A 60,366-nucleotide genomic window follows, 5' to 3' on the forward strand; every position below is an offset into this window, starting at 1 on the left:
TTGAGTATGTGATTTTTCTTTTACTGACCTTTTTTTCTCATAAATTAACACTTTTAAAAATTCTAACATTTGTTGGTGGGTGTCCTTTCACACTGAGAGTATTTTTCAACCTTAAAAAATTTGCTTTTTTCTTGAAAAAAAAAAAAAAAATATATATATATATATATATATATATATATATATATATATATATATGAGTAAATTTAGAGTTTTCTTTGATATGTACAAAATTTTAAATTTTTACATTTCAAAGAAAAAATGAGAGTTTTCTCATAAATTTGATTCTTTTTCATACAAATTACGATTTTTTTGGTAATGTTTTAATTTCCACACATAAAAACATTTTTTTCTTTAATTCTTACAAATTTGAATATGTCCAGGTTCTTTTTTTCACTAATTTACAACTTTTAAACTTGAAAATTTGACCAGGGTCTGGCTGGAGCCCATAAATCTCAGGCGTCCCTTTTGCAGACCTTTAATCTGAGACACCACATCTGTCATAATGGATATATGCAATAAAAGTTTCAACACGTAAGATTACATTTTAAGGTTTTACATTGTAAGATTAGGGTTAGGAAATCAAAAGTTAAAAGTTAAAAACCTGACCTGAAAAACCTGGTTACAAAATGGTTAATAAAGCCCAGTAGACAGTACGCTTACAGGAAAAAGCTCGTCCTCAATGAAAACACTCTAAAATAGCAAAAGTAGTTTACGTAGCTCCACTAGCTGCGTAAGCTATGTGGGTCACAGAGCTAACGGGCTAAAGCTAAAGCTCATGAAGCTCATGAATATACTAACAAAGCTACTAAGCTAACGTTAGCTATGTAAGCTGTTATGTACAGCTATGTTAGCTGTAGCTACATTTGCTAAAGCCCAAGCTGCTTAAACTAACTTAGCTACACTGGCTCATACAGTAACATTAACCACAGAGGAAACAGATAAATGTTGTAATTCATGTGCATAAACCTTTGAAGTGTTCAAATGAAGCTGGACCTTGAGGTTTTTCTGTCTCTCAGTTAGAAGGACTCTCATCCTTATCAAACCCTCCGTAGCTCCTCAGGGAGCTGCTTCAAGCCTTTTGTTTGAGCGCACTCTCAGGAGTAACAGTGGCAGAACTCGAGCGCAAGCCTTTGTTTCCCTCCCTGCAGGAATAAAAACCTCAGTCATTAAATATTCCCAGAGCAGACCGAGGTCACTGAAGAGAGTCGCTGATGAGGAGGAAGAAAGATCAAATAATCAGGCGTGCTCATGATGACGAGTAATTCATCTTTAGTTATAAAACATCTTTGTACAGGATCTCTAGAGGTTTAGAAAAGGCCCGGCACACATGTCAAACAGTACAACACAAATAATAAATAGAGGCTAGCTTTTATACAGAATGTACAGAGGACAGAAGTACAACACTTTACACAGAGAGTGCAGGAAAAAACAGTCAATGACACCTTTAACGTCTGGGTGTTTGCATGCTTTTCCACCTAAAGGACTCCAGGAAGTCAGGGCTGGGTATCAAACTGAAACTACCTCACCCTAACCCTAAATGTTCCTACTTTTTCGCTTATTTTCCTAACAGTTTTATGATCTCAACCTCTAGCTGTAACTGTTACTTTTAATAACATTAGTGCATAAAGAAAGTCATATATTATCACGTCTCTTAAACATCTTTCCCAGCCCTGAAGGTCAGATGACTGTTAAATCTACTTTATCTACATGCTATCATTAAGCACACCCACATTTCACACACAGAAGCTGAGATTTTTCTCTCAGCGGGGGTCAAAGGGAAGATCTTCTTTAAGTTGCATAAACATTACAGCTGTATCGTCAGTGTAATGATCTAGACCATGGCTGTTACAGTGTGGATTTCTGCTTTAAATCAGACCTGCTGGTTCACTCTTAAATGCTCGTGCAGAGGTCAGGAAATCGACTATTTCACTGATGTTCAAACTCCAGACAGTGGAGGATTGAAACTTTTATTTAGAGTTCACAGAGAGGCTCGTTGTTGTTCCGTGCTTTCTCGGTCGTCCTGAGTTTAGGAGTCTTGGTTTGGTGCGTGCTGATTGGCTGTCTTGGTTCAGTGCCTCTCGATGATGGGCAGATTTTGGTGAAGCTTCCTCATCCTCGGTCCTGATTGGGGAGAGAGAAAAACATCTGATGAAGTCGATGCTATTAACGTTCTGTGTTCAATAAAATCAGTTAAGGTGGAACAGGATGAAGATGCTGCAGGTTTTTACAAACAAATCATCCTTGGGGTCCTGTCTACAACACTGCTACATTAACTATTATCATTAAAAATATATAATAAAGATGATCTAAAAATAATGCTCAGTATTTTATTTATTCCTGTATGTCTTATCAATTGTTTTATCATTTCAGAAGTATTTTATTATTAATTTTTATCTATGTTTAAATAACTATGAAATAAAAATTATTTTGCACCACTTTTAAAAATTTGTATTAATTAAGAAATTATTTTTGTAATCATTTTAATTGATTTTTATTTCAAATTTTATTATTTTATTTAATACATTTATTTTATTTTGTTATGATATCATAAAAAGCTTACCTTTATCACTAATTTAGTTACTAATTTTTTTTTTTTTTAATTTGTGGTTATTTTCAAAGTTTAGATTTTTCACAGTTTTCATTAGTTATGTAAAAATGTTTGTCTTAAATTATAATATTTATTTACAATTTTTTTTATTGTTCAAATTTCTTACACATGATCTATTTCATTTATTTAATTGCATTTCTTTCTTTATTATTATTATTATTATCATTATATTATTTATATGTTTTTACATTTTTGTTTTATAATATTTATTTATTTTTTATATTTTTATATATTCATTCATCAATACATTAATTGATTATTTTTTCAATTTAATTTAAAGACTGTTTTTATTAATAATATTGATCAATTATCTTCAATAAGTGTTAATGTTTTTATTTTGTTCTTATGTTTGTTTGTTAATTCTTTCATTTATTATTTTTTTAATAAAAGAATGTTCTTTTTATTTTTTATTTTGTTGTTTTGATTTCTTTTTAAATATGAGTGTTTCCTATTTTTATGTTTATGAAAATGTTATTAAACCTTTTTTGTTGTTTTTACATTTTTTATCAACATATTAATTGATCAATTCATTAGTTCATTCAGTCTATCATTTATTGTTTTTTCTATTTTTATCATAGTATTAATATGTTTTTTTCATCATTCTTATTGTTTATTTTCAAGAGTTTTGAAAGATGAATAAGGACTTTTTAATTTTGATTTCCTTTCATCTTTTTTTCATCATAATAATATTTCTATTTATAATTTTTTTCTATCAATCATCTTATTTTCATTTTCATTATTTGTTCTTGATGTTTTTTAATTGATAACTTTTTTGCTCTTGATTTTCCTTTTCTGTGAATTTATTTTTCTCCACCCTTTGATATTGATTATTTCATTAGTTATCTATCATATCTTAACTTTCAGTATCTCTCATTTACTCACTGTGCCTCAGCCTGCTCTGGTTTCCAGGCGTCTGGAAAGTTCTGGATGTTGCTGGACCCTCTCCATCTGCTGTTATGGCCTGAACCTCGAGCCTGTACAGACTGTCAGGATGTAAACCCGACACCACCAGAACGTTGGTGTCCTGAAAGAGAAGAGAATGTTTAAAACCTGATCGAGGTGTGTGAAATTGGAAAGAAGCTGCTATTTGAGGGTTTTAGAAATGTCTGTTAGCTCAGTGAAGCCGGAGATTCATCTGCAGAGAAAACAAAATCTGACGACTGAAAAAAGGAAAGAAAGTGAGAAAAGAAAGACAGCAGATCAAAACAAAACTTTTCAAAGTCAACCAATGAACATAAAGGATGATGGGGTGGGATGTTTTATCAGAGAGGGATATTCAGATCACACAAGTTTTCAAAACATCCATCATGGAGCCGTTTTGAGATCCAAGAGGTGATTTATTTGGAGCAGAATGTGTGTCTTTAAAAGTTCCTGTGACTCACAGATGGGTGTGTCTGCCATTTAGAGTTTTAATTAGAGATTATTACTCAAACATGAAGCTGATTGGGGTCAGATATCTGCTCAAGCTTTTGCAAAGACTTTCCAGTTTGAAGCCTCAGCTCATATTTAGGTCATTCTAGTTCAAAAGAAAGTCACTAGTACATAATTCAGCTATAGAAAAGGCGAAAAAGAAGTCAAGGACGACGAGGTTAGAAATGTACGTATGAGAGCACTGACCGGAGGGAGGATTTGAGACTGTGAGATGAGGCTGTGAGGAAACTTGTCGTTGACGTTGTTCGGTCGGTTTGTTGGGATAACCTCCGTCCACGTCACCTGGTAACCCGTCAGCTGCTGGTAGGAGGTGGGAGGGGACAAATCCCAGCTAAAGATGGCCGTCAGGTTTCCTACTCTCACCTCAAAGGCTGCGGTAAGGTTGGCTGGTTTTATCAGGACCTTCTGAGGGGGTGCTGTGGAGAAAAACATGGGGGAGAGAATGAATTTAAGACAGCTTTATAGTGTGGTCTCAACAGCATAACATCTAAAGTGTAGTCTCTATAGTGTAGTTTCATTTCCGAGTAGTTCAAACTCTATAGCGTCGTTTCTGTAGAGTTGTCTCAATATTGTAGTCTCTCTGGCTTGGTCTCTATAGTGTAGTCTCTATGTCGTAGTCGGAGAGAAGTCTATGTAGCGTAGTCACTGTAGCATAGTCTCCATAGCGTAGTCACTATAGCAGCTAGCTTCCCCAGCCTTCGTTCCTCTTTGCAGATTGATATCAGTCTCTATGGTGTAGTTTCCTTAGCATGGTCTCTTTAGCATAGTCTCTGTAGTTTTGTCTCTATATTGTAGCCGATGTAGCAGTGTCACTATAGTGTAGTCTCTAAGGCAGTCTGTATAGTGTAGTTTCTGAAACGTAGTCTTTGTTGCATAGTCTCTATGGTTTAGTCATTGTAGCATAGTCTCTATAACATAGTCTCTGTAGCATAGTCTCTGCAGCGTAGTCTCTGAAGCATAGTCACTGTGGCAAAGTCTTTGTAGCATAGTTTCTGTAGCGTAGTCTCTGAAGCTTAGTCTCTGTAGCATAGTCTCTGTAACGTAGTCTCTGCAGCATAGTCTCTGTAGCGTAGTCTCTGAAGCTTAGTCTTGGTAGCATAGTCTCTGTAGCGTAGTCTCTGTAGCTTAGTCTCTGTAGCATAGTCTCTGTAGCGTAGTCTCTGTAGTGTAGTCTCTGTAGCGTAGTCTCTTAAGCTTAGTCTCTGTAGCATAGTCTCTGTAACGTAGTCTCTGCAGCATAGTCTCTGAAGCGTAGTCTCTGTAGCGTAGTCTCTGAAGCTTAGTCTCTGTAGCATAGTCTCTGTAGCATAGTCTCTGTAGCTTAGTCTCTGTAGCATAGTCTCTGAAGTGTAGTCTTTAGCATAGTCTCTGTACTGTAGTCTCTGTAGCGTAGTCTCTGTAGCGTAGTCTCTGTAGCATAGTCTCTGTAGCATAGTCTCTGAAGCATAGCTCTAGCATAGTCTCTGTAGCTAAGTCACTATAGCAGCTAGCTTCACCAGCCTTTGTTCTTCTTTGCAGATTTTGCTCTGATATGTGGCCTGTTTTCACTTTGGTTAAATTGTAATAAGGGAGTTCAACCCTTGACAGCCAACATACCACTTTATTTCTGTTTATTTCTTTAAAAAATCTGTCCTACTGTGGTGTTCCTACTTTACGCTAACAGCTAAGCTTCTCATATTTACATCTGGTGAAGTGCTGAGGGAAAGCTCAGACAGGAAGTCAGCCGCTAGTAACTGAAGCAGCAGCGGCTTCAAAAGGTGAGAGGTTCATTAAAATAAAAAATATAGGCAATTACTTTAACCGACTCGTGAATCTTGCTTCAGCTAATTTGATAAACATTCAACCATTTAACCATGTGCGTCTCTATTGTGTAGTTTCTTGATGATGGGTTGATGGGGATGTTCAGTGCCTTGAAAAAAAAAAAAAGTGTATCCATCCCCTGACTTTTACTTTTTTATAACTGTTACTCCAAGTTGCTTGGAGTGTTCTTTTGTCTTCATGGTGTAATGGTAGCCAGGAATACTGATTAAGCAGTGGCTGGCCCTTTAAGACACGGGTGTCTTTGACATTAAAGTTGGACATTTAAAGCTTAACATTTAACCTTAATTTCTCTCACCTTTGTCTCCATAGCAGGTTATTGGTTTTGGGCTTTTGGCCTGGATGGCGGCACAGGACGGGGTGAAGAAGACGGCGCTCTCCGCTGGGGGACGACTCCTCTTACTTAGCGGCTGCAGAAGGACTTTGTACTTGCAGGAGAAGAGGAGGCCTTGCAGGCTCACGAATCTATCCTATGTTATAAAAAAACAGAAATATTATCATGAATGTGCTCTTTCAGTGCAAAACATACAGCTTAATGTGTTTTAAAGGGTTACCCGTGTGTTTGTCTTCTCCATAGCTCTACTCTGGTTGTGTGCACAGTGCTCCGGTTTCCACTGGACTCTGTAATATTCAACTGAAGGATCTAACAAAGAAAGGCAATGATCTGCTTTAACATAACATCTAAAACAACGACCTAAAAGAAGAAGCCTGTTAGGAAAAACACATACCTGTGCTGCTCTGCCAGTAAACATGAACTCGCAGTTGTCCATCCTGGTAAAACGGTGTCCCAACGTCTAATATATCTCCTGTGGGGTTTCTTGGAAGGGCACTAGAAGCTTTAAAACACATGTAATATATTTAAAATCAGCTTAGGTCCATAAAATGGAAAGATAAATCAGGAAAATGTGTGCTTGACTTTCATTTTTAGCAGGCTTGTTAAGGTTAAGAATGTTTTTTCCACCTTTAAAACTCAAAGGAATCCCTTCAGTCATTGTATGAATTCAAACTCTTCTCTTTTAGTTAATGCAAGCTTTTATTCTTTTGCACGTTGTCACATCATCACTTTGAAATGAACTTGACATTTTGGATTAGCGTTCTAAAGATTTTCTGCTCTGATAAGTTTTTCTGAGTGTTAAATGTTCAGGTTTCATCTGAGAGGATCAAAGATTTGCCGTCCCAGCAGGAGAGAACAAACTCTTTCAGATATTTAAACCCGAAAAGGTTCACTTTTATAAAAAAAAAAATAAAACCCAAACAGCAGAGTAAAGTCATCCAAAGATCAGACGACAGCAGAAGAAACATTTAGTTCTGCTGTTAGGAAGAATAAACCCCGTACCTCGCTGTGTGCTGAAGTGGAGGATGGCCCGGGGCCCTTTGAGCTGAGTTTGACCCCAGTATGAGACAGCCTGAACCTCCACGCTGTAGCTTCTGTTAGCACGCATGCTGTCCAGCTCCACGTGGCTCTGCACAACATCAGCATAAACAAACACGCAGAGGAAGAGAGATAGTGACACTTTAGTATAGCATACACAAAAACTGGCAAGGTAACATTAACATTACTGAATACAGTGCTTATAAAAAGTATTAATCTCCTTGGATGTTTTGCCCTTTGTTGAGTTCATATAACTGCCATTTTTTACAAAAAAAATTATAAAAAATCTCCTCTTTAATGCCAAAGTGAAAACAGATTTCTACAAAGTAATATCAATTAAATAAAATTATGTAAGGTAAATTAAGTAATTACATAAATATTTCCCCGTCAAAGGGATTGGTGCTAGCAGTCTCACGATTAGTCAAATGGGGATCACCTGAGTGCAACGAATGTAAAAAGACAGCTGTGTCTGGATGGTCTCGCCACTTGTTATTCAGTGTTCCTGGCTACCATTACACCATGAAGACAAAGGCATCACTAGGGACATTATTGTCCATTTGGGCAAATTTTTCCTCTTTCTCTGCTCACCATTTTGGCTGTGTTGGTCCATATGGTCTAATTTTTTGCAACAAAGTTTCTTTCCATGTTAATTTTTGCATTCAAATTTCAATTGCTCTAATAGGTCAGGGAATCACGAAGAAACAAATTTACTACCCTTTAAAGCCATTAAGGACCAAAATGTCCACTTCCAAAAAACTGCTATAAAAACTTAAGAGATTACTATTTATTTCTGCTTTTTTTTTTTTTTTTTTTTTTTTTTTTGCATGAATCTCTTAAACAACTTCAGCTGTAGTCAAAACTACCAAACATTCATTCATTTTGAGGATTTTTGAGCATTTTTTTTTTTTTTTTTAATGAAAAAATGTGATATCTTCCTTCAACCAAATGTTGGATGGCCGGGGCATTATTTCTAAATCCAGCTTCGACATTTTAATGATTAGCCAAAATATTGATTTTGATGCATTATTAGTTTTTGTGTAGCATCTGATTTAAAATTTACTATCCTTTCGAAGTCATTAAGGACAAAAATGTCCACTTCCAAAAATGGCATAAAAATAGTACACATTAATATTATTTCTGCATTTTTTGGTCAAATCTTTTGATCAACTTCAGTTCTAATCAAAATAATTGGTTATTGAATAATTTTCAGGATTTTAACCCTTTAAATGCCAGTTTGATTACAGGATAGTCATATTTTTCTTAAAAAAAAAAAACACATAAAACAGTAATTACTGTCCAGATAACTAATGTTGGGGGGGTTGGGTTTTTTTCTTTTTAAATCAGTCCTGGGAATGTCAATCATTAGCCAAAATATTGACTTTGATGCATTATTAGTTTTTGTGTAGCACCCGATTTTATATTTACTATCCTTTCGAGTCACTTGTTGACAAAAACAAGTTGACTCCATTGACTCCCATTCAAACCACATTTTTTGATCTTTAAGTAATCAAACTGGCATTTAAAGGGTTAAAATCCTCAAAATGATTGAATGTTTGGTAGTTTTGAGCACAGCTGAGGTTGTTTAAGAGATTTATGCAAAAAAGCAGAAAACATATCAGTCTGTTAAGTTTTGTAGCAGTTCTTTGGAAGTGGACATTTTTGTCCTTAATGGCTTTAAAGGGTAGTAAATCAAAGTGATGCCAGAGGGTTAATAAGAAAAGCATGCATATCCCTTTTTTTAGAGTTTTATTGGTGAAACAATAAAAATCTATATTGATTTTTGGTGCCAATGTGTTGCTTCTTCTTCTCTCTTGGGTCTCCACGGTGAAGCATGGTAGTGGCAGCATCATGCCACTGGGATGCTTCTCAGCAGCCGACCCTTTGAAAGCTCTTGAAAGTAGAGGGTAACATGAATGTGGCAAAATAGAGGAAATTTCCAAGAAGATCTGGCTGACCTCTGTGGTGGGGCATTTGGTCGAAGACCTCTAAGACCTATAAAGCGACCTTGACTGTGGGGTGGGGAAGTGGCATGCCCGCACTGTCAGGGGTCTTGGTAAGTGGATGTTTTTCCCAGCAGCAGTATTAAAGAATAAAAACTGAAAATTCTCCAAGGGAGGCAAATTTGTATTTAACACATAATAAATAACGGAATACCGAGTTAACCTTAATAATATCAGAGTCGGAGTGGCTGATGTCTGAAGGAAAAACTGAAATCTTTTGCCCAGTCTGAATGCTAAACGTGACCTGTCTGTTTAAATCCCCAGCATGTACATCGTACTCTCTGTCTCCTCTATGTTGGGTCTAAACGTCTGAACACACCAGTGAGCCGTCTGAGACATGCTTCAAAAGGAATCACATCGACCTAAAAGACCTTCAGACAAATTACATAACTGACACTGGGATTTTCACTGAATCTTTACAGGCAATTATGCAATGATTTTTACCTTTAAGAGAGAGATTCATCATGAAAAATGGAGATAACATCCATCTCTCTGTCCTCACCTCTCTGATCGTCTTCCTCCTCTTGGTCAGCGATGACGCCGCCGGCTGTCCGGCTGCCGTCCAGCTCCAGCTCACTTTGTAGTGATGCACCGGGACGTCCAGGTCATCGGGCACGCTCCACTGCAGCCGAGCTGACACCGCCCGACCCGGGCCGAAGCTCATGTTGGACACTCTGAGCTCAGAGGGGGCAGGGGGGTTGGAAGGGTCTGAAAGAGCGACAATGACTTTGAAAATTCTCCACAAACAAGTAAAATCAGATACCAGGCTCCCCCTCTAGCAGACCATTACCGTGAGGTTTGGCACATTTGAACAGAAATACTTGCTAAAACTTTAACATTAAACTTTTGGTTAGGCTTAGGCTAAGGGCAGGGCTGGTACCCTGAAAACTCAAAGAATGGGCCCATTTTAAGTAGCTTTCCGCCAATTTTTGCTGCTTTTTACCCATCTATGCTTCTTTCTGCCTCTGTTTTTGTAACTTAGCCACTACTGGATGGCACGTGTATCCCATTTGTGCTGCTTTTCCCCCTTTTATTCCACTTCTATTTTATCAGTATTTTGCTCATTTTGTCCTTCTAATCCATTTTTCCAGCCCTGTCATTGACTGGTGACCAGTCCAGGGTGTACCCCGCCTCTCACCCAGTGACAACTGGGATAGGCTCCAGCCCCCCATGACCCCAAACAGAATACACGGTATAAAAAATGGACAGATGGATAATCCATTTTTCCTGCTTTTCACCAATTTTTACATTTTTGCTGCTTTTTGGCCATATTTGCCACTTCTATTTGAAACTTTTCTGCCATTTTTGCTGTATTTTACTAATTTTGCCCTCCACCTCTAACCCATCTTTTTCTGCTTTTGCCTTTTTTTGCCATTATTTTGCTTCTTTTTACCCATTTTTGCTGCTTTTCACCCATCTTTCCACTGTTTTACATTTTTCCTGTGAAAACAGGTGCTTTTTATGCTGATTTTGCCACTTCTTTATGGGACTTGTATTCCACTTTTGGTGCTTTTCAACACTTTTTGTCCTTTTTTGTACGTCACATCTGAACTTTTATTGTCACATTTCACAAATTTTTACCCCTTTTTGGTCGCTTTAACCAATTTTGCAGCTTTTCACCCATTATCAACCCTTCCATGCACTTTATCCATTTATTACACTTTTTGTCCATTTTGGCCACTATTTAATTTTTCCTTCCTTTGTTCCAGTTCTTTTTGGCAGTTTAGTCCAATATTTATTGTATTTTGCCAATTTTGCCAACCTAATCCAATTTTGTTACTTTTTGCAACTTTTTGGCCACGTTTACCCCGTTTTGCACCTTAATGCCCATTTTCTCACTACCTGATGGCACTAGTATGCCTTTTTTGTCACTGTTTTGCAACTTACCGCCCATTTAGCAACTTCTTTAAGGCTCTTGTTTCACATTTTTGCCACTTTTGTATTTCAATTCAACACATTTTGCAGCTTTTTTTGTCTATTTTTTTGCCTCTTTTCCTTTTCATCTATTTTTTGCCTTTTTCCATTAAAATCACAGATTATCACAGATTAACTTTACAATGGACCATATGTTTGATGACCTCCATGGGCCCCCAGTTTGGCTGGGCCCAGGCTCTCCCCTTTATCCCCCATTATGGGCGGTCTTTGGAAAGGTTTAGGGCGCCAAGGATTAAAATATTGAAACCTGACCTGTAAAATCAGATAACAAACCATTTAATAAAGCAGAGTTAACAGTCTGCTTACAGGACAAAAACTCGTCCTTGGGAGCTAAAGTGGCTGCAAGTGGCATGTGACTAGGGTAGAGTTTAGACAGAGTGTTTCACCAGAATTATAAGCCTGAACTTGTCCTGAACCCCTTCAGATAAACATTATAAACGCTTGAATGATCAACCATAAAGATATGAAGTCCAACCTCTGCTGGAGTGGATGTGTCGGCTGGGCGTGGTAAAACCTCTGCTCCCGTGCGTGTTCACAGCAGCCACTCTGAACTGATACCAGCGACCGGGTCGGATGTCCGAGAGCCTCGCTCCCTGCTCCGTCGTCTGAGATTGATCAGAGGAAGAGAAGAAGAAATAAAAGTTTAAACCATTAGTGTCTGGGGGAATTATCCTGCCTGACAGAAAGAGTGGAAGTTGGTCATTTTGATCAATATTTTCAACTTTTAGCTGAATTCAAAGGAGTAATAGTTTGTTTTTGGTAGATATTTCCTCTGTTCTAAGGTAGTTACAGAAGAATCTGTGCATTCTGAGAGCATTTCTGACCTCAAATTATGCAAAAAATCATAAACAACTTGTTTTCTGCAGCATATTTTACTCTTTCTGCTGTCATTTGATTGTCTAGATTCAACACCTTGAATGTTTTGCAGTGAGCTAACCTGTGCCACCAGCTGCCAGGAGGTGGCGCTGTCCTCGCTGGGCTGGATGCCAAAGTTCCACCTCCTCTGCAGGACGTAGACGACGGGCTCGGCTGAGATGTTGAAGCGGGACGACCATCGGACCTCAAGCTGACCCGAGGAGAGCTCTTTGAAAGTCAGCTCCTTCCTCGGCTTCAGAGGAGCACCTAGGAGAGAGAAAGGGGGTCGTTGGCAGAACAGGAAGTACACAATTAAACAGTTCTACCAAAATAAAAATGAGGGGAGGATGTATGACAAGAAGATTTTTGGGTTTTGTAGGGACACAATTCTGCTTAATGTTCATGTACCCTTTAAAAATTAGATTATAAAATAGATGAAGTGGAAGGAAACAGATGGATGAATGGACAGATTGTTCCAGAAAGACGACCATCATTGCTACCCTCCACTGGTCTGGGTTTATGGCTTTATGGGCTATTTGGAACTTGGAAGGTTTATGCACATTTCTGCCATTGTTTTGCCACCTAGCGCCCATTTCGTCACTTCTTTATGGCACTTTTTCACACTTTTGCCACTTTTGTTTGTCACTTTTGACATTTTTTTACACTTTTTACCATTTCTGCCACTGTTTTGCCACCTAACGCCTTTTTTTTGCCAGCTGTTCTTGGTATTTGTATCCCATTTTTGCTGCTTTTGAAACCATGTTTCACTCATTTTTACCCCTTTTTGGCTAATTTTACCAATTTTGCAGCTTTTTGCCCATTATTGCCACTTTTTTTGGCACTATTTTGTCATTTATTATACTTTTTGTTGTACTTTATGATTTTTGTCCATCTTTGGCAACTTTTTTTTTTGCCCTTTTTTATAGGTTGTTTTGGTACTTTAATCCAGTTTTTGCTTTATTTTGTCACCTTTCCCAAACTATTCTAAATTTGGTGCTTACTGCTCTTTTTAGTCCATTTTTGCCACTGTTTTGCCACTAGAAACCCATTTTTACCCCCTTTTTTATAATACTTTTATTCCAATTTTGCCCCTTTTTCACATTTTTGCCACTTCATTTTGCCACTTTCGTTTGTCACTTTTGACCATTTTCCCCCTTTTTACCCATTTCCAACACTATTTGGTCAATTTTTGCTCATATTTGTAAATTTTTGGCCACTTTCAACCAATTTTGACCTTTCGTTTTGGCCTATTTCTGCCTCTGTTTTGCCACTAGATGTCCATTTTGAGACTTCTTTATTGCATTTCAATCCATTTTTTGCCCGTTTTTCCCATTTTGCCATTTCATTATTACACTTTTTCTCATTTTGCCACTTTTCTTTATCACTTTTCACCATTTTAACCTCTTTTTGTCCATTTCTGTCATTGTTTTGCCACTTAATTCCCATTTTGTCATGTCTTTATGGGACTTTATCCTAATTTTTGTCACTTTTTTCCCAATTTTGCGACTTTTCTTTGTCACTATTAAACATTTTTTCCCTCTTTTAGTCCATTTCAGTCATTGTTTTGCCTCTTGGCATCCATTTTGCCACTTCTATATTGCACTTGTATCCCATTTTTGCTGTATTTTGCAAACCTTATCTTAATTTGTTGCTTGTTGTTCATGTTTGCAACTTTTTGGACACTTTTAGCCAATTTTGACCATTTTTGTGCACGTCTGCCACTGTTTTACCATTAGATTCTGCCACTTCTTCATGGCACTTTTTCCCACTTTTGCCAGTTTGGTTGACACTTTTGACCAGTTTCCCCCCCTTTTACCCATTTCCGACACTATTGGGTTGAATTTTGCTTATATTTGTAAATTTTTTAGCCACTTTCAACCAATTTAAGCATTTTTTGGCCTATTTCTGCCTTTGTATTTCCACTAGATGCTAATTTTGATACTTCTTTATTGCATTTCAACCCATTTTTGTCACATTTTTCCCATTTTGCCACTTTTCTTTGTCACTTATAACCATTATTTCCTCTTTTTGTCCATTTCTGTCATTGCCACCTAACGCCCATTTTGTCACGTCTTCATGGGACTTTTATCCTATTATTGTCATTTTTTTCCCATTTTTCCTCTTGTCTTTGTCACGTTCAGCCCTTTTGTCATCACTTTTTGCTTGAGGAAGGCTTAGGTACAACTTTGTGTATGATCTAGAGTGGCCCAGCCAGAGCCCTGACTTAAACCTTATTGAACATCTCTGGTGATCTGAAAATGTCTCCACACCCTTCAACAGCATTTGAATATTGCTTGCAGTCCTCAAACGCATTGCAGAATTTTGATGCACCTTGCTATATTTGGTTGTTTGTTATGTCGTCTGGCGTATCTTCCAATGTGCATGTTTTCCTTTATCATGTTGAGCTCTCCAGGCTACTGTATCATCATCTAGGTGAATCACTTCTTCATCTCTTGTTCTAAACCTCCATCTGCTGTGACACGTCGTCTGCATCCCCTCAGCGAGGACGTAAACTTGTCAGCGGGGTCACCTGGCGTCTCTCCGTCCTGCAGAGACTCAAGTCTTTACTTTGTACGGAGCTCAGACGAGCTTCCTCTCCCGTCATCAGCGTCTCCATCAGCGCGGTGTGAACCAAACATCCCGCTGCAGGCTCTCAGGATCTGATCCTCCTCCTCAGCTCGCTTTGATCCGTCTTACGACAACGGAGGCCTAAGTAGGACAAACTCCACCTGACTCACGCTCTGTGTTTGTTAGCGACACAGTTTCCACATCGTTTATGAGAGGGACGGCCCGGGGGAGGCAGAGTGACGTCTTTTTTAAGGTTTACAAGAAGTTTATGACAGTGAAAGTCTGTCACAGTGAGAAATGCCAGAAATTATTTATAATAAAAACATCTTTAAAGTGAAAAATTATATTAAAAATGTACTGACTGACAGTTGTGGAGCAGTTTTAGTTCTCTTTTTTGAGTCAAGAGGAGGATATGTGGGCCAAGGAAGAAATTTATCAGGCGCTTTGGAAGTTTGAGTTGTTCGTGACAGAAATAAGGTGAAATAAGCGGACATCACAGGTTAAAAATACACGTCTTAAAGAGAATTTTAATGATCGGGGAATAGCTCTGACTCTCCTGCTCACCTTTGTAGAGGTCTTTGGGGGTCTGGCAGGTGTGCCCACAGCCGTTGGAGCAGCACTTCTTCACCGTGGAGCAGTCCCGGTCGTGGTCGCAGCTCTCCACGCAGGCGGCGGCGAAACCGCTGGCTCTCTCTGGAGGAGGACAGCTGCCCTGCTTCACCGCCAACACAGACTGGAGGAACTCACAGCTGGTCACGCACTCCCAGTGCTTCTTAGGAAACACCCGCTGGAAGGTGAGAAGGAGACAAGTTTTTGGAGTGTTCTTTTGTCTTCATGGTGTAATGGTGGCCAGGAATACTGATTAACCAATGACTGGACCTTCTCTGTAAATCTTCCTACGAGTAATTTAATTTTATTGTAAAGCCAAACTGGAAAATATCTGTCGTGTGTTGGAGCGTACCTCACATAGATCTCTGCAGTTGCTTTTCCTCTTCATCTCCCATGAGTCTTTGCATGGCTCCAGGCACTGTGGAAGCAAAAACCACCAAGATCAATCAATTATCACACATTAGTCCAGCATTTACCATCCTTTTTGTCAGCTACATTACCAATAATCAGTCAAAGGTTATGTAGTCAACCAAGCTTCTGCCAATGTAAGTACACAGTAAAAAGTGAGTCAAAGTTAACGCCCGTCGTCCTTCTCTGGTTGTTTCTGGATCACGTCACCATTAACAGCCTGGTCCTGTGCACCACACAGCTGAATCCTGCACCAGTAAGCAGCTGAGGCTCCGGGGAGCCACTGCATACCGATTGTAATTTCATGCTGTAGTGAGAAACAGTGGGGAGGATGTATAGCAGCTTCACAAGGACGAGGAGATGAGTGGGAAAGTTATAGAGGGGATGGAAACTCTGAGAAAGCTTGTCTCAAGAGTTTAGATCATCATATAGAGAGGGAAATAATACGCTCCTATGGTCATTGCAGCATCTCTAGGTATGATGAGTAGTCTGGATTATCTTTCCATGTTTTATTCAGATGTAACTTACAAAGATGATCAAACGATGAGGTAATGCTTTGAAGTCAGTAAAATGCTCTTGTTATCTGATGCATATTAATGTACTTATAAGAGCCAGCAAAATGGGCTCAGTCCATCAAATAAATTGCTAATGCCTAAAACTCAACAAAATTTGCTCACCTATCAGTCCTGGTGAAACACTTCGTTTTTAGGTAGTTTCGTACATATGCAACAATAAGTGGCTCCACTGCGCCCCCTTTGGGGATCGTAAAGGGAAAATTTCGCAGTTTTTTGGCTATATTAGCGAACTACTCCAAGGGGTTTTATCTGATGGACTCCAGATTTTTTTGCTGATTCAAAACAAGTTGGACATCTAATGCTATAAATATTTTGAGTGTTCACCATAGGGCGGAGCCACGGTATGGTCCTAATGCTTCAATTCTGATTTTTTTTTCACCCTAGATCACTTTAATAAACAATCAGCCCCCACACACCTTACAACCTAGGCGTATGATTTTTGGTCTGCATATGCATCACTATCAGACCCACAAAAAAGCCTCTTGGACCCATTCCAAAATCCTAACATGAAGTTCACCAGCGTCACCTTAATTTCAAATTAAGGCCTTTTTTATAGTGGTAAATGACTTTTATAACTTATGGATAGATTATTCTGTGTCCTGTGAAATTTTCTTCCACGACACAATGTCAGACTGGTCCCACCTACATTTAAACATCAAATCCAAGTGCCCTGAACTGGCAGCAGGAAGTTAAATAAATAAACTATTTCTATTCTTCTTGTCCTGAATCTATTAAGCTCTGACTTTGAAAGAATGGCCTCAATATAAGTCCACAACACTGACATGTTTCATTGAAGGATGCTTCACTGGTAACGGCAAGCATTTTGATATCTCGCCATTTCACAGGAAGTTGGTGTAACTCTCATATGAAACATCTGAACAGGGTCAGTCATAGCCTGACCACTTCTACATATTAACATTTTGAAAGAAATGCCTCAATATAAGTCCACAACACCGACATGTTTCATTGAAGGATGCTTCACTGGTAATGGCAAGCATTTAAAGAGCTCAGAGGCTTCTAGTGTGGGGCTGTGATTGATGCCACCTTTGCAATAAGACGGTTTATATAATTTCCTCCATGCTGGATATGCCACAGTCAACTTTAAGTGATATTATAAGAAAGTGGAAGCATTTAGGAACAACAGCAACTCAGCCACCAAGCAGAAGACCACGTAAAATCAGACAGGGGTCAAGGATTGTGTAAAAGTTGCCAACGCTCTGCTAATTTTGTAGTTGAGAGTTCTGAACTTCCACTGGCATTAATGTAAGCACAAAAACTGCAGCAGGACCATCATGGATTGGGATTTTTATGGCTGAGCAGTTGCACAAAGCCTCACATCACCAAGTCTAATGCCAAGCATCGAATGGAGTGGTGTAAAGCACACCAACACTGGACTGTGAGGCAGTGAAAACATGTCCTGTTTGGCAAGTCTGAGTTAGGCAGATGTGACCTGCCTGACTACAATATGCCAGCTGTGAAGTTTGGTGGAGGAAGGATAATGGTATGGGGCTGTTTTTCAGGGTTAGGCCTAGGTCCCTTATCTCCTGTGGAGGCAAGTCTCATGGAAGAACTCAATTGGCCCACACAAAGCCCTGACCTCAACCTCACTGAGCATGCGGATTGTAAGCCAGGCCTTCTCGTCCAACATAAGTGCCTGACTAAAATGCTCTACAGAAAGAATGGGCACAAATTCCTTCAAAAACATTCCAAAATCAGAAAACATTTGTTATCAAATGCATACGACTGCAGCTTTTCATTTGCCACTATTGCAATGCCTTTTATTTAACCATACATATCTGGATGCATTTCCACACATGTGCATTGGAATGCTCCTTTAACGGTTGAATTGTTGAGCTAAGAGCATTTATAAGGTATTTCAGAAGCTTCACAATGTCTTCATTGTCTCAGAGATGGGGGTAAGAGTGAAGCAGGGATGGAAACCTGCACACATCAAGTCCAGCTCTTCCTCTTCGTCTGTGATGATGACTCCATGAAGCATGTCTGATATCTCTGAACCAGGCCTGCCATCTCCCATCTCCCCTCTCTGCTCTCGACGGGAGAACTCGCCCGCTAATCCAGGCCGACGCTCCCTCCCTCGCGCCATTCCCAGCGTCACCTCAGTGTTGGTTAGTTTTCCGCTCCATTTCAGGCTGAAATCAAGCATTTCATCCCTCAGCACGGCGAGCAGAGCTGACCGGGGAGAACTTTGAGATGCGGATGAAAGAGATTTGAGAAAGCACCTCAGTCCCTGAAGATATTTTTGTCTCGCCTGCAGAATTTAGGACTAAATTGGAATCGGTTTGAGGTGCAAGCTGTTCGCTCAGGTCGCAGGAAGTGACTGTGCGTTTGGCAGCAGCGCTCCTCCATGACCAAGCGGAGATAATGGAGCGAACAACTTCTCTGCTGACCGTGCAAAATGTTGTTTCACTCGATGCCGTTTGATTTGCTGCCCAGACGAAGCCCTCGGAGAGCAAACAGGCTCCGTGTTTGTCTCCGGCTTCCTGTTTCAACAGCTCGCACGCTCTTTGAAAGCGTTCCAGACCTTTAAAACATCCTCAGACTTCTCCCAAGGAGCGGACAGCGAACAAATTATTTCACAAGTAGTTTTATACAAGAAGGGGGACGTCTGGCTCACTGACAAACATCCCAACAAGGCTGCAGGGAGCGCTGAAGTCCACTAATGAGTGCCAAGAGTTGGTCAAAGACGCCCGTTACAGCTTGCGCAACGCCATTTGTCCAGGTTGTGAGCACAGACATCAGTGTCGCCGGCTCCGATGCTACAGTAGTGCCATCTTAAGCTCTTCTTTAAGAGCTCCAGTGAAGCAACGCTGTGTGGGAGAGTGCTGCTAATCAACTCTGGCACTCGCAAATGGCTGTCTGCCTGGAGGAGATAGTGACAGAAGGATTAACAAGCACTCATTACCACCCGGGTCCACCAGGACCACCGGGGGCCAAATGGTCACGAGCCAAAGAGATGGGCTGTCACTCAGAAACCAGCTTCAACGAGTTTCTCATCAAAGATTAAGAGCTGGACGAGGATGTGTCAATACCCTGATAAATTAAAGTTTCAAGTGTTAAATCAGGTGGCAGAATATCTCCAAAATACAAACCCTGATGGGAGATATTTCAAACCCCCAGCTTGTTTATTTATATTTAAGTCAGAAAATCAAGGTACATTGTAAAGTAAAGCTTTAACAACCATATTTTACATTAAACCTGGATTATAACCACTCTTATCAAAGCAAAATATATATATATATATATATATATATATATATATATATAAAATTTATTCATGCTCAAAAAAGTAAACCAATTTTTAAAAAACAGGTTTACTTTTATTTGGTAATTTTAACAATGTGGATGGGAACGCTGAAATAATCATTTGGAAAATAATGTCATACATCAAACCTAAGCTATGATCACAAATGTTAGGATACCAGAAAATAAAGAACAAATTGAGATAGCTTCAAGGGGAAGAAAATTAAATAATTGCAAAAAAGGGCAGAAACAGGCAAAAATGGGTTAAAAGTTGCAAAAATGGGTTAACGTGCCAGATGTTTGGCTAAAAGTGGCAAGAAAGGGCAGTTTAAATGGCAAAAAGGATGAAAAAGTTGCAAAAAGTGCCAAGGATGGGCAAAAATAAGTGGTGGGAAGTGGTTAAAGAAAGGCAAAATTTGGTTAAAAGGGGCAACAAAGGGATAAAGAAGCAAATACGGGTTAAGAAAGGCAAAAAGTAGCAAGAATGGTGGTACAAATGGTGAAAGGTGGTTAAAAAGTGGCAAAATGGGTTGAAAGTGTCATAAGTGGTGGAAAAAAATTCTGAAAAGTGGTTAAAAAGCAGCAAAAATTGGGTTGAATGTGACTAAAGTGTATTAAAAGGGGCCAAAATATGATATAGGTGGCAAAAACTGGTGGTAAAAATGGTGAAAAGTGGTTTGAAATGGCAAATAATTAGCTAGATGTGGCAAAACAGTGCAAAATGGATGGCAAAAGTGGTGAAAAGGTTAAGAAGTTGGACAAAAAGGGTAACAGTGGCAAGAATGGGCAGAAAAAAGGATGGAAAGTGGTTAAAAAAAGGCAAAAATGAGTTAAAAGGGGCAAAAAGGGATAAAGTAGAAAATATTGGTTTTAGAAAGGAAAAAAGTGGCAAGAGTTGTCGTACAAATAGTGAAAAATGGTTAAAGTGTGACAAAATGGGTTGAAAAAGCTAAAATGTATTGAAAGTCACCAAAATGTGAAATAAGTGTCAAGAACTGGGGGTTAAAAGGATGAGAAGTGGTTTAAAATGGCAAAAATTTGCTAGATGTGGCAAACAGTGCAAAATGGGCAGCAACAGTAGTGAAAGGTGTAAAAGTAGCAAAAACTGGCTGAAAGTGGCAAGAACAGGTAGTTAAAAAGGGGAAAAGTGGATGAAAAAGTTGCAAAAATTAGTTGAAAATGGCAAGAATTGGCAGAAATAAGTGGTGGAAAGTGGTTAAAGAAAGGCAAAAATTAGTTAAAAGGGGCAAAAAAGGGATAAAGCAGAAAACACTGGTTCAGGGGGGAACAAACATGGCAGGAAAAGTGGTACAAATGGTAAAAAGTGGTTAAACAGTGGCAAAAAATTGGGTTGAATGTGACTAAAATATATAAAAAGTGGCCAAAATGTGATAGAAGGGGCAAAAACTGGTAGTAAAAGTGGTGAAAAGTGGTTAAAAATGACCAAAAAAAAAATTAGCTAGAAGTGGAAAAACAGTGCAAACTGGTCGGTAAAAATAGTGAAAAGGTTTAGAAGTAGCAAAAATTGGCTAAAAGTGGCAAAATTAGTTCTATGTGGAAACAAACGTGGCAAAATGGGAGGAAACAGTGATGAAAAGTGGTTAAAACCTTGAATAATTTGAATATTAGAACCCAGTAGTAGCTTGATACACTCCAAACGAGGCACCTAGCCAGGATGCTAGCACCAATGCTACTGATCCAGCACATATGAACTGGGGTTTTTCAGGGGGCCCAGACATGCTGGGGCAGCAGTATCTTTAATGTGTCAACAAATTAAAATATTTGATTCCACTGGTTCTGATTGAGTAAGTTTTGTACGTACATCCCTCTGTCCATGCCATTCTTGTGAGCACAATATCTCAAGACTGTTTCGCCCAATTTTCTTCAAACTTTCCACAAAATTTCTTCTAAACTAAAGGAGGAACTCTGAAGATTTTGGAGGTCATGGGTCAACGGCTGAGGTCACAGAGCTCATGCTTGTGAATACAGTACCATCAAGAATTCTTAGATGGATTTTTTTTTTCAAACTTTGCAAATATTCACTCTAACTCAAGGATAATTTTCATCATTTAGAGGTTGAAGATCCACGACGTATGAGTCATATGACCTCCAGGTGGTTGTTCTAGTTTAAAACAAACAAAATCAACTAATGCTGCGTGCCTTTGTGCAAACATGAGAGCAACAGAAACAAGGCTAATGTCAGAATAGCTACGTCTACTTGTTCAATAACTATTATAAAGCGTGCATGTCGCTCTAATTTAGCTGAACAGGCCCTTAAAATAACAAACCACACTGCTGCTTTACAGTGACAACAGATCAAAGATTATAAACGCAGTTATGACTCCAATGCATGCGACCAATCATGACAATTCAAACTAATGTGATCATCTGTAATGTCAACTAAAAAACAAGGCATCCACACAAACCGCAGCAGTGACGTAGACGAGCTGCAGCTTCCATGAATAAACAACAGCGCTTTGATCAGATGAAATGAAAGAGATGTGAATGATTTTAATACTTCTGAAAAAACGTGTCACAGCAGATTTTAACGCTAAAGCTCTGCTGATGGAAACTGAAGTGAGCTGCACATGGAGATGTTCTTCTTTGAGCCTCTTGATTCACTTTAAACAGCCTGAAACACAAGGGTATGTCTTGAGACAGAGCCACGCAGAGCTCATATTACACCAAGCGTATGAAATAGTCATTTCTGTGCTTCAGCACTGGCAGGAGTCTGCCTGGGCCATACTTATTGAAGCAACATGTCAAGAATGCTTTAAAGTCTCTGTAAACTGAAATCCAAAACTGTGTCCAAACACAACAGGAATAAGGTTGCTGTAAACATGTGAAAACAGTAAGATCTATGTGTGACTGAATTTTTAAACTGCTAGAAAGTTATGTGTGACAGAACCCTAACCCTAACCCTAACCCATCTTCCCTGCTGAAAGTGTGTTTAATCCATATTTCACTTGTCTTTAGTCCTGGATGATTAAATGAAGTGGGCTGTGGCTTTGTCTCTCTCAAAGCAGCAACAGTTCAATCCCTTCTATTACCATCACGATGCTAAATATAAGCAAAGTATCCCCCAATAGAGATGTTTTATTCCTGCTAAGTCTGCCGCAATAAAAGTCAACAGTAGAAAAAAAATGGATTGGAGGAGCAAAATTAGCAGAACACAGGAAAAATAGGATAAAAGTGCCAATAGAAGTTACGGAAATGGATTGAAAGTGGCAAAATATTTGCAAAAAGGGGTAAAAATAATCCAGCAAGAATGGGTTACAGTGGCAAAACTGACAAAAAAAACAGCAAATTGGAATAAAAGTGCCAAATAGATGTGGCAAAGATGAGCTAAGGATGGTAAAATGTGTGGGAAATATGGACAAAAATGCACCAAAATGTAATAACAGTGGCAAAAATTGACAAAAAGCACCAAAAGTAGGCAAATAGTGGCAAGAAAGTTGAAATAATGACAGAAAAGTGTCAAAAATGGGTTAAACTGGCAAAATACAGTGAAGAAGGATAAAAATGTCAAATAGAAGAGGCAAAAATGGGCAAAAAGCAGCAAAAAAAAGTGGCAATGATAAGGAAAAAGCAGCAAAATTGGTTTGAGTGGTGAAAAAAAGTGGAAATAGTGAGTTGAGAGTGGCAAAAGGGGTTGAAAGTGACATACAAAAGTGGGAAAAAACACCAAATATAAAATAAGGTGCCATAAAGAAGGGGCAATAATGGGTATTAAGTGGCAAAAATTGGCAAAAAAGGGGGCAAAATTGGGTAAAGATGGGCAAAATAGTTGCAAAAATGGGTAAAAGCAGCAAAAAAAGGTTACAGTGTCAAAAGTGGCAAAAATGGGTAAAAGCAGCAAGAATGGGTTACACTGGCAAAACTGGCAATATAGCAAAATTGGATAAAAGTGCCAGATGGGCAAAGATGGGCAAAAAAGCACGATAATGGGCTAAGAATGGAAAAAGAATGGGCAAATAAGGACAAAAAAAGTGGCAATAATGAGAAAGCAGTGTCAAAAATTGGTTAAAACTGGCAAAATACAGCAAAACTGTGATAAGAGTGGCAAATTGAAGTGGCAAAAATGGGTGTAAAGCTGCAAATATGGGCTGAGAATGGCAAAAAGAAGCGGCAAATGTAGACAAAAAGGATCAAAAACATTAAAACAGTGGAAAATACAGCTAAGCCTCATGTAGAAACATAAACTACGAAGCTAGCTAAAGCTGACGAGGCTAAAGCAATCCAACATTTGTGTTACTACTTCTAAACTCCAGAAGTTGTGTCACTGTCCAGTTGCACCACAGAGACGTAAGGTTGATCATTTACATCCAAACTTGCCAAAATATTTGTGTTGAATTGTCTGTAAACATACTAACGCTTAAAATTAACTTGTGCTAACTGCCATTAATGTGACAAGGTTAATGTTAAAGTCCACAGCCTAAACCTAAAGCCTGTAAAAATAACAACACTGACATCCAGTGGTCAAAATCACTAATAACAAGCAGCTACATAAAAGAGAATATTCTCTACTGTTTTTGCTCTTAGGGCCACCGTATAAAACATTATGCAACCTAAGTGAAGAAATACGCCGTTTCCCTGAGGATTTTTAGGATGAGTTTGATCATTCAGGACGAAAGCTTACATCTGTATCCACACTGATCACAAAGGAGAACATTTACAGCGCTGGACGTCAGAGGAAATCAATGTTTAAGACTTAAAGCTGCAGCCCATTCTCATCATAAGCTATTGATATTTAAATTAATATTTCAGAACCAATGAAAGAACATGTCACCATAAAGAAAGCATGTCTGTTTAACAGATTAACTGGACGAGGCAGCTTTTCATTCATGCTGCCATGAAAACATCCCGTTACTGTGATCACTCACTAAAGGGCCTGAGTATCTCACTTATGAGGCCTTAATAAAGCAGCTGGGGAGATGTCTGACGTGCTAACATGTCATCACAATTAGCCGTCACTTAGATCGAATGGTTGCCAAAGTGAGAGGCTGCTCAGGAGCGTTAATATCTCCATCGCTCCGCAGCCAGACAATCTTCCCCTGGGGAGCTATTAAATATCTAAAAAGGGCTCAGAGTCGTGGAGATGATGAGGAGTAAAATCACCCGAGAATCATTTTCAAGAAGTTCGAGGGTAAAGTTTCTGATATGGAGGTAATCTCTGGAAGTGGGAGTTTGCAGAGCATGTTTTTCATCCATCATGAGCTGCTGTGATGTATAACACGTCAGTGGATAAGTGTGATGATGAATGGTGGAGCTGAGGAATGGGTAATAACCACCACACTACAGCAGAATGGATCAATACATGTTCACACAGACACGCCGAAGGCTGTCAGTGGTTTGCATGTGCAGTGATTTATAGCTGCACAACAATGCACACGGAGGAACGTGCACATGTGCCTGCAAACATACAAGCAGCAGACGCTCATGTGTGAAGGTGAGAGATTTATGACACTAGGGAACACCTGCTGTCGCGTGTGGCTTCTTATCTGTTTTCTGATCAGCTGCTGCAGCATTTTAATCAGGAACCGTGCATGATAATGTTAATATATTCCACTATTTTCCCCCCAGACTGAATGCGATCGTCCTTCAGGATTTGCTGGAATTCATTTAACCCTCTACCTTTAAGCTGTCCAGGGCCAGCTGCTGAGAAACACCCCCACAGCATGATGCTGCCATTGTGGTTCACAGTGGGGATGGTGTTTGTGATGATAAAAATGTTTTACAGTGGATTATCAATTGCCACCCTACCCAGTCCCTCAGTCCTTACCCTAACTCTAAAGGTTACTAGAAAGACTCACTTTGATTTAGTAGGTTAAGGTTAAAGTTTTTAAAATACCACCTAATTACCAGAAAACTGCCTTATTATGCCAAAGGTTAGGGGGTTAGGGCAGTAGTTTTCTTTTATTGCCCAAGGCACACCAAAGCTCAGACCAAAATTTCAATTCACACCAAAACCATATCTATGCAAAGCAGCCTCTTAGATGTAACAGTAAATCAGGTGTATAGCGTTAGTTCAGGCAGGCCACGAGGGCAAGCTAATTCATTCTAAGCACACTATTGGCAAATAGCACTCCTCCTTAAACTGCTCTTGCCTGGTTACACTTTGCAAGCCTCTTTTCACAGCCCTCCTCCACCCCAGCTCCTCCTTCATCCTGCCTCTGACTTAATCAGTGTCATAACTGCTAATAAAGAAAAACTACAACCGCGCATCATGTGTGTTTCTAGACAAAGTGGTCCTGACTGAAATTAAGTTATTGTATAGTTGTAGTAATTACTTAAAGTTGCATATATTCCCACTGCACACCAGGATTTGACTCGAGGCATCCCAGTGTGCCTTCGCTGTCAGTGTATTTTCTGGCAGATCCATTTCCTGGTTGAAACCAGACTTAAAAAAAACAGGAGAAACTGTTGTTGTTCTTTTTTTTTTTTTTTTTCAATTTCGTATTTTGTTTTCTTCATTTAATGAAATACTTGAAGAAAAGGAAATCATGTGACCATTCAAAATAAAAAATATGTATATATATATATGTTTACATGTATATATATGTATGAAATGAGAATAAAAGATTTTTATAAGGGTAATAACATTACAGTCCATTAAACTGCCAGTACATTAAAAAATTAACATTATTTATCATGCATTGTATATAGAGCATTTTGGCCTATTACAATACTGTAACATTCAATGGATGGCTCTTGTTTTGACATGGAGGCTTTTATTTTGAAAAGCTCTCATTTCCCAATGGGTCACACGATTTCCTTTTCCTCAAGTATTTCATTTAAGAAAAAAAAATAGAATAATGGAATTGAAAAATTGGACCCTTTTCTAAAAAATGTTATTTGTTTTTTCTGTTTTTGTGACTAAAACGAAAAAAACGGAAAAACAACTCAGTTTTTCCGTTTTTTCCCATTTTTCGTCAAAAACGAAAAAACAGCACGACGACAGTTTCTCTAGTTTTTTGAGTCTGGTTTCAAGCAGGAAGTGGATCTGCCAGAAAATACACTGACCCTTCGCACACCATTTGAGAACCACTGGGTTAGGTAAGGTTTCGGGTAAAATACCACCAATTATCGGAGAATTTCCACAATACTACAAACAATTGCATGATAAATTATACATTATTACCAGGTAAATGGGTTACCTACCTAGTTATAATTTATCATTTATTAAGTAAATGTGACATTTATAAAGTCCCCTCATGTGACAACTCTGGTTTAAATGTGGGCTTTAGGTCATTTTCACACCTGATGGTTCATTTTGGAAATTGCAACATTGCTCTTGGTCAAACAAACCAAACCATAAGTTCAATGGCGCTGTCATCCCAAACAGAGCAGCGAAGAAGAAAAGGAGACGAAGACGAAACCAGAAATCCATCTCCTTCCGCTTGTCTTTTTTTCTACAAATAAACAATTTTTAAAAAAATAATTTACACTGTCTTGGGGCTTCTGCTTTCGAATCGGGGAAGTAGGAGCAGCCAGCGAGGCAGTGAGCTGTCCAGCACGTTGGTCTTGAAATGGGACAAATAAATCAATACCGAAGAAAAAGGCGAGCCAACATGAACGAGAGACTACGACGTGTTGCTATGGCTACACAGACGGTACACAAGGTACCGACATGTATTTGAGTGTGTTAAATCACATAAATCCGTAAATCATTACGCTTTATGCCACTTCATGCCTTTGGTTCACAAGTTGGTCCGCTTTTCTTTCACAACTCAAACGAACCACACCAGGGTTCATTTTGAAGGGAACAGAGACCCCCATTTTTAAGCGGACCCTCTACCACATTGGTCTGCTTTCACATTACTAATATCATTCTGTTCCTAAGACGACTACAAACACACTCGGGCATAATGCCTGACTTTGGGGCCTGGATCCCTAATGTGAAATCCCACCTGGACTCCAGTACGCACTACATAAAGGCTAAGGGCCAAATATTTTAGATGTACTCATTAAAAGTGTGGCCTCTTGTGTGACAGGTAGCCACTGCTGTCCGTGTAAAATCGTAACATTATGTAGATCTCTAAACCCCACGTTTGATTATCTTTCTTTACAAATTCTGTCCAATTTTGCCTTAAAAACCAAAATGGTAACAGTCAAAACACAAATTTCAAGGCTACTAAACACCAGTCAACAAACCAATGGGGTTTGTCAGAGTGCCTATGGGTTTTTCCTTCAATGACTGGTGAAATCTTTGCTTTTAGAAATGTCTCAAATTCAAGGAAAAATGTGCTTTTGATTTAAAGTGTTGAACACCTACCTTAGCACACTGTTTGTGATTCTGACACCAGCCCAAAGATCCATTATTCTAAAGAGGAAGACAGAGACATGAATTAATAAGTCAGTATTAATAAGACAAAGAGTTAAACACCATAATTGCAGCTTCCAGTGTTGTCGCAGCTAAAAAGAACAAATTATCATCCCGAAAAAAGACAGATCACTATGTTTCCTCTCTGGTTTGTGCAGCTCGTTGTCCTTCACGGCTCCCCACTGTGAGCCTCCGGCTGTTTGCAGAAAAATAATGAGCGCGCATCCAGGATCACTGGTCGAGTCACAGGAGACGCTCGAACAATAAATTTACTTTTCAGACTCGAGAGGCGAAGTGGGAGCTAATCCGCAGGCCTGTTTCCTGATCTGTAGAGTTTGTTCAAGTGTCTGATTAACATCCAGCTGTGACACACCACTAAAAAGAGATTCAAAGCATGCTTTCCGCCTCGTTGATTCAGCCCCACAAATGTAGGTTTTATTGTATTATTTTTCAAACAGCTGCTCTCTGTAGTTTTAGCAAACATCCCTGCAATGCCAGAAGTCAGGGACTATGTGCAGTCCAATAAATTAGTGCTAAGGGCGAAAAACACATTAGAATGAGTGGATAATAGTACCTTAATTCACTGTTTAATCCATATTCCTGGCTACCATTACACCATGAAGACAAAAGGACACTCTCAAAGGCCTTGAACACCCCTTGGAGCTCCATTAAATCCACTATCAAGAATGAAAGAAATGTAGCACATGTGTAAAACTACCTAGATCTGACCCCCCTCACAAACTGAGTTCCCGTGCAAAAAGGAGACTAGTGAGAGAGGCCACCAAGACACCTTGACTACGCTGGAGTTACAAGATTCAGCAGCAGGGATGGGACAGACTTCAAAGGCATGTGGGAGACTTTGGAAGAAAGTTCTTTGGTCTTATGAGACCAAAATGGTGCTTTTTTTGGCCATCGGACAAGATGCTAAGTTGCTACAAACACACCATCCCCACTGTGGAGCATGGTGGTGGCAGCATCATGCTGTGGGGATACCTCTCAGCAGCTAGCTGTGGAAGCTTTGAGGGTGATATGAATGTAGGAAAATGGATTTGAAATGGGACTGGCCAGATGTAAAAGTCATACTTCCTGTTTACTGGCGAACTACCACAGATCAGCTAATGAGGCGTTGTTTAGTGAATGTTTGTTCAAAACTGATCCAATCAGCTTGAAGACATCCTAAACCACCTTCATATACAGTCTAGAGCAGTGGTTCTCAAATGGAGTGGTAAGGCACACTAGTGTGCCTTGAGGCAAGTCAAGGTGTGCCTTGGGGATCTGGCTAGGCCCCTGAAAAAAACCCCGTGAATGGGCCCTCTCCAGCTGTGATTTATTGATGATATCAGTTTCTGTGTGTTGAATCAGTAGCATTAGTGTTAGCATCCTGGCTAATAGTTACCTCATTTGGCAAGCTATTATTGAGTTGAAATTGGTGTTGAAATTATTAATTTATGCTACTTTTAACCAAGAACCAGTTTTTCTAAATATTTTGCCACTTATTTTGACAACTTAACCATTTTTGCTTTTTTTTTTTTTGTTTGCAATTTTGCTACTTTTTTAATACTTTTGCCACATTTAACACACTTTTGCTACCTTTTTGCTATTTTTTTAGACTACTTTTGCTATTATTTGGACATTTTTTGCCAATTTTTTAATAGCTTTTAACCCATTTTTACCACCTTTTAGCAACTTAAACCCTTTTGGCCACTTTTCTGCAACTTGTAACCTGTTTTGCCACCATTTTAGCCACCTTCTTGCCAATTTGCACTCCCTTGGTTTGGCCACTTTTCTGCCCAATTTTGTCAATTTTTTAAATCACTTTTAACCAATTTTTACCGCCTTTTTACAACACTTAACCCTTTTTTGCCAATTGTAACCCATTTATTTTGCCACGTTTTTGCCACTTTTAACCCATTTTTTGGCCCCTTATGCCAATTTTTTTCCAATTTTTGGCTCTGTCTTGTCACTTCGCCCAAGTTTGCCATGTTTTTTCATCATTTTTAACCACATTTTTGTCACCTTTTGCCCATTTTAGCCACCCCCAGTTGGCCCCTTTATCCTCCTTTATGGGCCACATTGACTTAAATTGTTTAAAAAGTCTATTTTGTATTGATATAAATATGGTGTGCCTTGGGCGAAATAAGTTTGAATACCACTGGTCTAGAGTATCCAACTGCCTAGCATGGATGTTAATGCAAGGTGTAAACAGGGTCATTGCACAAAGGAGCAAATCTCAGCAGCAGCAGCAGCAGAGGCGTTTCGTTCCTGTGGATGGATTCTCTTTGACAGGAGAGATAAAGGGGTAGGGATGCCTGGACTACCCTCCTACCCCCCATCCCACTCACACACATGAGGTCACTGCGAGTGTGTTTCACACTTCAGCAGCCAATCATCGAATGTGAGAGCTGCACAAAAACACCATCGACTCGCGTCATCTCCATGCACGAGAGCGGGGCAGAGAGAGATGCATCGTATGTGATGTTCAGAGGCAAAATCAACAAGGGGGAAAAGTTCAGAAAGTTCCTGTTTGGGTGAAAGTAAAAGAATATGAGACAGAGTCAGTGAAGCTTCATGATTCAGTCTGATTTTTTTAGGAGTGGACCGTCACTGTGTGCAGTTTCATCGCTCTAAGTGGGAGAGGAGAGATCCTGTGCACATCCGTCTGCAGCCTCCAGCCACACTGCATCATGGGAGTGTGCTTCTATGTGTGGAGATAGTGACAGAGAAGGGATGTGTACGAGGAATATAATGGGGATAACAAGCCGTATGCTTTGCTCTGAGAAAAGTTTTGACAAGGTTTTATATGAAACATGCTACAGGGTCAGAAAAGTCTGAGTTTTCTCTGCATTTATTCAGAATCAAGGGTTGATAGTGGAGCCAAAGGACACTCTTTATGTCTTAAATCCAAGGGTGCAGGGCGGTGCAGATCATGTTTTTACAGACTGCAAAATCCTCCCGCAGAAAACCTCACAATCATCCAGTTAGCCTGCATTTTTGACCCTGTTTACACCTTGCATTTACATTAATGTTGGGTAATCTAGTGGTAGTCTACAATGCAAGGTGTGGGCTCACATCAGTGAAGTAAATGTGATATCCGATAGCACAGATTAAAGACTGCCCAATCAACTAGCATGATCAGGGGTCATTCAGCGGGAAGCAAAAAAAGATTGCTTATCTAGTGATTTTTACCACAGGTTAGCTGATTTAGCTAGCTATACTATATGTATATGAGACTGAGTAATACTGTGATGTTCATGAACGAGCCTGTTCTATGAGTTGGCTCTTTTATATGAATGACAGGAGCTGGCTCCCGTTTGAGTGCCAGTTTCCACTCTTTCATTTTTGCTGTTATCTAATCCACACTTAAAAATCCAGACTGGTACCACGTGAAAAATCATTTGGTAGCAAAAAGACTAGCTCTTAAGCTGAGCCAAATGATCTATATCCCTACAAAGAGACGGATTCCCCATCACAACAAGCGAGGCCGGATGGACAGATATTTTGGAAGTGGAACCCAATTTTGGAAAAGTGGGCGCAAATTTCAAAAGTTGCCAACAAAGGACAGTCGACATGAAGGAATAGATTCTTGGTAGACATGTGTATGAGGCCAAGCAATGCCGTGATGTTAATGAAAAAAGTTTGTTCTACAAGCCAGCTCTTTTAGTTGATTAACAGGAGCTGGCTCCCATTTGAGAGCCAGTTTCCTTGCTTCCATTTTTGTTACCTAATCCACACTTAAAAATCCAAACCGATACCAAATGTAGAACCATTTTGTAGCAAAAAGACTGGCTCTTAACTCAGCTTAGCCAAATGATCCAGATCCCAAAAAAAAAACGTGTATTTCCCATCACAACAAGCAATCTGAACCGAAAGAAACATAGTCAGAAACGCTGACTTTTGGAAGTTGAACCGTCTTTTGGAAAAGTGAGTGCAAATTCTAAAAGTTACCAACGAACAACGGTCAACATAAGGGAAAAGAGTCTTGGTAGATATTTGAATGACGCTGAGTAATACTGTGATGTTCATGAACGAGCCTGTTCTATGAGTTGGCTCTTTTATATGACTGACTGGAGCTAGCTCTCGTTTGAGTGCCAGTTTCCTTTCTTCCATATTTGTTGCTATCTAATCCACACTAACTGGTACCAAATGAGGAGCCTCTTGAGAGCCTAAAGTCTGGCTGTTATTACTGAGCGGAGCCAAATGATCCAGATCTCTCAAAAGAGATGGATTTTCCATCACAACTAGCAAGCCTGGACAGACACTGTCTGTGGAAATAGAAGAAGGCCACATACAGCAAAAATCGAGCAATATGATAGCATTTTCATTTTCCTCATTGTGACTTGATACCATTTGTTTATGACCTCTTGCAAGCAGCTTTACTTCACCTCAGGGTTACCTTGCATCGCAATCTATGAGGCTAACATCATTTTTTAAACATCTTTTTCCTTATTTTGTCATAAACAAGCTCTTAAAGGAAATGTTGATATGCCATTAATTAAATAAACCTTGTAGGGTGCTTGTTAGATTGGCATGACTCCTAAATCCAAGACAACAAGTGACCAATGAGGCTGGACGGGCATAAATAAGCCTCATTAAGCCTGAGAGCCTGAGTTCTGGGCAACAAAAACCCTCGCCACAGATATTTGTAGATCTCATTACACATTTGTGGATCTTCTACAGCAGGAGTGTTCCTTAAAGAAAGACTGCAGGCCATCAGTGGAGACATAGTGATACTGCAAGTGCCACTCCCCCACCATCCAACGAGCAGACCAGTAGTCTTCCGCTTTTGCTTTGTGTTCCCAACTTTAGCTTAAGTTTTAGCGCAGTCAGCAATCGACCGGTCAAGTGAAAGAGTTTCTGTCCTTTTTTCAATGTCCTTCAGACAGTAGTGTTGCAGAAAGCCCAGCAATATTTGAAGAAGGTAAGTCAACTCTTCTCCTGCCTCAGAAGGACAATACAAGCCCTGATAACAAGACTTTTAACTTGCTGGAACTGTGGAAAGAATGTTATGGATTGACCACTGCTCTCCACTGATGTCCTCTAGTTGGACATCAGACTCAAATTACATAATGTGATTAAGTAAGAGGCTTTAATCACTGCTTATGGGTTGTTGATTGACTTTGCTGTGTCCATTTATATCCAGTACATTTAGTGATTTCACTTACAATAAAACTGGTGTGACTGCTGCCAGAATCAAAGTCTGAACACTAGGTTTTTGTATTGTGGAGTTGCCATGCTAAGTTTGTAGACTCCTTAGCCTTGCTAAGTGTGTTGCACAATATACACCTACGTTTAACACAAAAACAACAGCGTTCAGCTTCATATTAGCTCCGTTAGCTCTAAGTTAGCCTGTTAGCATATTAGCTGCTACCATAACTTACTTACTTAACAGCAGCCAAATGCCATCCACCACTGACAACACCAACAAATCGTCAAAAACAACAACAAACAACTAACCAGTTCTGTGTTAATTAGATACCGCCTTAAAACTAACTGATGATCTCAACTGTAACCTCCACTTAAACAGTAAAATCCAACCCCATACTAAATTGAGGTCATTTTGTATCCTAGCATGGATGTTAATGTTAAACGTGGACAGGATCATTGACTCATGAATTCAAGGATTTTAATCAAGATAAGTCCTTAAATGACCATTTCAAAACATACAGACTAGCATTTTTTTACATCAAAATTACACTAAAATGGTATATATTATTATTGAAAGCAATGGCATTATGTCATTATGAAATCACTTTTTATTGTAATGTCATTAAAATATCTTTTCACATTTGTTTTAACCTAATATTCATCTGTTTTCTTTTCTTGCCTTGGCACTATCAGGCCTCCATACAGCTACTTCAAATGTTCCTTAATGCCAGTTTTTTTCAGCTGTAAGGCATAAATGCATCCATAAATCATGGTGTCTAGGTTTCTAAAATTAAACAGCTTCACTTTTCTACAGGCCCAACACAAACTTCTGAGGAAAATGGAAATAAATCAGGAAAAAAAAAAAGTAAAAAATGTGCAATAAAGAGCATATTTATGACATTAAATCAAAGAAAAGTCACGTCTGGTCCTTTAAATCTTTGCCAACATAAATTATGCACATCTGTATTTATTCACATTTCTTATTATGCCCTGAAACGCAACATTAACATGTTAAAGTAATATGAATTAATAGATGAGCATGCCTATTTGGCACATTTTTACGCACAGCCCTTGCGTGTAGCTCCTGCGCCCTGTGCGTCCTTACCTGGAGTGGTGTGGAGACAGACAGCGCCTCCACGCTGTGCAGACTGAGGCACCGGGACGCACACCTCGCCCTGGACAGGCTCTCCGACCAGGACTCTTCATCATCACCTTCATCCCTCTGCCTCCGAGCGCAGACTCCAGAGCTGAGGAGGAAAATAATCCACAGGGAGAGGCTCGTTAGGAGGACTGCGCCGCGTGTGGACAGCATCTTCTCTTCCCCCTCCTCCTTCTTCTTCTTCTTGTTCTGGGGCTGAGAAACAAAGAGGATGCAGCAGGGAGGGATGTGATGGAGGTCCAGCTGAAGCACAACTATAAAGCCAAGGGAGGAGCCAAGAGAGGCGGACACAGGCAGGGTCAGGATGCTGGGAGGCTGAACCATCACACATGCTGTGCCAAAACAGCTCATGGGATTTAGAGCACAAACTTCACTGTCAGGAAGAAAAAACAAAGGTTATTGAATTAGAGCAATGACTTTGATTCAGGCATACTAAACAGGAAAATAAGCAAACCTCTTCAGAAAACATTCAAACACTTTCTTTCCAAATATTAGACTTTTTTAAATTAAATATAAGCTTGCATTGTGGCTGCAGAGATTTTCTGCAAAGTGTGAGAATTTATCACAAAGCATGAGAATTTTCTGCAACAGGAGTACAATTTCTACAAAGAGTTTTATACAAAGTGTGCGATTTTTCTAACAGGATACACCAGATGGACTGTTTCACACCTCTGTGGCATGGGATATATTTCACATCCAACTGGACAACACCCCATAGATGGTGTTTGGAACAGCAGAACCTTTCAGGATAAAACTTGAAGAAACGTTCTGTCCATCAAATTCGTTATCAGAGCAACAAAACTCAGCAAAATCGTCAGTCTTAATTCAGTTTTAGTGCAATCAGCCATTGTCTGGTCAAGTACAACAGCTTCTTTCATTCCTTTGCTGTCATCTGTACAGAAGTGCTGCAGAAAGCCCACTGGTATCCGAAGAAGAACCCCCAAATCTTCTCCCACCTCAGAGAAGAAGCCAGCACTACTAAAGATGAATCTTGACGCCACAAGACTTTTAACTTGCTGGAACTGTAGAAGGAACGTTAAAGGACCGAATGCTGCTCACTTCCGGATCCAGTTGGACATTTGTTGTCTCTCCTTATGTCATTGATTTCTCATGCTGTGTCCATTTATATCCAGTACAGTTCAAACTAATCTTTCACAGGCTTGCAGTTGCATCAACTAAAGCACATCTATAGCTACGTACTGCCTCTTTCTCCACAAATGATGCTCATAGGTCCAGTCATTCTCTGACTGGGAGTAAATGTATCAGCTTGAAGCTCTGAAAGATGGAGCCACTTGATGACAGATGTGGAATCTGGACAATCCATCAACTCTGCCAGGTTATCTGAAAAGCATAAGATTATCAGTAAAATATTTTTTTAAAAGAATAGACATAAACAAAAGATGTAGAGTAAGATGAGACTGTGGGCAGTGGATGACAGAGTAGTTCAGATGCTACAATTTCCAACCACTACTACCTACTTCCTGTCTATTAGTGGGGTTATTTATCTATGTAAGCAGCACATGGCTAATTTAGGCATTGAGTATTCAGTTCAAGTCTTGAATTACTGAAAACTATGCAGTGGAAATTGACAGTATGTAAGGATTTTGAGTTCGTCATTGCTGCGAGTAACAAAGTAGCTGAAACAAAGGGAACTGCAGATGGCTGAGTGGCAAAGGCTGAGATGAGCACAGGCCTGGGCCGGGCAGAGAGTTCTAGTGGACTTTGCAGAGTGGGTGAATCTACCTATGACCAAATCTCAGACAAAGAAAAACTGTATTCAACACAGAATCATGTCATAAAGAAAGGCATGGATTGTTCGGGCCAACAGTGGGAGCACTGTCTCCCTTCCCCGTAGCTGGCGGTTCATGCTCAGTACATCCTTGCTAATCAGCAGAAACAGTGTAGGAAGAGCTATCAATGAGAGGAGGACTGTACGCAGATGATGCTTTTGTCGTTCTTTGGGACTACTCGAAATAAACCGCAATGGCTGGATTTTATTGCTTTAGCGGAGGTTACAGTTGAGATCATCAGTTCTAGTAAGGTGGTGTCTAATAAACACAGCACTGGTTATTTGTTTGTTTGTTTTTTAACGATTCGTTGGCATTGTCAGTGGAGGATGGTATTTAGCTGCTGTGAGCTGGTAAGTTATGGTAGCAGCTAATGTGCTAATGGGCTAACTTAGAGCTATTGTGAGGCTAAGCACTGTTGTTTTTGTGTTAAACATAGGCGTATATTGTGCAACTGGCTGCATGTGTTTATGGAAAAGCTCATAATTTCCAGTATGTTTGTTTAGACCATAAAAGAATGTCTTTCAGCTGTTATTTCCAGGATCTGGTCATGAATGTGTGAATGTATGTGTCAAACAGACTGTAATAACAGGGTAACAATTACTGAGGTTTACCATCAGGCTTGGTCTGTACTGTCTCATTTTTAGGTCAGATTTGGAAATAAAATTGTATCCTTGGCCATGTTTTAGCACAGAAGCAGTATCACGGTGTTTTGGTGCTGCAATAAAATACTGTTGGACTATGATTTTAAGTCTTTAAAATCCCTTCTGTATCAGCAGTTTTTATTTTGGTTAATTGCAACACATTTGCAACACAAAGTTATATTTCCTTGAATGGAAATTTCTTGTCGTTGTTTAGCCTCATGGGCCACCATACACCTCCAAAGTGATGATGTCTAAGAACAATCTTTCCAGTGTTTTCTTTTCCAGATGTTTCAGCCCAAACTTCTCACACCTCTTTATTAACAAAGAGGAAACATTTTCAGATTTTAACCCTGCAGGTGGAAATGTTTCCATGAGAGTGAGAGTGTTTCCTCATTTTTCGTGTTTTCCAGGGAATCCCAGCTGTAATTTCTCACTGGTAGCTGTAAACAACAACACTTTTATGGACTTCTAACCACAAACATATCGCTCGTAATCAGGCTTTCCTCGCCCGGGGGCCGGAGGAACCGTGACGTGTCGGAAACTCTGAAGAGATCCTCCTCGGGTTGTCAGTTCTCTCATGCCTGGCACAAGGGGCCCCGCTCGCACTGCTGGAGCATCCTGCAGGGTTAACGAGAAGCTGATTTTTTTTCCTTCTACAAACTCCTTCGATGGTGTTTGCTTTCTTTTTACAGCTCTGTGTCTCCATCTAATGAGCTGACAGTTTCTGAAATCAGAAGGAATACCTTGCTTTTCAGCTTCAGGTATTCCTAGAAGACAAAAGATCACTGAATCTTTACTCCGCTGAGCCCTTAACCAAATCCCTGAGGTGGTTTACTGTCTTCTGGGGTTTATTCCTAAAATTCAGCGGTAATGAAGTGAGGATCTGATGCTCTGGTGGTCCACCTACAACAGGAAGCAGAAAATCCCTGCAAGCACCCCGCTAGGTTTGACTCACTGGTTCACAAATAAAAACAACACACTATGACAGGCTAATTGTCTCATTGTGTGTGCACGCCAGCGTGCCAGTTAGCTTGGGCTAAAATTGGCCTCTCCTTCTGAAAGTCAAATACAGTTCAAGCAGGAGAGACCCAAGTCAGAGAGATTTTTTTTTAACCTGGTTAAGATTACATTTTTTTAGACAGATTTTGGATTCCACATGATGAATGAACTTTTCGATGTCCTCCAGGCAGTGGATTCAGTGATGGATGCCACATTTGCAATAGGACGGTTCTTGAAATTTCATCCCTCTTGGATATTCCACAGTCAACTGTAAGTAATCCTAAAAGACAATGGAAGAGTTCAGGAAGAACAGCAAGTCAGCCATGAAACAGAAGACCATGTAAAACTACAGAGCAGGGTCAATGACTGCTAAGGCCCTAACACGCTGCTGAATCCGTAGCTGAAGAGTTCTGAACAACTGTGAAGTTTGGTGGAGCAGGGATAATGATATAGGCCAATCTAAATGCTTCAGCATACCAAGATATCTTAGTCAATGCTTTGCTTCCAACTGTGTGGCAACTGTTTGAGGAAGGCCCTTTTCGAGTCCTGACCTCGACCCCATCGAGAATCTTTGGGAAGAACTGAACTCGCCCAAAATCAGTGCCTGACCTCAAAAATGCTCTGCAGAATGAATGGGCACAAATTCCCACAGAAAAACTCCAAAATCTTGAGGAAGGCCTTCCAAGAAGAGTGGAGCTGAAAAAGGGGGGAGGTCAGGTGGCCGAATACTTTTGTCCATATAGCCTATGTCTACAGCATATCCCAAAATGCCGCTCCACACCAAGTCTTGGCTCACTGGGTTGCTCGAAAGTCTTAGGCCTAGTCTGGAGGTTTTTCCTTATCCGTCGGTGTTTTTTAAAACAAAATGCCCCACTGTAAAGATCACACCATGCCAGCAGTGTCTGTCCTTTACTGTGTGAGTGAAGCACTTCACTCACGGACAAAATTATTGTCCTTGACATTCAAAAATGCTCTTGCCATTCCTCCATAACATCAATTTCATTGTCAAAGATAATCCATCAACCTGAACCAGATCTTGTCCAAACTATCTACAATGATGGCAGGGTTTGTGTCTACGAGTGTTGTGTGAACCAGCAGTGACCTCTATAGTCCATTCAGGCATCTCTAATCATCAACATAAGCCTTGTTTCCATCAGGGGGTCCAGTTTGATTCAGTATGGTTTGGTACACTAAACCCCAAAATAGTTTGCGTTTCCACAGACACCCGTGCCCTCACTTGGTGAGCGGGTGTTGAAGTCCCATGCAGCACGAGCCTGCTGGTCCAGCCGCAGAGTTATAGAAAGGATGAGCGATAGAAATCACTCGGGAATACGTATTATGCTTTTAAAAAAAATAACCACATCTTAATTATCTTAACCGCTATTAATATAGCTCCTCAGCTGATAGAATATGTGTACAGAGACGTTCTGTGTTGTAACTATACGTTAATATGTGAATATATCTAGTCCATAACAGTTTATAAGACAAAATAGGAAAGTTTAGAGCTGTACTTTGAGAATTCGCCACATTATAAATAAGGTTAAATTTAGCTGGTGTTAAAATCAAACTAGATTAACATCCCCGATTTAAGCAGATATTAGTCAGTTTTTCTCCGGTTTTCACCCGCTCCTCACAGCACAGACTTCTGTGTTTTGCAGCCTGGAGCCAAGCAGCTGAGCAGCTGTGTTGCGTACTGATGTGACGTCAGTACAACCCCCTATTGTGTGTGTAGCTCCACCTTTTTGGTACTGATATGTAAGATTGGTACCCCTACGGAAGGGTGCCGAAAAGTGGGACAGTGCGGGTCAGTTTTTTGGGACCCTTTCCAACTTTTGCTCTATGGAAACGCAAAAAAATGCGTGCCGTTCCGCACAGAACTGAGCCACACCACTTCGTGGAAACAACCTAATAGTGTAAGAGCATGAGTAAAGTCCAGTTAGCATGTTTGGCTACATCTATTGTTGCTACAAAAATGAAAGTGTTAACATTGCGCACCAATTACATCAAAATCAGTGGAGAAACCGGCGGCAGTGTTTCCAGCTTGAGTGGTTTTACGATGGATTGAGAGGGCTAAAGTGGACTTGGGTGGATTGACAATGTCAGCTGGTTTTCCGTGAGTTTGGTGAGTATTTAACTATGTCTTAACAGGCTTGATAAGATGCTTAATTGTTCTATTTAGCTAAGAATAATGCCAGTTATAAAAGTTACTGAGTTCTCAGGGCTTTGGATGTTTTACCCTTTCATATATTTTTCCAATATTTTGCCACATTCATTTTACACTCTACCTTTACAAGCTGTCCAAGCCCGGCTGCCGAGAAGCATCCCCACAGCATGATGCTGCCACTACTTCACAGAGGGTTTAGTGTGTTTGGTGTCTGCCAAACATAACGTCTTGTCTGATGGCCAAAAAGCACCGTTTTGGTCTCATCAGAAAAAAGAGCCTAGAAAACATGAGGGAGACCGTGGAATCTATGACATGCCACATCTCAGTGCTGGTTTGATGCTTTATAGCCATGATGAGTATAAAAAAGTAAGAAAAGCAACATATTTCAAAGTGGCATGTCAAGCAAAACAGGCAGTTTAACAATCATATAAACAAAAATGACATTTCTGACAATGACAACTTTTTAATAAACTCCTTTAAGTGATTGGTTTCTCTTCAGCCTATCTGACCATCAGATATTGTGTTTGCTGTCACAGTCATCCAATATCTCTGATATTAATATAACTGAGTGAGCACAGTGGTATCATAAGTGACAGGAATGATGGAAAACGCCATAAAAGACGCCCTGTTGTTGTAAATTCTCCTTAAATGACATGTAGATATGACTCAGGAGTCATTTCAGTGCAAACAGGATCCTGATTCTCTTGCAGATTTCCCGTTGGGGTTTTTTTCTAACTGCCTACGCAAACGTTCGTGTGTTCGAGCGTGTCTTCCTCTCTGCGTGTGAGCCGGTGGAATCCCACCTTTCTTCATCCTGGGGTCCTTCAGGCTCCACGCAGACAGCTGGATGGTATTTCCACTCCGCTCCCAGGCACTTGTTACTGGAGGAAACCCCACGTAATGGGATGCACCTCGTAAAGGAGGAGGTAGCACGTTAGCCCGGGGTTTTACTGACTGTGTGAGGAGGAGGAGGGAGTCCATAATGTGGGATTTCTCACGAGGAGCAGTCTTTTCTGATAGTTTTTTTAGGCTTTACAACCACTGAGTTATCTTTTAAAGACACTGGAAAAAAGTGAACTAGAATCAGAATCAATGAAAATCTGGTCAAAAACAAATGTTCATGACAGACCTGTTGAATCAAAAAACCCCTTAAATAGAAACTGTCTAATAAAGTGAAGTAGCTTAAAGATCACCATCTAAAGAGAGCAGATGAAAAACAAAGTCATTGACATTTAAAAATCTGGAAAGGGCTATGGAGCCATTCCTAAGACTTTGGGACTCCAAGGAAACCACGGTGAGAACCATTATCCACAAATGGAAAAAACTTGAAACAGTGGTGAACCTTCCCAGAAGTTGAAGTTGAACTTTTTGGAAGGTGGCGTCCCGTTACATCTGGTGAAAAACTAACACAGCATTTCAAAAAAGAACATCATACCAGGATTGATTTATATTCTCCACAAACTTGAACCATTTGGAGCTGAAATAAATACAGCTGCTGAGAGGCCATTTTAAAATACTGCGATATATATTGTGTATCAGGATATAGCAAAATATATAACAACCCCACCCCCGCAACCCACCACCACAAATAGATTCCGGTCCTGTGGGAAACACTGTACAATGTAGTGTTTATGTTCTATAAAACGTACGCTAAATTATGTTAGCTTGCTTACAAAGATGCTATCCAAACAGCACTAACGTCACATTGCTCATTTAGTGTTTTATTTTGTTACTTCACTTACCTCCTCTGTGTACATGGTGCCAGTAAATCACCTTGGTCTGCATGTGTATCAGCTGATAAACTGGAGGCTCATTCATGCATAAGGAGTTTGCCGTCGTGGACAAGAAACAACACTGTTGGAGTTTGCCTAGCAGCCGGCGTTGTAGCTACACTTATTTTTGCTAAAAGTTACATATAGCATCTTTAAGTGTGGAAAATGTGGTTGAAATCCTTTTTTTGTCAAGTCTAGGGATCATAGCCTATTTTGGATGGTAACTGCAGCTTTAAGGACAACTGAGAGCTACTTACTTTCCTCCATTCCCATTTATTCCTATTTTTCTTTACTTCCTGCCCACGTCTTTCATGTGCACATTATTTGGGTCACACAACTGATATGCCTCACCTTTGGTGTATTCAAACAAGCAAAGCTAACCAAATGTAAATTTAAATTTTTGGACAAATAATCTGTAGCAGCAAGCCTCGAATTGGGTCAATTCCTCCACACACACACATCTTGTGCTCATAAAGCATGCTATCAGACATCTATCTGTATTTCTGCATCATGACTGGAACATGCATCATTCTGCTCGATAGATGATCTGTTATTACAGCTGAGGTGAGATGACTCAGCATTGATTAATAATACGATCCAACACTTAATCACGTGAAGAATAAAGACATGCAAACTCTGGTATCAAAATGTCACTTCATTTCTTTATTTGTTTTTTCGAATGATCCTTAAAGCACACAGAAGGTACAGCTCTTTTCTCTGCATAGCGCTCTACTGCCCTCTAGTGTCACTCAGCAGTATATCTCCTCTGATTTAAATGTGACCTTAAATGAATGCTTAAAGCTGCACAGAGACACCCTCATCCTCTCATTTAAAGTAGTCAAACAGAGCTTGCTTCGCCTGCAGCGGTGTTGCAGAGACATGTTTGCACAGCAGAGATCAGAGGGCTCCTGGCTGCAGAAAGGAGGGGCCGGGGTTTAGTTGCAGAGGTCAGTGTCGCAGCAGGTTCCACCGGGATGTTTTTTGAGGAAACCCCGACAAATCCACGGACTCATGCAGGTGCGGAAGGAACGGACTGGAAAGAATTAAAAAAAAGAAAGCAATGAGTGTGGACAACAGTCTTTGTTTACCTCAAAACCCTAAATGTGTAGCTGCAATAAAAAGCTGGGAACTCTGTGGTTTCAGGTCTTACTGAGGGGCGGTGCTTTGATGATGAAAGCAGCACAGACCGCGCCAGTGCGACATTTTCGGCTTTCAGTTGGGTTACAGAGGTTACCACCCTTCCCAATGCATTTGTAACACCTCAGAGCCTCACCTGGAGACACATGCAGACGTCAATGTCAATTAAATGAAAAAATGTGATTTATAAATATTCACCCCTTTAAAATAAATTGCAAAATTCAGCAGAGGTGTGGAATAAAGACACCTGTGTCTGGAAGGTCAAGTCACTGGTTAATCAATATTCCTGGCCACCATTGCACCATGAAGACAAAAGAACACTCCAAGCAACTCAGAGAACATGTTATTGAAAAGTATAAGTCAGGGGATTGATACAAAAACATTTCAAAGGCACTGAAAATCAGTTAAATCCATCACCATCCCCACTGTGAAGCATGGTGGTGGCAGCATCATGCTGCTGGGATGCTTCTCAGTCGCCAGTTATGGAAGGCTTATGAAGGTAGAGGGTAAAATGGGTAAGAAGCTATTTTTCCTAACAGCAGAATTTATAAATTAAAATTGAAAATTTACTTAGGGGGTTCATTTAAATTTAAATTTAGCACCACAAACTAAAGTGGGCCCAAAGAGGGTTAGGGTTAGGCATCTGAACCCAAATATTAGGGTTAGGACAGGGTGTCAAACTCAATCACAGCAGGGGCCGGATTCTGAATTAAGGTCGAACCTCAGGGCCTAGCAGAGTCAACATTTAATCATAAACTGTCATTCTCATTTTCACCAGCAGTAAATTACAGGGGAAAAAAAACTTTGCACTAATGATAAACAGTTTTGAGATAAAAAAAAAAAAAGGAAATCAAAATGATACATTCAAAGGCACAAAATCTGAGATAAAAAGTCAAACTTATTTGTTCAGAAGGTAAAAACACAATATTTAATGTCACAATGTTTTTCAAAGGCAACTGTATGAGAGAGAAATTTGAAATCATGAGTTTTAGAGCTCAAAAAATAAAATTAAAGTCAACATCATGAGTTTAAAAGGTCAAAATATGAGTTTAATTTTTAACTTGTAAGTCTAAAAGTTCAAAATATGGGCTTAAAAGTCAAAGTTAGGAGTTATAAAGGTAGAAATGTGACATAAAATTTGAAATAATATGTTTAAAAGTTCAAAATATGACCTAATTTTTAAAATTGTGAATCTTAAAGGTCAAAAATTAGATAAAAAGTCAAAATCATAAGCTCAGGTCATAATTGTGAGTAACAAAATTGAAAATATGACATGAAAACACAAATTAATTTTGTTTGCCACAATTCTGACTATTTCTTACTATTTCTGCTCTTTACACTTCAAAACTTTTATGACTTAAGGATATTTTGAGTCATCAGGGTTAAGTTTACATTTTTAAACTGGAGGAAACCATGAATGCATGAATGCTGACCTAACACTGCTGGACCAGTTTTAATAAAAAACATGATATGATCTTGTGGGCCGGTGGTAACTGTACCATGAGATTATGCCTTCGGGCCTTCAGTTTGACACCCATGGGTTCGGGTAAGTGAGGAGGGGGATAATATTAATAACAACACACCACAAACTAAGGAAAACTCAGCAAAAGTTCGTACGCCACTCCCTGTCCCACAGCCGTGGTCGCCCCATTGTAGAGATCGGCTCGTAAAGATTGAGGGTAAAATGAATGTGCAAAAATATACGAAAGCAAAAGGTCCATTCGCTACGTACATTTTTTTTTTACATTACAGTTTCATTTAAACAGCGTTATCTTGTAGACATCTGTTTTCACTTTGACATTAAAGAGGATTTCTTCACAAAAACAAAAAACAAAAAAAAAAAAACATATTCTAGTGACCACGACTGATTTATAAAAGAAATTAAAGGTAAAACATCCAAAGGGTGAATACATTTTGTAGGCCCTGCATGACAGTTCGTAAGAAATGTTTTCAAATTGAGATAAAATCACACCTACCTTCAAACAGACTCAGCAGGAGAAGAACAGCGCACACAGCAGCCTTCATCTTTAAGTCTAGAAAATAAAAAATATTTTAGTTACAATTAAAAGTGGAGGGTTTTTTTACATTTCATGAAATGTTTTAAATATTTTATTTTGCAAATGTTTTTGCTATTTCCAAAATGTTGTGCAGCCAGACATCTAGCAGGACTAGGAGATCTCCCCTTTCATAAATGCACCAACCAAAAGGTCATTTTGCAAAATAAGACACTAACAGTGATACAAGAAGCCAACAAAGGGGTATATTTTGATTTTTAAGAATTAGATAAACATTACAGATAACTCTAGTTAAATATTAAAATGGCGATTCCAACTGCTTTCACAAAGAAAAGACTAACAAAGAACTGTGTAAAGAAAATTAAGTGAATAGGCAGTTAGCTGCTGAATTCTCAATCTAAATTTAAAACAGGTCATGGTCGTTCTTACCTTGTGCCCTGACTTGTTGGTGCTGAAATGTGCAAAACAAAACAAAAAAAAGTGCCGTTAACTGTCGCTCTTTCACACATTGCTTGAGCAATCAGCCACATGATTGCACTCAGCATGTGACTGGTCAGGTTTGACTGCAATGCAACCATCTTTCCTGTCGTGTTGCAAAAGAGGAATCATCCCCCCGTTAAATTTATACAAGAAATACCATTATGACCCTTTATGGCTCGCCATGTACACAGTTATAGTCATAGTAGCTTATTTGTTTTTGGTTTTATGTTCAAGACTCCTGCAGGCTGTTATTATCAAGAAATTCCTTGTAATATTCTGGCAATTCTCCAGTAATTAGAAAATGCTAAGCCAAACCCCTGAACTCTAGCCCTAACCCTGTCCCCCTAACCCTAAAAATGACTTGAAAATTATTCAGGAAAGACTCTTTAATTAAGTGGGCCATAAAAATACATTACCTGGGAATTAAAAAGCAACTTATATATAAAATTATCATCTTACTTGTAAGAAACTTTTAAAAATAATTACCAGAGAAATGTGACAATATTGCAAGTGTTAGGGGGTTAGGAAATTTCATCTCCCATCAACCGCCTCACAATTCCCCATGACCACATAGTTGTATAGGATACGTTTTAGGGTTAGAGGATAGGTTTAAGGTAAAATACCACCTACAGTCATGAACGAAAGTATTGGCACTCCTGGAATTTCTCCAGAAAATCCACAATTTCTCCCAGAAATTGTTGCAATTACAAATGTTTTTGGTATACATGTTTATTTCATTTATGTGCATGAAAAACACAAAAAAGCAGAAGAAAAAAGCCAAAATTGACATAATTTTACACAAAACTCAAAAAATGGGCCAGACAAAATTGTTGGCATCTTTTTAAAACTGTGGATAAATCATTATATTTTAAGCATGTGATGCTCATTTAAACTCACCTGTGGCAGTAACAGGTGCTGGCAATCTAGAAATCACACCTGAAGCCAGTTAAAATGTTGAAAAGTTGACTCAACTTTTGTGTTGTGTGCCTGTGTGCGTCACACCAAGCATGGAGAAGAGAAAGAAGAGCCCAGAATCACCTGAGGACTTAAGAAGCAAAAATGTAGAGAAATATGAACAATCTCAAGGTTTCAAGACCATCTCCTGAGATCTTCAAATTCCTTTGTCCACTGTGTGTAATATAATCAAGAAGTTTATAACCCATGGAACTGTGGCTAATTTCCCTGGACGTGGACAGAAGAGAAAAATTGACAAAAGAATGCAACGCAGGATAGTTAGAATGGTGGATAAACATCCTCAGTCAATTTCCACACAAATTCAGGCTGTCCTGCAGACTCAGGGTGCAAAAATGTCAGCTCGAACCATACGTGGACATCTGAATGAGAAGAAGCGCTATGGCAGGAGACAGAGGAGAACCCCACTGCTGACAAAGAGACAAAAAAAAAAGCCAGACTGGAGTTTGCAAAAATGTACCTGAGTAAGCCTCAATCCTTCTGGGAGAACATTTTGTGGACAGATGAGACTACGGTAGAGCTTGCTGGAAAAGCACGTCATTCGACTATATACTGTGTCAGAGGTCATGGGTGTTCCAGTAGGACAACAACCCGAAACAAACCTCAAAAAGCACCAAGAAATGGTTGGAGAGTTCTGAAGTGGCCAGCAATGAGTCCAGATCTAAATCCCATTGCACACCTATGGAAATCTCAAAAATGCTGTTGCAAGAAGGCACCCTTCAAATCTGAGAGACCTGGAGCAGTTTGCAAAAGACGAGTGGTCCAAAATTCCAGCTGAGAGGAGTAAGAAGCTTGTTGATGGTTATAGGAAATCATTGGTTTCAATTATTTTTTCCCAAGGACGTGCAACCAAATATTAAATTGAGGGTGCCAATAATTTTGTCTGGCCCATTTTTTGAGTTTTGAGTAAAATTATGTCAATTCTGGCATTTGTCGTCTGCTTTTTTGTGTTGTTCCAATGCACATAAATGAAATAAACACATGTATACCACAAACATTTGTAATTGCAACAATTTCTGGGAGAAATTGTGTATTTTCTGGAGAAATTCCAGGGGTGCCAATACTTTCGCTCATGACTGTAATTACAAGAGATTTGCCACAATATTATGAGGGTTAGGGTTAGGGGGTTAGGAAATTCTATCTCCTATTGACCTCGCCATAATGCCCAATGACACTGAAGTTGGGCGGGATAAAAGTAAGGGTTAAGGCCCATTTATACTCCCTTTACGTACGAAAATGTATACGTCCTTTTCAAACAATGTTATCGTCACTGCTCACATACTTCCATACATCCTTTACGTTGGCATGGATGTTAACCAATATATCCACCGGGGGGGGGGCAGCCTGGAGTCAAAAGTTTATGACAACAACAAACTCAAAAACAAACATGGCGACTGTGGAGGAGGTATTGATAATTTACCTCTTGCATAAAAGACAAAAACGGAGGCAGCGTTTCTAACCAACTCGCACAACTTTTCCTAAAAAAGTTCCATTATTTCTTCTTCGTGTCTCACTAGAGATATGTATCGGGTAGTGACAGCAACACTGCCTCCACGGTTTCTAGTGGTTCTGCTCCGTTTGGCTCATATCCGTAAGCTTTATGGAAACGTGCAGAAATACAGACGAAATGAACACGGAGCACGGACAGAAGGCTCCATCTGTATCTGAATCCGTATTTAATGTTGAGAATAAATGGACCTTTAGTGTTTAGGGTAACCCCCCCCCCCTTATTACTAGAGATATGCCACAATATTACAAAGGTTAAGGGAAGGGTTAGGGCTAGGGGGTTAAAAAATTGTATTTCCCATTGATAGTCCCACAATGCCCGTGTAGTTGTGTAGGATAAGTTTTAGGGTTAGGGTAAAATACCACCTAATTGCCAGTGAATTGCCACAACATTACAAGGGTTAGAGCTAGGGGGTTAAGAAATCTCATCTCTCATTGACCTTCCCATAATGCCCAGTGACACCACCGTTTATACCCCACATTAACACAGATGTGAATCTGTGTTAATGTGAGGTACATATGGGGTCAGAGTGTCATTAGGAGGCATTGACATTCATTCACACTGAGCATTAAGGCTGACAGCCTATGATTGGATGTTAATTCAGGGCGTCAACAGGGTAGGATTAGGGTTCTGTCACATCTTTCTCCTTGTTTTAAACAGTGGTTCATGTACAGAAGCCTTTGGATCCTAAATAATGCTTAAAACTGATATTAGGGCTCATAAAGCATGCTGATAGAGAACATTTATCTCTATTTCTGCTCCCTGTGATTGAAAAATGCCTCACATTTACATCAGATGATGTGTTATTAAAGCTGAGGTGAGACGACTCAGCTTTAATGAATGATCAGATTCAGCACTTCATCATGTGAAGAATAAAAACATCCATACTCTGGTATTAAAATGTCACTCTATTTCTTTTTATTTGTCTTTTTAAATTGGTTATAAAAACACACAGTGGAGTGTCACTCAGCAGTATATCTGTTTTGGTTTAAATGCAAATTCAAAGTAGGAGTGTAACGGAGATCAGGGGGTCCTGGCTGCAGAGGATTTAGTTGCAGAGGTCGGTGCTGCAGCAGCTGGCGTATATTCCGGGTGTGAATATGTAACCCTGACATACATTCATGTTCATGCAGGAGCGGAAGGATTGACCTAAGAAGATGAGAAATCAAAACAGTTAGGCTGCATCTTTATCACCGACATGACAGAAAAATACACAACATGCATGACTGAAGACTCAAACAAGATGCTCAGAAAAGTTGGTAAAGCAGCTGCAGGTCTTACTGATGGGGGATTGGATGATGACGGAACCACAGGCATCAGCCATTGGCCAGCAGGTCTGGGTGGTCGTCGGGGTGCAGAGATCACTGCCCTTCCCGAAACAGTAGTTGCATTTAAGAGCCTCACCTGCAGACAGAAATAACAGACATAAAGATTCTTTATAGCATTTTACATAACATTTTCAGTTATTTTGCAATCAAACTTTAGTCCTGCTGCTGTAAATTTCCATTATAAGAATAAAAATAATGTATTCTTGCATTTATAGAGGACTGAAATCACACCAACCGTGATACAGACTCAGCAGGAGAAGAACAGCGCACACTGCAGCCTTCATCATTAAGTCTAGAAAATAAAAAATATTTTAGTCACAATTAAGAGTGGAGGTTTTTTTTGTTGTTGTTGTTTTTTGTTTGTTTTTTTTACATTTCATTTAAGTTTGAAATATTTTATTTCGCAATTTTTTTGCTTTTTATAAAATGTTGTGCAGCAGGACATCTAGCAGTACTAGATGATTTCCCATTTCATGAATGCACTAACCAAAAGGTCATTTTGCAAAAAAAAGACACTAACAGTGATACAAGAAGCCAACAAAGGGGTATATTTTGATTTTTAAGAATTAGATAAACATTACAGATAACTCTAGTTAAATATTAAAATGGCGATTCCAACTGCTTACACAAAGAAAAGACTAACAAAGAACTGTGTAAAGAAAATTAAGTGAATAGGCAGTTAGCTGCTGAATTCTCGATCTAAATTTAAAACAAAAGTCATGGTTGTTCTTACATTGTGCCCTGACTTTTTGGCTCTGAAATGTGCAAAAAAAAAACAAAAAATGTGCTGTTAACTGTTGCTCTTTCACACATTGCTTGAGCAATCAGCCACATGATTGCACTCTGTGTGATTGGTCAGGTCTGACTGCAATGCAACCATCTTTCCTGTCGTGTTGCAAAAGAGGAATCATACAATACAATTATGCTCCTTTATAGCTTGCTATGTACACAGCTGTAGCCAACAGGTAATATACAAAAGGAGTCCTGACCCAGGTCATGCTGGCCCGTGCATTGCCCTTCAGTTCTTACATCAAACCATAGACGGGTTGCTAACTAACCCCAACCCTTACCAATAAGCTGCATTCAGCAAGCAAAGTTCTGACAGTAGCTTATGTTTTGTCTTGGATTTTACATTCAAGACTCCTGCAGGCTGTGAAAAGGAATTCTAGTGTCTTTAGGGGCCTATTTTATGTAATGTTTTTGTCTTCATGAGCTTTTAAAAGTTTCAATTTTGCTCCAGAAGTTTGCACAACAAAAAAACAATCTACCAGAGCAATGCTAAAACTTCGATAACACCTTATTGTAATGGGCTCTAATTACCCAGTAATTTTATAGTAATCAGTTAATTATCTCATAATTTCTCAAGACAATGGTGACAATTACTCAGAGTTAAGTTAGAATTTTACCAAGTAATAACTAGGAAATATGGTAATATTAAAGAAGCATTTATGAAGTAATTAAGTATCAACTATCAAGTAATTCTTGTTATATTCTGGCAATTCTCTGGTAATTAGAAAACACTGAGCCAAACCCCTGTAACTCTAGCCCTAACCCTGTCCCCCTAACCCTAAAAATGACTTGAAAATTATTCAGGAAAGACTCTTTAATTAAGTAGGCCATAAAAATACTTTACCTGGGAATTATAAAGCAACTTAAATAGAAAATTATCGTCTTACTTGTAAGAAACTTGTAATTACCAGAGAAATGTGACAATATTACAAGGGTTAGGGGGTTAGGAAATTTCATCTCCCATCAGCCGCCTCACAAATACCCATGACCACATAGTTGTATAGGATACGTTTTAGGGTTAGAGGATAGGTTTAAGGTAAAATACCACCTACAGTCATGAACGAAAGTATTGGCACTCCTGGAATTGCTCCAGAAAATACACAGTTTCTCCCAGAAATTGTTGCAATTACAAATGTTTTTGGTATACATGTTTATTTCATTTATGTGCATGAGAAACACAAAAAAGCAGAAGAAAAAAGCCAAAATTGACATAATTTTACACAAAACTCAAAAAATGGGCCAGACAAAATTGTTGGCATCTTTTTAAAACTGTGGATAAATCATTATATTTTAAGCATGTGATGCTCATTTAAACTCACCTGTGGCAGTAACAGGTGCTGGCAATCTAGAAATCACACCTGAAGCCAGTTAAAATGTTGAAAAGTTGACTCAACTTTTGTGTGTGTTGTGTGCTTGTTTGTGTCACACCAAGCATGGAGAAGAGAAAGAAGAGCCCAGAATCACCTGAGGACTTAAGAAGCAAAACTGTAGAGAAATATGAACAGTTTCAAGGTTTCAAGACCATCTCCAGAGGAGATGTGCACTGCCTCCATGGTTTCCAGTGGTTCTGCTCCGTTTGGCTCATATCCGTAAGCTTTATGGAAACGTGCAGAAATACGGACGAAATGAACACGGAGCACGGACAGAAGGCTCCATCTGGATCTGGATCTGTATTTAATGTTGAGAATAAATGGACCTTTAGTGTTAAGGGTAAACCCCCCCCTAATTACTAGAGATATGCCACAATATTACAAAGGTTAAAGTAAGGGTTAGGGCAAGGGAGTTAGAAAATCTGATCTCCCATTGATCGTCCCAAAATGCCCGCATAGTTGTGTGGAATAAGTTTAAAGGTTAGGGTAAAATACCACCTAATTGACAGGAGATTGCCACAATATTACGAGGGTTAGGGTTAGGGGGTTAAGAAATCTCGTCTCTCATTGACCTCCCCATGATGCCCAATGACACCACCATTTATACCCCACATTAACACAAGTGTGAATCTGTGCTAATGTGGGGTATAAACGGGGTCAGAGTGTCATTAGGAGGCATTGGCATTCATTCATCCTGTTTAAGGCTGACATCCTATGATTGGATGTTAATTCAGGGCGTCAACAGGGTAGGATTAGGGTTCTGTCACATCTTTCTCCTTGTTTTAAACAGTGATTCATGTACAGAAGCCTTTGGATCCTAAATGTGAATGATTTAATGAATGATCAGATTCAACACTTCATCATGTGAAGAATAAAGACATCCATACTCTGGTATTAAAATGTCACTCTATTTCTTTATTTGTCTTTTTAAATTGGTCATTCAAACACACAAAGGAATGTCACTGTTTTGATTTAAATGCAAATTCAAAGTAGGAGTATAACAGAGATCAGGGGGTCCTGGCTGAAGAGGATTTAGTTGCAGAGGTCGGTGCTGCAGCAGCTGGCGTACGCTCCGGATGTGTGTATGTAACCCTGACATACATTCATGTTCATGCAGGAGCGGAAGGATTGACCTAAGAAGATGAGAAATCAAAACAGTTAGGCTGCATCTTTATCACCAACATGACAAAAACATACGCAACATGCATGACTGAAGACTCAAACAAGATGCTCAGAAAAGTTGGTAAAGCAGCTGCAGGTCTTACTGATGGGGGATTGGAGGATGACGGAACCACAGGCATCAGCCATTCCTGAGCAGGTCTGGGTGGTCGTTGGGGTGCAGAGATCACTGCCCTTCCCAAAACAGTAGTTACACTTAAGAGCCTCACCTGCAGACAGAAACAGCAGACTTAAAAATTCTTTATGAGCATTTTACACAATGTCCGACATTTTTAGAGTTATTCTGCAATAAAACTTTAGCCCTGCTGCTGTAAATTTCCATTATAAGAATAAAAATGATGTATTCTTGCATTTATAGAGGACTGAAATCACACCAACCATGATACAGACTCAGCAGGAGAAGAACGGCACACACTGCAGCCTTCATGTTTTTAGTCTGGAACACAAAGAAGAAGAACACTGATTCTGCAAACTGGATTTGATCAATTTCATGATAAAAACCAACACACAGATCTCAGTGTCTCTGATATTCACCAGTTTTCAATGTTGAGGAAAAAAATCAATAACTGCATCTTCTTTCTGGTAGTTCACTGCGGGTATTTTCCACAATATAAACTTCTACTTCTAATGATTATTGTTGCAGTCAATGCTGTCAACATAGAGCTGTTAAATGATGAAAAAACAATGTTTCAAAACAGGAATCACAGATTTCCTCTGTTAGGAAAGGGCTAACAGCTCATTTATCAAACGTTTGTAAATGTTATGGTGCAAGAAAGGAAAGTTTTTGGACATATTTGTTTTACACAAGACCCCAGCTTTTATTTGTTACACATTTTATGACATATTCTACTTATTTGGAGTTAGTAGCACCTGATAAATATAATTTTTCCTCAAGTAATCAAAAAATATTATTGTATAATTTATATATATATATAGTGCCTAACAAATTTATTAGACCACCAACCAAAGTAAGGTTTATTCCATAGCTGCCCTAAATTAACAGCATTGGTAATTACAAAATCATTTTTTATGTTTCTGCAATGGTTAATACACCAATAGGTAGAAGCTCTTTAACCCAAATTATATTTTTAATGCTAAAATATAATTATCATTGTTATCCATGAATTTCCAAATTTACTGATTTACAAAAAAGCTGAAAAAATAGTAAAACACATTATTATTTCTTGATTAATATGTCAAATTATAGTGATTTACTTGCACTCCTGAACAGAAAAATGAGTTTTAGTGGTTGAATGTTGTGCTTGATTCATTTCTGACTTCTCAGAGAAGCCCAGTGAGCCGGCTCAAATTCGGGTGAATTCAGTTTGAAATTCCTCATTCCTGTTCAAAATGGTAAAACGTGGAGAGCTCACTGAAAATGAAGGAGTCCGCATTAAAGCACTTCATGATGCTGGATGGTCTCTGAGACAAATAGGGAAAGATATAAAATGTTCTCACAGTGTGGTCAAGTATGCTTTGAGTCAATTGCCGAGACTGGTACGTACAAAATGCAGCAAGGAAGAAGCAGGAAACGAAAGTTCACTGAAGCAGATGTCAGACACCTCAAGATTTGAAGTACTAGAGACAGAAGGAAGACCACTGCTGATCTTCAGTGATGAATGTTTCTAGATCAGAGTCTGAGAAAGTCTCCAGAATGACCATAAGCAGACGACTGACAAGGCTTAAAGGGAAGAACAGCTGCTAAGAAGCCATTATTGAGGCCTGCAAACATCCAGAAATGCCTCAGATTCGCCAGGGAGCACAAACACTAGGCTGTTGATGACTGGAAGAAGGTACTCTGGATGGACGAGTCCAAGTTTGAACTCTTGGGTCAGCATCCTTGTGTTTATGTCCGCAGAAAAGCTGGAGAAGGTTTTGATGCCAGATGCATTGCACGGTGGAGATTCCATTATGGTATGGGGATCCATTTGTGGATACGGTGTGGGCAAATGAGTGAAACTCAACGGTATCATGAACAAGAACGTCTACCACAACATCATACACCAACAAGTCAATGACCCCAAGCATACTTCAAAGCTGTGCAGAGACTATTTGACCAAGAAAAAGGAATCTGGAGTACTGGAACTGATGGACTGGACAAGTCAAAGTCCAGATTTTAATCCTACTGAACAAATTTGGGATTTAGTAGATTCAAAGATTGATCGCACAAAAGTTTCATCTAAAGCAAGTCTGTGGGAACAGCTAGAAACTATGTGGAACTCAATAACTAAAGAGACTGTGGAAAAGTACATAAAAACAATGCCAGCAAGAATGCAAGCTGTTATCGAGGCCAAAGGAGGCCATACAAAATATGAAGTTTTTTGGTTATTATGTGTGAAAAAGAACTATTTAGTTGTTTCAGTTTGTTATTTGCCAAATAAAAACCATGAACATTTTTAGTTTTAAACAAGTTTTTGAAAGATTTTTAAAATATTTATGTTTTCTCATTTTTATTACAGGTGGTCTAATAAATTTGTTAAGCACTTTATATATATATATATATATATAGAGAGAGAGAGAGAGAGAGAGAGAGAGAAATACTTTTATTGATATTATAAAAAATATTAACATATACATAAGTATAAAAATATACATACGTTTAAGACTAAAAGTACATATATATACTTCCTTTACTTAATGTAATTAAAAATATTAACATATATACATATGTAGAGAGAGAGAGAAAAATTAATTGTATTATTATTATAAAAAACAATAACATAAATATACAAATGTACACACATTAAAAACTACAAATACATATATATAAAAACATATATATATATCATGTATGCATATAATCTTGTTATTTGGAATTAGTAGCAGCTGATAAATGTAATTTTTTAATAAGCAATCAAAAAGTATTATAATTAATATTAAGAAAAGGAATATACACTGTGTTCCACATTATTATACAAATTGGTTTTTAGTGTCATAAACATTAAATTTTTTGTTTTTTAATGAAACTCATGGATGGTATTGTGTCTCAGGGCTCTTTGGACCACTGAAATCAATCCCAGACACCTGTGGTAATTAGTTTGCCAGGTGAGCCCAATTAAAGGAAAACTACTTAAGAAGGACGTTATTAAGCAGGCCACAAGTTTTCAGGCAATATGGGAAAGAAAAAGAATCTCTCTGCTGCTGAAAAGCGTCAAATAGTGCAATGCCCTGGACAAGGTATGAAAACATGAGATATTCCAGTCAGAGTTTCTGACTGACCACTTTTTTCCATGGTACAAAAAGAAGAACAGTGCCTTTCATAGCAAAATTATCTTCATGCATGACAATGCACCATCTGATGCTGCAAAGAATCCCTCTGTGTCATTGGCTGCTATGGGTATAAAAGGAGAGAAACTCATGGTGTGGCCCCCATCCTCCCCTGACCTCAATCCTATTGAGAACCTTTGGAGAATCCTCAACCTACAGATCTATGAGGGTGGGAGGCAGTTCACATCAAAACAGCAGCTCTGGGAGGATATTCTGACATCTTGTGAAGAAATCCAAGCGGCACATTTATAGAATGTGTGGAGACCAAGAAGATGAAAAATCAACGAGGAAGGCAAAAAAAAAGAAATGATGACGAAGAAGAAGAATATTACAATGACAACAAAGAAGAGTCCAAAAATGAAAAGAAGAATAATAGCACTATCTTATATCTTCATATAGAAAACTGCAATGACAAAGCAGCTTCCACAAAGACAAACTAACAAGTAGGCTGTTTTTATTCTGAAAATCAAGTTTAAATCTGCCTCTGAATTCTTGGTCTCCATGTAAAATAAAGTCATGTTGGTTCTTACCTTGTTCTCTGAGACGTCGGCTCTAAAATGAACAGCCTGTAATCTCAGCTGCTGCTTTAACTCAGTTGTGCAATCAGACATAGGAATGTGCTCTGTGTGTAATTGGTCAGGTCTGACTATGACAATAGTGACATTCCCCCGTGTTGCAAAAGAGGAATCTACAGGCTGCCTCAATCTCTGATTTCCTGCTCACCTCACAGACATGTAATTCTCTGCAGACGGGGCTTTTTGTTATAACTGATCCATTAAAGTGTAAATTTTAAGTTGAATAAAGCTCAGGATTCACGCAGTGATTCATTCTGTGTCAGATCTGTCTGATTTAGCTCAGTTAAAGGGGCTTATCCCAAAAAATCCTTTGTCTCATGAAAATTCTTCTTTCCTTCAAAGAAGGCAATCAAAGGTATGCTGCAGGATTTGAGTAGAATCAAAATGCCCTTTTTCTCACATGTAAAATGTATTTAAAAAGGCCAAACAGCTCTTCTCAGGTCCTCATCAGAGCCACTGTCAGTGGTAACACCTGTGATCAGTTACACAAACCAGGTGAGTGAAACCCCATTGGTTCAAGAAACCAGGAAGTGCAACGTTTTGTCAACACATGTTAAGGACACCTTGTCAAATTTTGTCCACTTGAGAAGACACTTTTTCCAATTTTGACTAAAGAGGACAGTTGTCAGATTTTGTCCACTTGAGAGGACAATTTGTCTAAATTTGTCAACTATAGAGGACACCTTGTCAAATACTTTCCACTTAAAAAAGACACTTTATAAACTTTGTCCATTTCAGAGGACACTTTGTCCAATTTTGTCAACAAGAGATGGCACTTTGTCAAATTCTGTCCACACAGAGGGCCATTTGTCAGACTCTGTCCACGTAGAGGTCACGTTCTTAATGTTTGTCCTCTTCAGATGACACTTTGTCAAAATTTTACAATTGGACTGTCTGTCAAACTGTACATGTAGAGGACACTGTCGAATTTTGCCCATTTAGAGGGCACCAAGGAGGACAATTTGTAAAAATGTCTACTTCAGGGACTCAAAAGAGGGCCTGTTGGCTTATTTTGTCCACTTAAGAGGCACACAAGAGAACAATGTCAATCTGTAGTCTTAGAGGATGCCTTGCTAAATTTTGTCCTAAAGGGCAGCAGGAGGTCAACTTAGAGGACTTTTTGTCAATTTCTGCCCACTTTAAAGACAATTTGTCAAAATTATTTCTCATATAAAATAAATGCAGAAGAAGCATCTTTCATTCAAACAAACTCTGAACAAGACAATGGTTTTTGCTGATGTCTTTATTCATGTTTGCATGAAGTGCTCAGTCATCGTCTTTCAGTTGCAAAGGTCAGTTTCACAAATTTGAGCGATGAGGTAGGGGTTGGCCTCCATGTACTTGGCGTCATTTCGCGTTGCGCACCTCTTGAAATAGAAATATGCTGCAGAAGAAACAAAAGCAGTGTCATGCAAAGGTTCAATTTACCCTTATAAAATGTCCTAACTAATGCAGTCCTTGAGTCACTTACAGGGACTGCCCATGTTAACACTGACGCAGACATCCTCTCCCCACCCACACTGTTGCACTGTGGGGGTGCATGATCTTCTTGTAATAAGGCATTGATTGCACCTCAGAGCCTCAGCTGAAAAACAAAATAACCATGGATTACTTTTTAATATGTATTTCTCATCACTGAAGTGATAACTGCATGAATCTTGTGGTTTGGCTGTTGAAACTCTTAACATAACTGACATCTTACTTGACCTTTATGAGTGGTTAAACGGAATCTGAAGACTGGATGCTTAACTCTGTTTCCTGTTTGACACTTAGTCACTGTCATCGCAAATTTGAGTATTGTCATCTTCTTCGGATGTGCCTGGGCTAACTGCGGCAGGATTCTGCCAACCTTGTAATGTACATACCTATGCAATACATTGAGCTAAAAATATTACTTCCTGTTTCATGGCAAACAAACTGCTATGGTGACACCATTGGACATACAAACTGGACTTTTTTGCCCACCAAACTTCAAATTTCTACGCTCTATTTATTACAGGGGCGGATTTTTTGTCATTATTGCGCCACTGAGTAATTTAGCCACGTCTATCAACAAAATTCAGTTGATCTCGGTTTCTCACTGGGCGTTTTTTCTACCACGTTTCATGTCCGTACAGGTACATTGAGCTTTAAAAAAATACTTCCTGATTCCTGGTTAACAAAAATTGACATGGCGACAACGCTGGACATAGACTTTTGCACCACGTAGGATGTGCCTGAGTTTTGAAAACCTTGTGAAAAATGTAATTTTTTGTGAGGACCAGCAACTTTTATAACATTTTGGTGTTTTGTACAACATTTGTTAACTCTTCATCCATGAGGGCTATTGTTATTTTACACCAAAGATGAAGATGATTTGATGAATGCCCTCAGAGGAGATAAAGTTAGAATGACCCCTAGAAATGACTGCTGTGCTGAAACTAATATTTTTACACAAAAATCAAAATGGCACGCTTCCTGTTGATTTGGCGATATGGATCCAAGAGACTTTTTGTAGGTCCTGCCATTATACATATGCCCACCAAATTTCAAAATTCTATGCTCAATGTGCTGCAGGGGCTACTTTGAAACATTATACCACGTTTCATGTCTGATAGGTACATAGAGCTGAAAAATAAAACTACTTCCTGTTTCATGGCAAACAAAAATTGCTATAGCAACACTCTTTCACGTAGACTTTTGCTGTTCAAACTGGAACAAGTTACCCCTCTTCGGATGTGCCTGACTGAATTACAGTGAGATCTGATCAACCAGCATGACTTGTGAAACAATGATACATAGTCCTCACACTGGTTTGGTGCTCGGGTCCTAATAAATCAGCAGGGTCTAGAACTTACCACAGCCGATGCAAACAATGAGTAAAGTGACAGCAAGCTGGATGGTTTTCATCCTGGATTATTTCTGAAGCGTTTTCACCTTTGAAGACAGAAAATCGACAGTTATAGCTCTTATTTTTGTACCTGACTGGTTCAGATTGTTATCCCTGACAACATTACAGAAAAGATCCTTGGAGAGATAGAGCTATCACCAACACAGAGGCATAACATAATAAAGTAGAGGTTAGAAACACTGAGATCCCATCTTATAGACCACTTCAGTATTTAAAAGCAATTGCTTAAAGGTTCCTCTTACACCTGTCTTATTTTTCTTCACATTAGCATCCTAACCACCAAAACAAGGTCTGATCCCAGATTTACTGATCACATTTTACCACGAAATCTTAATGGTTAAAATCAAACATATCAGGGAAATGCTAAATACTCACCTTCTTGTGTTTCCTTTCAGATCAGAAAGCCTGGTTTGATGTAGACGTCCTCTCACCATCTCATTTTTTACCCCTGTGTTTCATATTGTTTGTACCAGAGCAGCATGATCGAACATGACCTAACGTTTGTTGATTAAGAGGCTTCAAACAGAGCAAACATGTCGTTTTTTTCCAAGAGTTTCCCAGATATGATGAGGACAATGAACCAGATGTTTTTATCAACTCTGGTAGGAAGTAAATAGTACATATTAAGGTTAGGCACAGGCTAATTAAATTCAAAAAAGGAAGAAAAATGTTAGAAACTTAGTTTCACTTCTGATTTTAGTTTGTCCAGCTGTCTTGGGTTTTCCACATGACTGTTTAATAGCCATTATAATTTCTTATTCTTTGGTCATCACACTTAAATGTATAAGATCATCAAACAAATTCTAGTTTTAAACATTAGACAAAGATAACCTGGGTAAATACAAAATGAATTTCTCTGGGATTATGCAGCAGTTTGCCTTCAATTTTTTGAATATCAAAATAAGGAATTACCCTCACAGATTTTTCTAATTTGCATGTTTTTGCCATCACAGCAAACATATGTTGTCCCAAACTGACTTTGTATTTGTTGGAGCTGTCCCAGTTGCAGCAGCTGACCTTCAGACCCTGAGTCAGAGTCTGAGCTTTGGACACTCAACCACGTCAAAACATGCCTTGGAAAATGTGGTATCTGTAGAGATAATTCAGAAAAAAACATTACAGCTCATTCATTTGACTAAATGTTGCCAATATATCACAGTGGGCAGGAGTTTCCCTGCTGTTATTAATGATTAAAAATGCTTACCCATCCAACACTGGGACTCTATAGACGGATATTTAAAGCTGATAGAGGTCAATACTTATAGCTGATTCAGGCTGATAGTAACAACTTATTCTGGTTGACAATTACAGCCAATAAAGGTCCATTTTAAAGCTGATATAGCCCGATATTTAAACTTGATGTTAACCGATATTTTCAGTTGATTTAGGCCAATATTTAGAACTGATGTAGACCAATTTTAAAA

The 60,366-nt window shown here is 39.1% G+C and overlaps 1 protein-coding gene across 1 annotated transcript; it reads right to left on the reverse strand.

Annotated features, from left to right (window-relative positions):
• Positions 1 to 2,068: 2,068 nt before the first annotated feature.
• On the reverse strand, positions 2,069 to 34,220 carry anos1a (anosmin 1a). The gene is made up of 14 exons (XM_041781406.1): positions 34,014 to 34,220; positions 27,716 to 27,763; positions 15,549 to 15,614; positions 15,152 to 15,374; positions 12,102 to 12,286; positions 11,640 to 11,769; positions 9,732 to 9,937; positions 7,194 to 7,320; positions 6,586 to 6,693; positions 6,412 to 6,500; positions 6,156 to 6,327; positions 4,226 to 4,455; positions 3,491 to 3,632; positions 2,069 to 2,121 (listed from the first exon to the last, which is right to left on the reverse strand). The coding sequence occupies exons 1-14, from the start codon at positions 34,218 to 34,220 to the stop codon at positions 2,069 to 2,071; spliced, it is 1,986 nt and encodes a 661-aa protein (XP_041637340.1).
• Between the last annotated feature and the right edge of the window lie 26,146 nt (positions 34,221 to 60,366).

The sequence above is a fragment of the Cheilinus undulatus genome, linkage group 24 (assembly GCF_018320785.1).
Source record: "Cheilinus undulatus linkage group 24, ASM1832078v1, whole genome shotgun sequence".
NCBI lineage: Eukaryota > Metazoa > Chordata > Actinopteri > Labriformes > Labridae > Cheilinus > Cheilinus undulatus.

Coding starts and splice junctions, on each gene's coding strand:
- anos1a (XM_041781406.1), bottom strand. CDS start 34,220: ATGCTGTCCACACGCGGCGCAGTCCTCCTAACGAGCCTCTCCCTGTGG. Junction 6,501..6,585: donor TTACTGGCAGAGCAGCACAG/GTATGTGTTTTT, acceptor TTTCTTTGTTAG/ATCCTTCAGTTGAATATTAC. Junction 3,633..4,225: donor AGTCTCAAATCCTCCCTCCG/GTCAGTGCTCTC, acceptor CTTCTCTTTCAG/GACACCAACGTTCTGGTGGT.